We start from the raw sequence: 72089 nt of genomic DNA on the forward strand, positions 1-72089 counted from the left end.
CGTATTTTTAAATCAGTTCTTTATATTTCAGTATAATTATTAAATTATATTCGAGATATGATTTATTGAAATAAAAATATGTTTCCTATTTATTATAAGTTATATTCGAGGTATATAATTTATTATGCTTTAAATATGATTTTTGAAATTGTCATGTTTCAAATATAATTCATTGATTAAATTCAATTTTTATTTAAATAGGGAGTATATTGATGAGGTAGTAGCGGTGTCTAGGAAGAGCGATAGAATTATGAGTGTTAAGCTAGTGATAGGGGATGAGGTTGTGAATGTCATTAGTGCATATGCGCCACAAATAGGATTAGATGTGTCTATAAGACAAGCTTTTTGGGATGACTTAGAGGAAGTGGTGCAACAGGTTCCTAGGGATGAAAAAATGGTACTAGGGGGTGATCTCAATGGACACGTGGGTTCTAGGCGAGATGGGTTTGAGAGTGTTCATGGAGGGTATGGTTTTGGAGATAAGAATGAAGCAGGAAATGATATTTTGGAATTCGCATCAGCCTATGACTTGAGTATCATGAACACATGGTTTATGAAGAGAACATCCCACTTAGTGACTTATCGGAGTGGCGGTAATGCGAGCCAAATTGACTTCTTCTTAGTAAGGAGTGCTTGGAGAAAGAGTTATATTGATTGTAAGGTGATCCCTGGTGAGAGTACGACAACCCAACATAGAGTAGTGGTGCTAGATTTTTGAAGTAGGAAATGTATAAGAAAACAAACACCTCAAGTAGAGACTAAGATTAAGTGGTGGAAATTGCAAGGGGAGAATCAACAAAAATTTGTGGATGAGATGACCAAAAAAGATATTTGGACTTGCAATATGGATTCAGATATAGATTCGATATGGAATAAGATGGAGCATAGTATAAGGGAAGTAGCGAAGGAAGTTCTAGGGGAATCTAAAGGTAGCATGCCACCGGGTAAGGACACATCTTGGTGGACAGAAGAAGTACGACAAGCAGTAAAGAGTAAGAGAGAATCCTATAAACTATTGGGGAAATGTAGGAGTGACGAGAACTACGAAAAATACAAAGAGGCTAAAAGGGAAGTAAAGAAGGTCATACGAGATGCTAGAGCAAAGGTGAATCGGGATCTGTATACAAGATTGGATACGAAAGAAGGGGAAAGAGACATATATAGAATTGCTCGGATGAGAGATAGGAAGACGCGAGATCTCGGAAAAGTTAAATGTGTGAAGGATGTGGACCAGAAAGTCCTAGTTGGAGATAAGGATATCAAGGAACGATGGAGGTCCTATTTTGATGACTTATTTAATGGAGATCGCCAATAAGATGTTGGAGATATAAGTATCCATCACGATATGATAAATCATGAATGCCTGCGGAGAATTCAAAAGGGTGAAGTCAAAATGGCATTAAGTAAGATGAAGTTGAAGAAAGCAGTAGGACCTGATGGCATCCCTATTGAGATTTGGAGATGTTTGGGAGAAAGAGGAATCGAATGGTTGACGACGTTCTTCAACAAAATTTGGAGAAACAATAAGATGCCATCAGAATGGAGGAAAAGTACCTTAATCCCTTTGTATAAGAACAAAGACGATGTCCAAGATTGTGCCAACTATCGGGGAATCAAATTAATGAGTCACACTATGAAACTTTGAGAGCGAGTGATTGAACAAAGGCTAAGGAGGACGGTGAAGATCTCGGAAAACCAGTTTGGCTTTATGCCGGGAAGATCAACTATGGAAGCCATCCATCTAATGAGACAATTAATGGAGCACTATCGAAATAAGAAGAAAGACTTGCATATGGTTTTCATTGACTTGGAGAAAGCATATGATAAGGTACCAAGGGAAGTACTTTGGTGGGCCTTGATAAGGAAAGGAATTTCGCGGAAATATATTGACATCATAAAGGACATGTATGAGGGAGTATGCATGAGTGTACGTACTAGTGTTGGGAAAACTGAAGAGTTTCCTATTACAATTGGAGTGCATCAAGGTTCCGCACTAAGCCCATTTCTTTTTGCCATCGTTATGGATGAACTAACAAGTTCACTTCAAGATGGTATACCATGGTGCATGCTGTTTGCAGATGATATTGTGTTAGTTGATGAGACGAAAGAAGGAGTGGAGATGAAGTTGGAACTATGGAGGCAAACTCTAGAATCTAGAGGCTTTAAGTTGAGTCGAAGTAAGACAGAATATTTGGAGTGTAAGTTTAGCGGCCGTAGGAGTAGGGAGGCAGGGACAATCACCCTAGATGGGAGAGTTGTTCAGGCCTCGGATTGCTTCCGGTATTTAGGATCTATTATCCAAACGGATGGAGAAGTAGATGGAGATGTTGCCCATAGGATTAAAGCTGGTTGGTCGAAGTGGAAGAGTGCTACGGGTTTCCTTTGTGATCCCGGCATGCCTAATAGATTGAAGGGAAAATTCTACCGGACGGCAATTAGACCAGCATTGTTATATGGTACGGAGTGTTGGGCAGTGAAACACTGCCACATCCATAAGATGTCGGTGGCGGAGATGCGTATGTTGAGATGGATGTGTGGTCACACGAGAAAGGACCGGGTGCGTAATGAAATAATTAGGACAAAAGTAGGGGTCACATCTATTGAGAATAAAATGAGAGAAAACCGACTAAGGTGGTTTGGCCATGTGAGACGTAGAGCGCTTGATGCGCCGGTTAGGAGAACCGAAGAGTGGCAAAGGGATGTAGTTGTGAGGGGTAGGGGAAGACCTAAGCAAACTTGGAGGAGGGTGATCGAGAGTGATATGAGTTTATTGGGAATTGAGGAAAATATGGTAGTGGATAGGACGGAGTGGAGGGAGCGAATCTGTGTCGCTGACACGACTTGATTTTCACGGTTTTATATGATGGTTCATGTTAGCCGACCCCGAATCATTTCGGGACTAAGGCTTTGTTGTTGTTGTTGTTGTAGTTAATGTTATAATTTTAACTCATTTTTGAAGTTATATTTAGAAACCGTTATAGTCTAAATATAAAATTATGAGAGAAAATCAATTCTTAAAGTTACCTATGATGGCTTTAAAATTGAGTTTTGATTATAAACTATGTTTATATTATTTTGATTTATTTTCGAAATTAACTTATAATAAACGGAATAATATTCGGAATATAAAATCAAGTTATTCAATAAGGATTGAAAGAAAAATAAAACAAAAAAATCTTTTTGACTAATGATATTAAATTTTTATTGTAAAATATAGTATATCATGTGTTAGCTAGATCCAATAAGAAAAGCTAGAAACGGCTCTTTGTTCTCGGCGGTTCGGAAATGTGGAAAAACCGAATAAAAAAGAACCGGCTTCAAACCTCCAAAAATCCAAAACACGAGCTCCTGATATTTATCCATTTTTTATTAACATTTTCATAATAAAATATGAAATATTAATTATGTGAATAGTTATTCTAATTAGTTTAGTTAGTTAATTTTTAATAGTTTTTATTTAAATCATGATGACCATTTTAGTTATTATTATTAGTGTTTTAGTTTAGTACATAATTTATAATTTAATTATTTAGTTTCATGCATATATGAGATCAGTATATTTGTTTTCTCTTTTTGTGTTCCTATTTCTTACCTAAAACAATAAGAAATGGGATGGGATGGGCACTAATAAATAAAAGGAACCCAACCCATACTATACCATACATTAAAAGAATGGGAGCATCATCTTTAAAAGAAAAAAACAGATAAAAATCGGGAGAGTGCTCATTTATCAAGAAGATGATGAAGGACATGGGAGATAATAAAGAAAGCAAAAATAAGGAGCTATGCTCTTTTATAATCATAAATGTTAGGACTATTACATAAATAACTCCCTGAATTTGTCCAAATGTTGCAACTGATCCCCTCAACTTTCAATTGTAACAACTTACCTTTTAAACTTGTCCAATTGTAAAACATAACCCTAAATTGGGAATTTTTTTTACCCCGTACGTGAAGCAACCGTAAAAACGTTTCCTCGGATTCGTATCACGCCAAAGATCTGATTATCACACTCCACGAGCATTGCAGATTTTGTATTTCACGTGTTTCTTCAATTGCAGTCCATGTCAGCAATTTGGGGTTATGTTTTACAATTGGATAAGTTTGAGGGTTATGTTTTACAATTGGACAAGTTTGAAGGGTAAGTTGTTACAATGGAAAGTTGGAGGGGGCAATTGCAACATTTGGACAAGTTCAGGGGGTTATTTATGTGTTAGGGCTAAATGTTATTATATCTCCACAATGTATTCATTATTTTCTCGACCATCGGATTCGCTATACATAATTATAATTATTTGAAGTGAACTACTATATACCACCCGTAATTAACTTATCACCGTCCCCTTTTGACATATTTGCTCTTCCTACAATTTCAACCTTAAAAATCAAATCCTCTCTAGCTTTTTAGGATTTTCAAAAACCCAACCCAAATGGACAAGGCACCAAAGCAAGGAATGGAAAAAGGCTTCATGAAGATTCCGGTATGTTTTTTTTGTAAAAAATTTCACGAGAAATCACGAGTTCCGCCTCTGAAATTGGAAGCGAAAATCGCAAAAAAACACCCTAAATGGATGCGCCTCCCGTTGCCACCCTGAGTAGAACGGACGAACTGCCCGTTCCACCCTAAGGGACAACGGGATCTCCGCGCGTTCCACCATTAGGTGGAACATGCGGCACACCCTTTCCACCATTACATAGAACGGGATGGCCACCTGTTCCACCTAATGGTGGAATGAACGACGCACGCGTTACACCTAATGGTGGAACGCGTGGGGCAATCGTTTGGCCCTACGGCTAAACGGATCTGCCATCCGTTTGGCCGTAGGGCCAAACGATTGTGCCGCACCAGTCGGCCCTAGGGCCGACTGGTGCGCCGCACCCGTTTGGCATGCGGCCAAGTGGCGTGAGCCACCCGCCCAGGTTAAAAACGGGCCGTTTTTTAACTTTTTTTAAAAAAAATAATTCGGACCGCCTGTTCACAGACTCGAATAGTAAACAATCAGAAAAACGCTAAATTGAATATAATAAATAAAATATTGTATTTAATTGAATATTTTGATAATTTACAGGATGATGTTGCGGATGCGCGTTCTGGACGCAGACATACAACCTCACGTGTTGTTATTGCCTCTACTCGGCGGATGCGGACGGAGCAGCGGTTCATGGCGGCGTCTAGAGGGCACATGCTGGACAGGCGGAGCGTGATGGACGTCAGGAGGTGGCAGATGATGTAGAGATGGACGGAGTTGACTCTATGCCTCCTACTAGTGCTGATACTATCCTAGCACCTCCTAACGTAGTGACGAGGGGTCGAGACGGACGTTTTTCTTCTGCAGCAGGATCGTCTTCTGGTAAGAAATTTAAATTTGCTTATTATTTATGTGATTTATTCCTGATTAGTAGGAAATATAAGAATATTCTGTAATTTGTTTACTGTAATTTCAGGTAGCAGCAAGCGTGCGAGAAGTGCTGTAGATGATGATTGGATTGTGAAGGCCCCGGTCCCCGTGGGTCCATTTGATGATGCTGTGATCCCAAGCTTTCTGGGACATATTGCATCTGCTATCTGGGGCGGGCAGGATAGGGGCATCCTCAGGTGTCATACCAGATCAGTCTATTGCGGGAAGAATTGACTAGCCATGTCTCTACCTTCGAACCCATCCTTCCTCATCTTTTCCCTGTAATTGTAGATGTGTTTAATTATTGGGTTGTCTTCTGGGTGTTTTTCTTTAACTGCTGCTAAAATAGCATAGGGCTTTGCTTGAGCTGAAGTCATATCACGCTCAATTATTTTAGATACGATACTGAGTCCGCTCATCTGCCGACTTCCCTCTAGATACACACGCAATGTATGATTATACTTTCCAGTTGACCCAGCCTTAGCCTGTATCCCCCATCCAGAAAGGTCTGCATGTTGATAGGCTTTAATCTGAAATTTACATCTGCACGCTTTAGTTTTACTTTTTCTTATTGCAAGATCTTCATCAATTCTCACAACACCTCTATAACGTTCACCTCGTGAACATCTCAACAACTTCTGTTTTCCCCCATGTTTGTGCGAAGATATTACAATCTCAAACCCATTCTGTGAATAGCTACCTTTTTTGCCCAATCAATAGCATCTTGACAAGAAGGGAAAATGGTATCAGTTATGAAACGCGAACTATAATCAATGCCATCGGGATTCCAATCTTCTATCGGTACCTGAATATACCAAAAATGCATAACAGGTTAACATAATCTGTATAAAAAAAAATTGTTCGGGGCAATTTCAGCCCCTTTTTTGCCTGAACGGGCAGACTGCCCGTTCCACCATGGGTGGGAACGGGCAGCTTACGCTACCATCCTATGGTGGGAACGGGCAGCACGTGCTGCCCGTTTTGTAGGTGGAATGGGCGACGCATACCACCCGTTCCGTCGATGGAACGGGCGGCACATGCTGCCCATTCCATAGGCCGAACGGGTAGTTCATCCATTCGGCCTACGGAACGGGCAGCATGCGCCGCCCGTTCAGGCAAAATAGATCAAAAAAAATTTAAAAAATCAGAAACGGATTTTTTTTCAATTTTAGGATCGTAATATTACCTCGTGTTCGAAATTATAATCTTCGGGAAAGCTCAGATCCATTTTCGTAAAATGCGGGTTTTTTGCTCGGGAGAGAGAGTTTTTAAGGTTTTGGATAAAATAAAATGAGAAGGGCGATATGGTAAAAGAGGGGGCGGTAGTCCGTAATTTTGGGGGCGGTGAATAGTAATACCCTTAGTGAATGTTTCCTAAAATTTTATTCCCAAAAATATAATAATACACTCTGTTGGTCAACGAGCCCGCTACATAAGGTTATACTATCACAAAACTATTTAGAGAAATATACATAATTTAATTTCTCAAATCAAAACCACCTTCGTAGGACTTCACCCTATCTAATCCAAATAGCCCTCAAAACTAATGAGCATCTTCATAACACAAAAATATTCTTCCCGACAATTTCATCTCCAAACACGATTATGAAATTTAAATAGGACGGAAAAGGCCAACATATTTTGAAACAAATTTGAAGTGTCGTTTTAGAATTAAAGTACGACACATAAGGTTATGCAATAACTTATGCGCAATTAAAACATGAACAAGATAGCCGACACTAATGCACCTCACAACCTCCTCAAACCACTAGATATGGTTATGTTATAACCCTATTCGCATTTGTGAATCCAAAAGCAATATCGAATGCGAACATGTAAAAGCAAGCATGCAGAAATATAACAGTACCGATTTATTGGGCGGGGTAGGGTGAGTTTCTATCTCTTCCTTACACGTAATCAGAAACCGAATCTAGAAGCATCACAAACCACCACCTTATCTGGATTAACCGACAAGGTCAATTTCGAATCCAATCGGTTACTAATCAGACCATCAAATTGATTAGTGGTGACTCAAAAACCCCATGAACCAGTCTCATTAAGGGACTATCTAACACCGTTGAAAAATCAGTAGAGATGGAGCTATCAAGATGAAAGTTCACGATCCGCGGGCACGGGCACAACAACTAGAATATTGCATTGTTACTTGAGAGAACGAATTTGTTATCCCACGTTGATGATGAATTAACCCAAATACCTAGGAGAGAATTTAAATGTTTGGCCAATCATGGAGGAATAAGGTCTTTCTGCTCCTTCAGTGTACACTCCTTTTAATAGTAGTTTGAGTATATCATGGTACCATGAGTCCTCCTCATCTGTCAATGTGAAAATGTCTGAATCCTGATGATATGATACACGTGATGTGACTATCACCAATGAATCCATCAGGGATCTCTCTGGGCCTTCCTAGTTTGATGATATGGTTGCCAATATGTTAGCCATTTGATTTTCCTACTGTGAGCATGGACTTTTTTTGGCCCTAGTGATGAGTCTATGTTACACTCTAGCTAACAGTTTGTGTAGGTGGGCTTCACATGTCACGCTGTGCGGGATATGAGTTAAGACCTGGACCCCGTTTTCTGAGTTCTTTAGCTTATTTTACTTCATTTCTATCAAAATCTTTTTAGATTTAATCTTTCCGAGATTTAAAAATACTTGTCTGTCACGTAGGTCTTCGATCGAGTACCATGGTCGTCGGTCGATGACATTTGACTGTTTTCGGGTAGTTTATAGTCGGTTTTCTTTACAGTTTTGCCTAATTTTCCACTACTTAAGTGGAAAATAACTGGCAGGGCAGGGGGGGCTGCAGTTTTGTAATAAAAAAATAAAAAAGAATTTATTGAAAAGGAAGAGGAAGTGAGTGAAAGTTAGTGAAACTAAGTCAAATTAAGTGAAAAGAAGAGAGTTTTACACCATCCTTTGCCCAATCAACTAATTTTGAACATTCCTACACCCAAAACAAACACCATTTCAAGTTATTTAGTAGAGGAAATACGTTTATTACAACTATTCCTCACTAATTGTCCATTCTGAAGTCACTACACTTCCAGAATTGATCTTTTTGGGTCAAAACCTCTCATTTACCGGTGAAATTTGGTTCAAGCACGTGGGAAAGTATTTTCTTTCCATCTTAATCTCCTATTGCACGGGTCTGGGTTGCTGCTCAAGTCACAATCACGTGTTCATCGGCCTACCTTACTATAAGAAATTGGAAAAGCGATTCAGATAACTTTTAAAAGGGTTTTAAAAGCCCATCTCTACTGCTTGCAGGTTGTTTTTTTTTATCTTCTTCTGCTTATTTTCGGGTTCTGACACGTAAAACAAGGGGTCTGCCCAAAAGGCAGTCACCGATCGAAGACATAGTCTTTGATCGGGGACCCTATTACCGATTGGGGACCATTCTAAATCAGTAATAGGGACAGACGGATAGACCCATATTTTCTATCCGAGTAGATTGGTTTCATTTTTGTAAGTTTACTGTTTTATTATTTTATTGTTATTAATAAGGCTAAAATCAATCTTGGGATATAAAGGTATTTTTGTCACTTTTATTAAAACTGATTAGATGAATGGATTAGGCTTCGGATTAATCGCATGCTGTTGTCTTAGATCTTAGGATTGAATGAGTCCTACTTGATCGAGTCTAGCGTCATAGTTAAATTTGAAAGACGGGTCCCAATGTCCCGCAGCTAAGTTTATTATCTAATAGGTTTAATAGATTTATTTCATAGGGCTAGATTCGATGTATTATGGCTAAATGGGTGCCATTTGTGAAATGATGTAATAATTTTATGATTCCAATATTTATTTATTTATCGCTTTTGAACGTTAAAATGATATTAAACTGAATCTGAAATAGAAATATTATGGTATTTTAATAAAAACAAGTCTACGTGTTTATTAATCAGACCCTCAACCCATTCAAGTCATGCACCTAACTCTGAAGAGGTGGCATGTTGTGAGCCCGTGTGCCATCTAAATTTTTGACATGTTCCCGAGCATTAAAATTCGAGTGGTGACTCTGAAATAATTACTCTAACCTTAAAACATGATATAAGGGTTAGAAAATAGTCAAAAGAATGCAAACACCAGAAGGGACACGCTAAGCGTCGTCCTTAAAAATGGTAAGTGACAGTGATATGTAAAAACGGAATCCGACTTGCCAAAATCCTTCCCCTCACGAGAAGGAGAGTAGGGTAGTTCGGGTCCTGCGGTCGCTTACAGTGGCGACTCTGCTAGGGATAAAGTAAATGACTTAAACAACTTAAGGGTCTGACGATTAATGAACCTAAAATTGTATTTTATTAAAATATGTATGTTGCATCACTTTACTACACTTGCACAGTTTGCACTACTACCTTATCAGCCTCGTTTTGCTGACATGTACATTCCATACGTTCATGGAAGCCTTGGGTGTACATGTTTGTAAAACACTCATAGCTGTACCCCTACAAGTCGGTAGAACTCCTGAACAAGGAGATGCATAGGCAAGTATATCGTGCTATGGGAACCTATGAAAGTACCCCGGTCAGGTCAGTCTGAAGTTCATATAAGCAGCCCTAGAAATTTCCCCTTAGGATACCAAAACTTGCATATGGTTACTTTGAGAGAATGGATTTATTTATCCCCCGTTGATAAATAGATTAAGCCAATTCCTAGGAAAGATTAATTAACCATATCGGTTTGGAGGAATAAGGTTGGAATGGAGTGACGTATAAACGCGTTTGTTGTCCCATTATGCCTTTTGCCTCATTTGTAATTTGTAAATGTAATTTTACTTTTCTTTCCTATGTAAAGTACTCTTTCTTCCCCATTTGCAATTCATGTCATAACATGTCATATCACGACACCAAAAGTCCATTTAGAGTGTCCACTCTAACAATTTTTGTGGCAGCCATTCTAGGACAAGGTCATAGGATTAGTTCATCATTTTCATAATCAAGAACTAAAGTCAGTATTGTTTGGAGTCATCTTTGAGTCTAGAGGCATATCAAATATACTGTGACATAATCGTGTGTCTTTACCAAAATACGTGTAAGTCAAGTTTCATTGAGTCATTAAGGCATTCCCCGAATGCTATTAGCAGCTTATAATCCTTGAGTAAGCTATATAAAGACATCCTGAAAATGTCATCTACACCAATTATATGACTTGTTGTCTCGTCAAATCCAAACTAGGATCATTTGTTAACAGAATTCCATGAATTCAGCCTGCCTCGTATAGGTGAAATATGCCTAGCTTTGATTCTAATCTTCTTGCGTCAATTTGGTCTTCTCAGACTCTAGTAGTCCAAAAGTCCACATTATCCATAAACATGGTTAGTTGTATGGTCGTCTTGTCTTCTCCATGTACATACATTCAAGTTTTTGTACGGTGTATCTAATATGCTAATATCCTAATTTATTCCATAGGCTCGTATAGGGAAACCCCCTACAAAATTTGTCAAATATCATTTAGTTCTGAATTTGTTTAGGTGGTCAGTTGTCAGCTAACTCCTATCCATCTACATATCAACTAGATAAGAATGTCTTCAACAACTTCTGTGGGGGCCTATGTTGCCGGCTAACACTATGGTTATCCATTGATCGAGAAAAGGAGGATTGGTGTAATCTGATTTTTGTATGTGCGGAGTCAACAACATTATGTCAATCTTGTAACATAATGCTTGACTTGGGTTCTTTAATTTTATTATCATTTAATTTGAATCATAAATTATAGTCTCACTTCATCTTGTATGAACACTTTATGTTATGAATATAAAATAAGGATTTCTTCTATCTTTATTAGTTATGTGATAAAAATACATTGTAATAGTGAAGATGACTTCTGGTAATAAAGTGAAGCTACAAAATACCTTGTATGTGCCAGACATTCGGAAGAATCTGGTTTCAAGAAGCCTCCTTAGTGCACACAGCTTTAGGATGGTCTTTGAAGGTAAAGGGTTTGTTTTGACTAAAGGGGAATTGATGCGTGTTTTACGTATACGTGCATGTGAAGGCAAGTGTACCTTAGTCCTATATCAAGTAATAAAGTGAAAGTAGAGTATCGTTCCCACGAGGATGGTGATTATAAGTACTAATCTTTTTGCTCACTAATTATTATTTAAACAATTGAAAGGTAGAGTTTGATGGACAACCAAGCTAAGACTTAAGCAAGAAGTGAGATGAAAATTGTACAAAATTAGATAAGAGAATACTTATAATGAAAGAAACTAAGGTTTCTAGCTTCACTTAACCTCTTTGCTTGGTAATAACACTTAACCCATTTTAAGTTGTTTTATCCTTTTTAATATGGCGATTTTTCTTATTAACTAATAGATTCTCGAGATTGGCTTTAACCTCTCGATTAATTACTTTCCCTTGGTCCGGCTCAAGTAATTAATCTAGAGAAGCATTAAGTTTTATTAATGTAAACCTTTTTAACCTACTTTACCTTGGTCCGGCTAAAGTGATTACTTAAGATTCAAGAAAAACCGCTCGAGTAATTAGTTCTAACTTTCGATTAATTACTTTCCCTTGGTCCGACTCAAGCAATAAATCTAAGATTTGTAATTAGATTCATGAAAAACCTTGGAAAACCAATAAGCAACACTAAATGGTCACTAGGTCCAACTTATGAATTCGATTAATTAATTTAATCACGGTCAATATAAACGATTAATTATATTCAAGTAGAGAGTTGGCCCATCTCCTACAAGCATTAAGAATCATAAGTTAGTTCTAAAAAATGATAAACATAGGTTAAATAGGTTAAACGTAATTACCACATAATTAAGGTTAAGATCCACTTTTAGCCCTAGTTAAGGGGTTTTTAGCCCATGATTAAATTAAAACACACCTTAGAAAGATAGATAATAGAGTTCATATTAATAAAAGAGATCAAAGTTTAGAAGAAACCGTAATGATGATTGCCGAACGAACTTCTTCGGTAACTTGAAACTTACTTTTATTAGATGAACTTTTGCACAAACAACACTTTAAGAACAATAACAACAATTACAACAACAAAAAACAAGTGATTCTTAAAGAGAAGAATCAACAAAATAATATTATAAAGGGAAGAATTAAGCCTAAGCTTGGCGTGTCTTCAAATGGCACCCAAAGTCTCCTTTTATAGTAAAATGGCACACATAATTCCAAAGACTAAGTCTCCTTATAGCCTCCCACTCTATAATCTTCTGAATTTAGCATTTAAGAGAGGATGGTGGAAGACTTTGACAATTTAGGAGTTGAAATGTGTAAAGGTGGGAAAGGAATCATAGGCTTCAACATGTTCATCAACTTTGGATAATTTTATGGGCCTGATACACTTCGAATTTTGAGAATTTATTAATAGTCACTTGTTCATCTTTCTCTTAGTTTTCCAACGCATTTTGAATCGCCTCAATCCGAGTCCGTATGAGGGAGATACATTAAAAATACGAAAATATGTCAAATCTGTCCTAGTGTGAACAATTACACTTTTATCTTACAACACCCATCGTAGAAGTGTATGCTGATGTCACTAAAACTCATTTTTTCTGGTCCCTTTTACTCCCGAGTTGTCGCGGTAATCCCCGACTTGGTTATTTATGTTGAAAACCTTGCGAAAGTGCCTAAAAAACACACAAAGTGGCTTAGATACATAAAATGAAGAAAATATACAAAAACCATTATTAAAATTTATTAAAATGGTACAAAATAACTAGTAATTAAATACTAAAAATGTTATAGTTTATGATAATAACAACACCCCCAAACTCAAGCTTTCCTTGTCCTCAAACAAAGAAAAGCTGAAAACAAAATTTATCGTCGAATAAGTTAACGTAAAGACAGGAATTATTTTAATAAAAAATGAGCAAAAATTCTATATTCAAATCTCGGACTATTTCCTTGGATAAAATGATTTGTTTTTACCCCCTTATTTTCCAAACGGACATTTTTCATTATGTTGAATAAAATTGAACCAATTTAAACACCTCGCATGGAAGTCACTCTTACGCTCAAGTGTTTAGGGCATCAAATTTTCGCTCAAATCCGATAAAAACACTAACTATTAAAAATTTGTATGGTCATCCAAATCCTTACCAAATACGACCGACTATAAACACAATCAAAGAGTCTTTAACGGGTTGTAACGTTGGTTGAAGGTAAATGTATGGAGAAGATGAGATTTTGTGGGTAAATAAATTCACAGGTAATTATTTGATAGATTCACAAAAGAAATTTTGTCTTTTGGCAATTCAGAATTTTTGTAACGAAAATCTCTATTTTATTTTTATTTATATATATGATACCATATATTTTTATTTTTATATTTTTTTTCTTTTTTTTGGACTTTATATATAAATAAATATATATATATATATATATATATATATATGAGGGCTCTTGTGAGAACCCTTTTTTAGGTGATGACACTTTGTTATGTGAGAACACTCAAAACTACTCCGTTTTGAGTATAAAAATTAAATAAAACATATCCTTACCAAATACGACCGACTATAAACACAATCAAAGAGTCTTTAACGGGTTGTAACGTTAGTTGAAGGTAAATGTATGAAGAAGATGGGATTTTGTGGGTAAATAAATTCACAGGTAATTATTTGATAGATTCACAAAAGAAATTTTGTCTTTTGGCAATTCAGAATTTTTGTAGCGGAAATCTCTATTTTATTTTTATTTATATATATGATACCATATATTTTTATTTTTATATTTTTTTTTTCTTGGACTATATATATATATATATATGAGGGCTCTTGTGAGAACCCTTTTTAGGTGAGGACACTTTGTTATGAGAACACTCAAAACTACGCCGTTTTGAGTATAAAAATTAAATAAAACATAGAATGTCTGCTGGTGGGATTCAAACCCATGCATTTCCAACTAAACTCCATGCTGCTTACCACTAAGCCAATTACTTTTCTTGTACATTATGTCGCGCGCTGCTTAATATACTAATGTCCTTGTATCTTCTATTGTTTAATATTTGACGCACACACTTATTAATATCGATTAAATGCGCATAATAATGAATTATTAATAGAAAAAAAAAGAAATATACATAATAATAAATTATTAATAGAAAAAAAAAGAAATGTGCATAATAATGAATTATTAATAGAAAAATAAATCCAAGAACATGCTTCAATTTCTTATTTATTTAATTCCTCTATATTTTTGTAATTTATGTTTTAAAATGTTAAGGACGATGTTCTAAATATTGTTACATACGTTCTAAATTTTATAATTTGTGTTTTAAAAATTAAGTATAATGTTTTAAAAAACCCAGTAAATATATGGATCATTTTTGCATTTGTTCTATAATATAATTTATAACTCATATTCTAAATAACATAACATATGTTCTAAAAAACATAACGTATGTTCTAAAGTTTATAGTTTGTGTTCTAAAAATTAAGTATAATGTTCTAAAAAAATCAGTAGATATCTGGATCATTTTTGTATTTGTTCTATAATATAATTTATAACTCATGTTCGAAAAAACGTAACGCATGTTCTAAAAAACATAGTGTATGTTCTAAAAAATATATTGCATGTTCTTATGGCCTCTTCACGGTAAAGTTATTCTATCACTGGCTACGTGCTCCTCCGACTTTGCCTTTGGTTTTTCAGTCAATTTGGAAACCTTTTATTCAGCCGTCGCACTCCATGGTTTGCTGGCGTGCATACTGGGGCGCTTTACCAACTCATGATGCGCTCCGTGCTAGAGGTCTGCCACTAATATCTCGATGTCCGGTCTGTTTAATGGCTTATAAGACGAGTGACCATTTGCTTGTTCATTGCCCCTTTGCTTCCCAAATCTGGTTCAGCATATCGGCTTTATTTGGTAGAAGACTTGTACTTGATTCTTCTCTACAAACCCTCTTACAACACGCATTCTCACACAAGTTCAGTTCGCAAGTCCTTTCCCTCTGGCAGGTCGCGCTTGTCAACGCTGTTTGGTTAATCTGGTCTGTAAGAAATGCTGCTATTTTTTAGAGCAAGCCACCAAACATTCATGAGGCATTACGATGTCTTTGGTCTGCAATTCGTAGCTCTGATAGAATCAGCAACGGATCAGTTTGGAATTCTGTTGTGGAGTTATCTATTCTCCATAATCTTGGGTTAAACGCTCGTCATCATAGGGCCCCTCGAATCATTGAAGTTAGATGGCAGCCCCCTCTGTCTGATTGGATTAAAGCTAACACTGATGCCTCCGTGATCTCGGGTAGAGCTGGTTGCGGTGTGGTTTTTCGAAATAGTCAGGGGCATCCCCTTGGGTCATTTGCCTTCCCCCTTGATTGTGCTTTGGTACACATGGCGGAATTGCAAGCCGCTATTTTTGCAGTTTCAATTGCGAGGTCACGTGGATGGACTCGTCTCTGGATTGAAAGTGACTCGACTTACGTTATTCGAATTTTCCGTGCCCGTGCGCAGATCATTCCCTGGACAATGCGCGTGGATTGGTTAAATTGTTTAGATTCAATGACGCATATTCAGGTGGTTGTCTCTCATGTGTTCCGAGAGGGAAATCAAGTGGCGGACGCTCTTGCTAATTACGGACGTCTGGCCTCAAATTTACAAATGTGGAATACCCTTCCAGACTTCTGCTCCCTTCTTCCCAATGGGCTAGATCCGTATTTCAATTAAAAAAAATATTAATATGAAATTTTATTATAATATATAATATATTTTTATTTAAAAAATATTATATGGACCATTTTTGCATTTGTTCTATAATATAATTTATAACTCGTATTCTAAATAACATAACTTATGTTCTAAAAAACATAACGTATGTTCTAAAGTTTATAGTTTGTGTTCTAAAAATTAAGTATAATGTTCTAAAAAAATCAGTAGATATCTGTATGATTTTTGCATTTGTTCTATAATATAATTTATAACTCATGTTCGAAAAAACATAACGCATGTTCTAAAAAACATAACATATGTTCTAAAAAATATGTCGTACGTTCTAAACTTCATAGTTCGTGTTTTAAAAGTTAAAATATATGTTCTAACGTATGTTTAAAAAAATATTTTCTTATATAAATAAAATATTAATATGAAATTTTATTAAAATATATAATATATATTTATTTAAAAAATATAGTATTGGATTTTTTTAGTATCAGATGCACTTAATAATATATAAATAAAAGAATTATATAATGAACAAACGAAACAAGCGTATTTTTATTTAAAAAATATAGTATTAGATTTTTTTTAGTATCAGAGACACTTAATAGTATATAAATAAAAGAATTGTATAATGAACAAACTAAAGAAAGTGTATTTTTATTTAAAAAATATATAGTATTGGATTTTTTTAGCATCAGAGGCATATAATAATATATAAATAAAGGAATTATATAAGAAACAAGTTAAAGTAAGTGTCCCAGCAGTAGTGGCGCGTGCTGCACTCCTTCTATACCCTAGTCTCAGGTTTGAATCTCTCCATCCTCATTTTCTTATTTAATTTTTAATTAAAGGTACCAAAACTACGTCGTTTCCTCTTGTTCTCACATAACAAAGTGTCCTCACCTAAGGGAGGGTTCTCACTTGATCCCTCCCGTATATATATATATATATATATCAATATGAATTTAATTTATATGTATATATGTAGAAAGTATGAAATATACGAAAATAGAGAGGTATAACCGTTATATATCGGTAGAAGTGTTTGTCTGAATTTCGTATTTATTGCGAATCATCATTTCAAGCATATTGATTACTAATTACCCGTAAATTTAGGAGGAACAAAAATGGTATTTATGAAGGGAATGCGGCTTATAACGTGGTGAAATGAATGGAATGTCTAGGCTCGAAGGGGTGAACGACAGAGAATGTGTTTAAGGTAGGCTACTATTTCGAGTTTGAAATGTGGGGGTAAAACAAGGCCTTAACCATGTCATGTTTTGAGCTAGACGCGTGAGGTTTTGACCGGTATTTGATGCAAATTCTCAAGTTTCGTGTAATTATGGAACACTCGTGAGAAAAAAAATGAAGCATTAGTGAATGCTTTTTAAATTAGGCTCAAAAACTCACTTTGGAATGATAATGTGTGCTAATTAACTCAATTTTATTTCTCAAAATGTAAATGTCGATTTGTTAAATACTGATTGTAATAAAAAAAAAATTCACGTATTCAAAATAGTCCAAAATTCGTTTACAAAATTTAAAATTTTCAAATAAAATTTCATCCTATCAAAATTTAACATTTATTCTAGAATTTTTTGTTATTTTCTTATTTGATTAAAGCAAAACTTTAGAATGAGGCTTTTATTCAAAATTATTTAGCAAAACATTTATTTAAAAGCTAAATCAAGATAGTAAAAATAAAGGTAGTAAAAATAAGCTGCGAAATAACACAAAAGTTAAAATAAAGTGCAAAATAACATAAAATTAAAATTAAACGTACGAAAATTACAATTACTGAAAATAAAGATAACGTACTATCCTTTACTCTCATCCCCCATTAGTGTAGCGTTTAGTCCCAAAATGCGAAATAACACTAAAGCAAAAAGTAAAGGATAGAAGAACTCCCTGTCTAAGACAATTGCCAGTCGTTCTGACTAGCATAGTGGACCATGAACTGGGCCATCTGCTGGAGTATGGGGTCCTGATGTAGCTGACGTGCCTCTTGATACTGCTGATACATCTCAATGCGCTGCAAGGTTGCCTGATTCTCCCTCCCTAGTAGCTGGAGAGCCTCGAGCCTCTCGTGAATGGAACATGGGTCAACTGCCGGTGCAGCACTAGGATCAACTGGCTCCTCATCCCCCGCACCCTCCATCTCATTTTCCTCCATTTGATCATCCTTAATTGGGTCCATGGGCCAAAACTCAAAACTTTCCATCATGTAATATGCTCTTTTCAGATATGATTTATCAAAAAAATTTGGTGCTTTTGGAATGATGTCAATTAGACAAGTCGTGTTCGTGACACGCTAATCGGCGGGTTGCTCTTCCTTCCCCTTTTGGAAGCCATTGCAATGGTTAATTGGAGGAAATTTGAGTGGATTTGGTGTTTTGGAGAAAAATGGGGAACTAGGTTATGATTTGGGGGTTTTTGAGGGATTTGAGTGGAGAGGGATTAGAATTAGGGTTGATTGGAGGTGGAAATTGGAGGTTTTAAGGGTGGTTTCGCCGTAAAATGGCCGAAAATGGAGGGAGGGGAGCGGACTGCTGCACTGCAAAAGAAGAGGGAAGAAGTTAGAATAGGAACATATTAAATCGGGCTACTAAGCCCCTTAATTACCAACCTCGATGAGGTTGGGATACACCTCGTCGAGGTCGGACTGCTGTGCTGCAAAAGAAGAGGGAAGAAGTTAGAATAAGAACATATTAAATCGGGCTACTAAGCCCCTTAATTACCACTCGATGAGGTTGGGCTGCACCTCGTCGAGGTTCTGCATTAGCGAAACTAAATGTTTCGCTAATGCACCTCACTTCGACGAGGTGAGAATTCACCTCGTCGAAGTGAGGAATTCTAGAGACTTGCAAAGTCTCTAGAACTTCACACTTTGTTGAGGTGTGAATTCACCTCGTCGAAGTGAGGAGTTCCAGAGACTTTGCAAGTCTCTGGAACTTTACACTACGACGAGGTGTACCTGTAGCCTTTTTTTATATAAAAATAACAACAAAGCTTAAAAAAATTTATTTCTATATATATATATATATAAACAATACTTAAAATAAAAAAGAAGTGAAAGTTAGGAATATCGGGTTGCCTCCCGACAAGCGCTATGTTTTACGTCGATTAGCTCGGCGTTATTGAGTGGCTAATTGCTCATGGTCGGGGCATTGAGGTATACGATGGAATCGTTCATGCTCGTGTCTCCGATCTCGTATAGTTTCACTCATTGTCCGTTCACTTTGAATGGCGCCACATCTTCTCGTTGAACCGCGACCACTCCCGAAGGGAAAGTTTCTATCACTTTATACAGCCCGTGCCATCTCGACTTTAACTTATCGAGAAAAAGTCATAACCGAGAGTTGTATAGAAGAACTTTATCCCCTGGTTTGAATGTTCATGGAATGATATGCTTGTTATGCCAACCTTTTGTCCGTTCTTTATATAATTTCGTGTTTTCGTATGACGAAAGGCGAAATTCATCGAGCTCGTTAAGCTGCATGAAATGTTTTTCTCCTACAGAACACATATCAAAATTTAAAAATTTTAGAGCCAAAACGACTTGTGTTCTAGCTCTACGGGTAGATGGCATACTTTTTCGAAAACTAGACGATACGGTAAGGCACCTATATGGGTTTTTAAAGTCGTCATATATGCCCACAAAGCATCGTCTAACTTAATCGACCAATCCTTCCAAGATGAATTTACAGTTTTTTCTAAAATGCTTTTTAATTCCCGGTTCGATATTTCAACTTGACCACTTGTTTGGGGATGATACGGGGTGGCTACCCGATGGGTGACTCCGTATTTCACCAACAATTGGTCAAATTGCTTGTTGCAAAAGTGCATGCCACTGATAGGGGTATTTTACCCCTATCTTTTAGCGTGATTTACGGGATGATTTCGGGTAAAATAAATAAGTTTAATTACAAAAATAAAGTGTTTTTGATAAATAAAGAAATAAAAATAAATCTCGTACTTTTAGTTTATTTTCCTCGTTTTTGATTAGTTTAGGAAATAAAAACGTCAAGCTAACTCGGCTCTCAAGATTTGTATTTCAGGTACGAGAAAGGAGCAAAAATCCACTCAATACGCGGGGCGTATTATCCTGTACGTGGGGCGTAAAACATTGTGCCAGAAATAATTGCCTTATCCGCAGGCACCATGTGGAACTGACTCAGCATACGCGGGGCGTATGACACACTACACGGGGCGTATGACACATATCGGCAATAATTGGCCTAATCCTGAAAGTCAGACTGCATTGTCTCCCAGAGTCAACTATACCTACGCGGGGCGTACCACTATATACGCGGGGGCGTAAAAGGCAGTTCTTCAACATAAAAAGATCAGAAACTCTTTTACGCGGGGCGTACTTTAGCTACGCACGGCGTAAAGGCACCAATTCAGGCAATAAAACTCCAGAGACTCAAACACGCGGGGCGTATAATCCTCTACGCAGGGCGTACTTGAGTCAACAAGACAACGAATTGGTCCACATGCAGAAGATTTCTGACGGAATGGGCATTTACGCGGGGCGTAGACCAATTTACGCGGGGCGTATCATGGGATTTCTGCACCAAATAATGCTGCTCCATACTTGTGCTTTGTGAAATTACAAAACTGCCCTTACTTGATGTCTATAAATAAGAAGCTCTTGAACTTCATTTGATACCAATTACATACTAGAGAGCTACACTATACTCTTTCCTTGTAATTTAGATACAATTTTGTAAGTTAAACTCTCCCCCTCGAGAGCTTGTTCGTTGTTCCGGCGTTCCATTTACGTTCCGTTCCACCATTCATCACCAAGCTCGAGAGTTCCACCTCCATGACCTAGGAGATGGCTTTGAGTCCGGTTAGCTAGTTCCAAGGGCGGATTCTCCCTTTTTACTTGCTAATTAGCTTGTACTCTTCCTATGTACTAGGCTTGGTTGTATTTCATCTAATCACTTTCCATATCTATAATTTATGATTTATAACCTCTATTTCCCTTTATGTGTTAATGTTTATTGCTTGTTTTGATATTGATAATTGATTCTTGTGTAGGAAAACGCGATTACCACCGCCATTCGGGCTATCTTTAGAGAGTTATATAGGTGTTGCCTTATCGGAAGTGACAAACCGGAAACCGTAGGAATTGACAAGCCACGGAACTTACGGGCCCTAGTTTCTAATTCCCCCGCATTAGACACGCCTTGACTAGGAATCACGTAGTCTAAGTGCTTCATGGGTCGGTTCTACTACACTTGGTCGTCTTTGCAAGAGTAAACTATTATCCATATACATTTAGGGTCATTATTTATCATTGTTATAACTTATCATATTCACCCCACTTCATAGAGTTTTAGCTACATAAATCTGTGTCGCCAAAAGTGAGGAATAGTGTGTAGTTGTGTCTCACTTAACCCCAAAGTAATTACCGCTTAAATAACATACGAAACCGAGTCGTCTAATACTTGTAATTATAAATCCCGTGGATTCGATACCCGGTCTTAACCGGATTATTACTTGATACGACGGGGTACACTTGCCCCTAAGTAGTCGTAGCGTCTAGTAGAGTTAAGAGCAATTTATAAAGACCACATCCATAGATATAGCACATCCATCGCAATACATATTTAAATCGTCATAGAAAAGCACTACTAGCGAAAAATTAATGACTCAACAAGCTAGAATTTTTGCAAAAAGGGCACTTTTTCCGCTATGTGTGATGTAATTAAAGCTCAAGGTTGTTTGTGTTTTAGTTCGGGAAGTAATTAAAGAATGTCTTTTATCCTTTCCTCTACAATTTATTTGATTCGGTTTTGAACCATATTTTCTTTCTTTCTTTCTTTTCTTTTCTTTTGAGATAGATAGGACAAAGAGTCAATTTGAATTGGTTACTTCTTTTGTTTAGAATCACAACCTTTCAATGGTAGCTAACAGAAATTTGAAGGATGTGTGCCTAAGGATCTTCTAACCTTAATTGAGTCAATTAACTTGGGTGAGAAAGGGTATTTAAGAAGGCTAAGGGCTTGTAACAGGGTTGATCAAAGAAAGGGGTAAATATAGGCTCAAAGGGGCTTATCTAGTGGAATTGGTAAGGGATTTTGGCTAAACAAAGAATAGGCTAAATTCACAAAGGGCTATACCTAGATTGCCTAATCATTTCAAGTTCAATTATAACACAACATTCAACCAGTATTGGATGCAATTCCTATGAGCATAATGACAATAACTGTAATCCCACACCCGAGAGATCAATTGTTCCTAAAAATGAGTCTAAAATATTGATCTTTAGGCTCTAGCTCACAACTTAGGGGTTATTTGTAACAGTCCTAGCCTCACCTAACGTCTCGTTCCATGTCAATCTTAGTTAAATAACACTCTTTGGAGACTCGAACGTTGTTCACAAGTTTTTGCATGCATCAATTTCAACTAAGCTTTCAGACTTTAGAGCACAATTTCAACTGTAATGTTAGGATTGCTAGATGCATCAAAATCAACTGCCTAGGATTCTTTTTATTCCTAAAAGCTAATGGCAAAAACATGCAAAAACACAAACTCAAACAACCACAAACACAAAATCAGAAATCCTAAAAGCTAACAAGCAAAACAAAAATTCCAAAGTGCTAAAACATGCAAAGATCTAAACGCACACAAACAAGCCATAAAAGTGGATTAAAAGTAAAAACATGCAATTCACACAAAAATGGAAGAAACCAACAGTTTTTCTATCCTATTGCATCCTCCCCACACTTACGATATGCATTTATTCCAGAAATGCAAAAAGCAAAGCATAAAGTAAAGTGCATAAAAAGAAAATAGGATAGAAATACTCCCTAGGGGTGGCGATCCATCCAACCCCGAATGTCACTCGCCAAGCTGTTGAAATCTAGGAGGAAATCTTGGAAATCATAATTGAGCGCCTAGATATCCGCCCTATTTTGTTCCCCCACAGCAATGGCCTACTCCAACCGTTCCTCTAAGTCGCCAGTGTAACCCGGTTGGTAATCCTCATCCGCCTCCTCCTCAGAACTTGTTTCCATCAAATTGGCTGAACCTGCTCCAGAAGAACTGGCTCCAGCTGTACCTACCTTAAATCTCTAGTCCACACACCAGAGGTATGAATAATTCATGCTCTATTCAGATAAGATGGATCAAGCAATAAGAATGGAATGGTGGGTTTGGCGGCTAACTCTATGTGAAGCCTTTCGCAAAATACCATGCGAGCAATGATAGCCCCAAAAGGGAATGCAGTCCGCTTAGTAAAGCGGAAATTAGCCATTTGGCTCCAAAGGATGTGGGCCATCCGGGCAGGATGGCCATTTTTCATACACCACAACAAAAGGAGGTCCGTTTTTGTGACCTTGTCAGCATCCCTCTGACCACACAGATTAAATGAAATCCACTTATGCATTAGACGGTCCATTGGGTCCGTCAAACTTGCATTAGTGGCCATGTTTTTACTGTACCGTGCCTCCCTAGATACTTCAGTGAAGTATTGTTTGTGGGATAAATCCCTTTCCCACTGAGTAACATCGGCCTCTTTGAAGTCGAAGGCCTTGTTCATTACTTCCTCATCCCAAACACACTCATTGTTATTGAAACGGAAATGTAAAGTTTTTTCCCCATCGTCGTCTGTCTCCAAACTAAGAGTCGTGTAGAACTCTAAGATAAAATAGGGAGACAAAGCACGACGGCGGCTATCAATAACAAGCCAACCCATATTTCTCATATAAGCGTGAACACGCTCGTGAAACCCGCATTTTTCTAGCCAATCCCAATCAAAAAATTGAGGTATTGCACAATTATATCTCTTGATTTTCTTATACAATTTACCTTCGTCTACTGAAAGCAAAAGGAAAGGATACTTAAACCTCTGAGACAGCGCGCATGGGTGATATCGATTGGTGTCTGGTGCTAGGGCAGGAGGAGGATCCAAAATTCGTGCACGAACAGAGCCGGGAATTGGCTCCACCTCCTGGGGGAGTGTATCGGTTCGTCGGCGGAGACGTCTCCTTGGCGGTTCTGTCATTGTATCTACAAAAGAAGCAAAAACACGACAAACGAAAATACAACAAAAACTAAAGTTAATTGCTAAAATCGAACAAAAATTCAAAATGGAACAATCAAGCAAACCAAAATTTACTAACCCCTAAAATAAAAATCAACAAACACAAAAAAAGGAAAAACATGGAAAAGGAATTAATAAAAGTAGCTCAAAGCATGCAAATCCCTAATTTAGGGAAGAAATTAGTAAAGCTAGCATGCAAAATCCTAATTAGCTTTTAAACAAACAAACAAATCCTAAATCTAATAAAATCATACTAAGAAACAACATGATAAACCCTAATTTATTAAAATTAGCTCTCAAAACTTTCAAATCCCTAATTTACAAAGACCATAATCAACCCTTAGAACAATCAAATCTCTAATTTACCAAAATTAGCTCTTAAACAATCAAATCCTAATCTTAACAACATCAAACCAAGAGACAACCATTGATAATCCCTAATTCATGCAAAATCCTAATCTTCCAAAACCAAATCAATAAACCAATAAGCAATATCAACAAAAATCACAAAAATTAAACCAAGAGAGAACTCACCACCTAAAAACCTTGAAGAGAATGGAAATGAAATGAAGAAAAAGGACATGTGGAGAGGTGGAAAAGGTTTGAAGGGCTGAAAGCCTTAAATAGTTGAAATTAGAAGTGATGTTGGGTATTTGAAAGGTTGGGAGATGAAAATGTGGTAGGTAGGAAGTTGAGTGGGTGGAAGATGAGGAGATGGAAGAAGGAAGAAGGAAGAAGAGAGTTAGGGTTTAGGAAGAGAGAGAGAGAGCAAAGGAATTTGGAGGAGAGAGAGAGCAAAAGGGAGTTATGGTGGTGGTAGGAAGATGATAGGTTAGTAAATAGGGTAAAAGGGATTAATTTGGGGAATTTTGGGGATATTTGGGGGTTGGTTCGACCAACCCCCTGTTTGAGCCGCCCAAGTTAAGCCTTGGGCGGCTCGTCTCGTCGAGACACTATATGTCTCGACGAGACACCGCGGCTGGCAGAAATGCCACCGCGGTCCCCCAAGAACATCTCATCAAGACATCTGGTGTCTCGATGAGACGTTTCCCTGTCTCGACGAGACACCATTTGTCTCGCCGAGATAAGGCCAAAAATTTATTTATTTATTTATTTTTCTGTTCTATTCAATTCTATTTCAATTCTAATTCTAATTCTAACTACAAGTAAATACTTGTACTAATGAAAACTAAAATTCAATAAAAACTAAAAGAGAAAAATCAACTAATGATAAGTAAATCTAAATAAGAGAAGTTACTTAATCAGATAGTTTGATAAGAAATTAACATAAACCAAAGAGAATTGTTCAAAAATTGTACTCATCTTTGGGGTGCCTCCCAACAGCGCTCGATTTTATAGGCTTTAGAGCTTTAGACTGTCCTTCCCCCTCAGGGTGCTAGTGGTGGTCTCTCCCTTGGATTTGGCTCATTGTTCGGTGGCAGTTGCCCTGTTGCTCGCTCGGAATTATCTTAGCCAGCTGGCTTATCTGAGTTTCCAGGCCCTTGCAGAAGGCCTCATTGTTGGCTAACCTGCCTTCCATTGTTCCAAGGATCTTCACTATAGCATTAATCTTTCCCTCCATTCCACTCTTGGGTCTCTGCCCCTGATTCTAGTTCTGGTTCTGTTGAGGTGGTGGAGCTGCAAATCCTGGTGGTCCCAAAGCTACTTGGTTGTTGGACCAACTGAACCCTGGATGGTTTTGCCTCCAAGGAGTGTTGTATGGTCCAAACTGCTTGATATAGTTCACAGACTCGATGACCATTGGGCACTCTGCGTTCTTGTGCCCGCCACTGAAAAGCTCGCACTTTGCCACTACTTCAGGTTTCTGAAACTGAGCTACCAGGAGGTCCATCTTCTCAGTCAGTGCTGCAATTTGTGGATGAGATTCTACAGGTGTACTCGGGGTAGCAACTACAAACACTCCCCTTCTCTGACTTGGCTTTTCTATCTGCCAATGTGCACTCCTCTCGGCCAGCTCCTTTACTAGACTGTAAGCTTGAGCTGCCATCTTGTTGAACAGATTACCTCCCGCTGCTGCATCAAGTGAAGCTCTGCTAGCTGAAGTGATGTCTGAATAGAACAGGTCAACAAGATGGTGCACCTCAAAACCATGGTGGGGGGCACTTCCTCAACAATTTCTGGAATCTCTCCCAGGCCAGATGCAGGTTCTCGCTCTCAAACTGCCGGAACGAAGTGATATTGCTCTTGAACTGTGCAGTCTTTGACGGAGGGAAATTTTTTGCCAAAAATGTGGCCATTGTGACGTCCCAATCCGTGGTGCAAGTGAGCTCAGCTAGTCCGCAGTATCATCCTTCAAAGAAAATCTGAACAGCTTCAAGAAAACCTGTTCTAGTGTCACGTCTTTGTACTTGAAGGTGCCGCAGTACTCCATAAACTTGTTGAGGTGTGCATTGGGATCCTCATGGTAATCCCCACCAAACTGACCCAAATTCTGGATCATCTGTATCATTGCCGGTTTGATCTCAAACGAAGCCGCTGTGATCTCGGGATCAAGGATGCTTAAGGTCGCAGAAGGCCTCTTCGCCTTGAGCAACTCCATAATAGACATGTCTGCCATCGGTTCCTCTTCACAACTTTCATCGGGGATTGCTGTGTTGAAATCCTCGTTGGCTCTCTGTCTAAGCAAGGCTGCCTAACGTTCTTTCCTTAGCCTGCGAGAAAGACGATCAATATCATGATCAAACCGTAATGGAGAATGACTCCGAGAACGTCGGTTCATAGTAAGCTAAACAAACAAATATACCAATCCAAATTAAACTAATCAAAATTACAATAGTCCCCGCCAACGACGCCAAAAACTTGATGCTCATAAAATATATAGCAATTAATAGGATAAGTTTATCCTATCGCAACAAGTAATATAGTGCTTAAGCACAAGATCGAACCATAAAGACTACTATCCTAATTAGTTCATTCAATTGGTAAATCTATCTATTTAGCAAGGTTGAAAAGCAATTGGGTTGTAAAAAAGTAAAATAAATAACTAAACTAAAGAAAGCAGTAAACAGAACGAGCCACAGGGTAGATTGTGAGTTATGGTAGTTACAACCTAGAATGGGGAATTCATTGGTTAATTCCTAAGTATGGTTTAAAGGGCTTCAGGTTTAAGCTCTACTAATGATTGAAGGTAATTGTCCTTATGTGAAAGACAAATGTGATCAATATTTGCCTATCCTATTCACATGCATTCGGGTGATGGCTTGATTAGGCATATACCCTAGGTCATGCAAAGCATTAGGTCTTTTGACAATTAAGACTAAAGCCGTAGCCCAGTCACAAAGCCTCATTCCTAGTGGTCTCTAGCGAAGTCAGATTAACACAGATTCCATAGAGATGATTCCGTGGTCAGGTTTTCATCTATCTATAATCCTATCTAAGTCAGGTTCATAGGCATTAAGCACATTATTTACATTAAATAGGCTAGTTGATCATCATCGATTCTCATTCTAGCATTAATCCTATTCTTGACATTAGCTAGGCATTAAGCATGAATAATCTGATCAAATCAAAAGCGAATACATTAAACCCTAACCCTAAACATACATAATCATTCAACCAATTTCATCCCCATACTAGATTGGATGGGGATTAGCTCATAGACAAACTAATCAATATAATCATGCAATTGGGAATAAACGAAAGCATACGTTGATTAAATGTAAATAAAGATAAAGGGAAAGAGAAAGAATTTCTAAAACCCGTTGTCTGATTACAGTTTCAAAGAATAAAAGCTAACTACAAGAACTGAATCGAAAACTAAAAGCTGAAAATATGTTTAAAGTAACTATCAATCTAAAAACTATCTAATCTCCCGAAGAACTGAGTTGAGCTTGCTATTTATAGACATAGGCAGAAAACCTAGGACTCCGGGGGTACAAAAGTCTTTTCCCACGCTTAATTAGGTTTTTCAGACTTACAAATTCGAGATTCCAATAGGGAAGCGGCGTTTTTTTGCGCCTCTCCCGCCTCGTCTCGTCGAGACATAGGCTGTCTCGTCGAGACGAGTGCCTGTCTCGTCGAGACAGATTTGTGTCTCGATGAGACAGTGCCTGTCTCGACGAGACATGCATCCAAGTGGGGCAGGAAGTCCGGTTTTTCTTTGTTTTGGTCCCTGGGCTTTCGAATTTTGCTCTAATGGTCCCTAACGAATCCCAAAAGTGCTCCGATGGTCCCTGAATTGTCTGAAAATGCTCCAAAAGGTTCGGGTCTGGTTCGGAAATGCTCAAATAGGCCTAAAAACACCTGAAAACACAGAAAATGCCATAAATAACAGAAATTACTAATTTTAACTAAAAGATAACAAAACGATACTAAAATTGAATGGAAATAAAGCAAAAATGAACTAAAACAATCCTAAAAACCCTATATAAATGGGAGCTATCAACAGTTATACCTTCCTTTTTAGGTACAACTTGTACCAGACTTATCCAACTGCTATCCGAGATTGGATAGATAATACATGCATCAAGGAGTTTTAGAATTTCAGTTTTCACCACTTCCTTCATGCTTGGGTTTAGGCGTCTTTGAGGTTGGGTCGTCGGTTTAATGTTAGGCATGAATATGACTGCAATTAAACAGCATGTTAATAACAATTTGTGTGTGATTTAGGCGAAATATTCCTAAATAAAAGAACTTATAAGTGTTTTATGCAGATTTGTATTGATTAAGTCAAAGGGGCTACCACACAGCCTGTTTTGCAACGAACCTTGAGGAGTATAGCAACTTTTGAACCAGCGGATCTCCGCTGTGTACCTGATGACGGATGGCAACTGGACAAGTGGCAGGAGCGGCGTGGCAGTGACAGTAGGCGTAGGAAAGGCAGAAAAGCAACATGATGACAAGATGGATCACCCCCTTGAGTGTTCAAGGGTCAAATTAGAACTAATCATTTCCTAAGTAACTTAGCTGTAGAAAAACAATCTTTTGTAATATTTTGTGGTACGACTCGTATTTCTCCCTTTATATAGATGTAGTGGGGAGAAGGAGAGGGTACCTTTTTGACTTCAGATAATCGTTTCACTAGAATTTTGGCTTCTTGGAGAGAGAGGAAGCTCTCTAAGGGAGATGACTCAATCAATGGAGGTTTGTGGAATTAACTCAGGCTGTTCACTCTATACTATGAGTGAGTAGTCATTTTGAATGGGTTTGGCCAGTTAGGGCCAGTTATGTAAGTCTTCTATTATCTTATTTATGAATGAATGGTGATATATTATGTCGTGCTTGATGAATCTTTAACTCCATTGCTTAAGGCATGTATGTTAGTGTTAGATGCATGATAGGAAACTGCTTTCATCTTCACGGAACTATTTGTCAAGCATTCAACCCCGAAACAAAGATGTCAGGAGGTTGTATCAAGGGTTTTCTTAACAGAAATGCTGTTTCGATCGTAATGCAAGAAAGAACCAACTTTAGGGACGCTTGAGGTTGTAGTACATCTTAGAATCTTAAAAACACACGAGAGTTGACTTAAGTGAGCATTAAAGCAGAGACCTTGACTTCACTTTATGTCATTCATGAATAAATAGGGTGTTTGGAGACTGAAAGTAACCTGTTCCGCTGTGCTTAACCTGTTCTGCCTTTTACCGTCATTAAGTACTTCTTTTAATCAGCTAAATCATTGACTTTGCTACTGTTTAAACAACAACTCTCCATTTAAAGAATACACACACCACGAACACCCTGTTCTACAAAGTATTTCTTATTAACTTTGGTCCTCAATCCCTGTGGATACGATACTTGACTTATCACTTTATTACTTGTATATAGTACACTTGCTAGAGTCCATTCAGGAGACAATAAATTTTTGGCGCCGTTGCCGGGGATTGAAAGCAACAAAGTTTATACGAACTTTTCTGTGAAACAAGGTGTTTTTAATCTGTTTGCTAAATAGTGCAGCCACAAGGAATCTTTATCGGTTTATGCACAGAGCTGGACCTCCTGTTTTTCCTATCGATCTCGAATTGGAGAGAACGTGTAGACGAAACAGAGCGGGAGCTCGACGTGCAAGACAAAGAGAACGACAAAGAGAGAGAAGAATGGTTGGAAGGGTACCACCCAAACAACCAGTTCAACCAAACCAGGAAGAAGAGGGAGAAAATAATAACCCTCCTGTCATGCGAATCAGAGATTATTCGAGACCAACCACGGAAGGACATTCATCATGCATCGTGCTGCCCAACGAAGGGAACAACATGTTCGAGGTGAAAGCATCTATGATACAAATGTTGCAGGCAGCCGTACAATTCAATGGATACCAGTCGGAAGATCCAAATGGGCATATTCTTGAATTTATCACGCTGTGCAACACTTTCAGATCAAACAGAGGCGTTGCTGACGACATAATCCTACTAAAGCTGTTTCCTTTTTCTCTAAGAGATAAAGCGAATAATTGGTTGAAAAACTTGCAACCAGGAATGATTACTACTTGGGAAGAAATGGCCAACGCTTTCTTAATGAAATATTTCCCACCAAGGCAAGCCATTAAGCTCAGAAACGAGGTTTCCCATTTCGTGCAAGAAGAGGATGAATCTTTAGCCGAGGCATGGGAAAGGTACAAGGAATTACTAAGGAGAGTCCCCAATCATGGCATCCCTATGTGGATGCAAATGCAGAACTTTTACAATGGGGTAACCAACATTTATAAGATCCAGATCGAGTCCATAGCCAATGGAAACCCCGAAGATCTAGAACCACAGGCCTTGTATGACCTTATTGAGAGAGTAGTAAGCACAAGTTATAACTGGCACTCCGCCAGAAGTGAAGGAAAAAGAGCGGGAAATGAAGATGTTGTGTCAAAATTGACAAGCCAGGTAGAACAGCTTGCCAGACAGCTCGGCAAGATAAATGTGTCCTCGATCCACAACGAACCACCATTCAATGACATTTGTGATTTTTGTGGAGGCCTTCATTTCAGCATCAACTGTCCCGGAGTTAAGCAGGGAAAGGGTGCACAGGTAGAATGTGATTATGCAGGGTATAATCAGAGGAATCCACCTAACCCGTATTCTAACACGTATAACCCTGCCACAAGAAATCATCCAAATTTCGGATGGACAGGCCAGCCCAACCAACAGGAACAATCGAGATATCAACAACAACAAGGAGGACACTACCAGAGGCAACCTCAGCAGCATTATAAACAACCTGTTCCACCAAAGGAAGACATAGAGCCAGATATGAAAACAATGATGATGCAGTTCATGAAAAAGACACAAGCATCAATTAAGAATCTAGAGACACAAGTCCACCAATTAGCTGCATCTACGTCAAAAGGGAATGGAATAACAACACAGAGCCAAACCCAAAGGGCGATGTCATGGCAATCACCCTGAGATCTGGTAAGCAAACTCAACCCATTATATCTACTGATGAAAATGCTGAATGCGCAGAAACATCCGAAGAAACTAAAGGAGGGCAGGAACAGACTGTTCCTAGTCAAGAAGAAACCAGGAAGACAAAATCTTCCAGTGAGCAGGATCAAGAGGAAAGCGGAAAGATGTACAAGCCACCTCCGCCGTATGTTCCGCCTGTGCCATATCCAACGCGGTTGATCAACAAAAAGCTGGAAGAACAGAATTCTAAGGTGTTAGACACCTTAAGGAAGTTGCACATCAACATTCCATTCGTCGAAGCACTTGCACAGATGCCGTCATATGCAAAATTCTTAAAAGATCTCATGTCAAACAAGAAAAAGCTGGAAAACATATCCATGATCCAACTCAACAGAGATTGTTCTTCAATACTCCAAAACAAGCAGCATCTACTGAAAAAGCTAAAAGATCCAGGGAGTTTTTCTATTCCTTGTTCAATTGGAAAGCTAAATATTGAAAATGCATTATGTGACCTAGGAGCTAGCATAAACCTAATGCCTTATTCTGTATATGCTAAACTTGGATTAGGAGAACCCCAGCCTACTCGTATGTCAATTCAGTTGGCCGATCGATCAGTATGTTACCCTAGGGGAGTGGTGGAAGATGTGTTGGTCAAAGTAGGAAAATTCATATTGCCTGTTGATTTTATCATAATGGACATAGATGAAGACCTGCATGTTCCTATTATCCTAGGTCGACCGTTTTTAGCCACGGGTAGAGCACTGATAGATGTGGGAGAGGGACAACTATTCTTGAGGATTAATGGGGAGGAAGTCATTTTTAAAATGAACGAGGCAATGATGCGAGCTAACAATAATGATGACACATGCTGTTTCTTGGATGAGTTTCAAAGTCTTTCTAATTTGTAGGAACAGGACACTCTGGAGACTCTATTGGGAGAAGAGGCACTACAACAAATCATCACTTGTGCCACGAATCATGCCACATGAATTCAAAATTCGTGGCGTATTTTCATTTAGCCACGGGAAAAAAAATAGATCCCACTGCAAACTTAGGATCTCCTTATATATTTATGCCACAGATAATTTTATATCGTGGAAAACATACACTTATGCCACAATAATTTTTTTCCGTGGCTAAATCTATTTATGCAATAAGAAAAATCACTATGAAATTCTATTATTATTTATAAAAATAATTTTTTTTCTTAAATTTTATTAAAATTCCATTGATTAATTTTTTACCCCAAAAAAATTTGGCTCATTAGTTATTTTTACATTAGCTAATATATGTTCCCTCCAAAAATTTGGGTTTGCCCCCAAAAATTCAAACCAAAATTTTAACATTACAAACACTCTCAATCCTATCAATTAAACTAAAATGAACAACAACCCTTCATCTCATCGTTTCATTAAACTCAGATACCCTTACTCATAAACCCATTACATTTCTTCTCCCTTAGGAACCCTAACTCACTGTGCCGAGTTCAATCAAGCTAAGAACTGTTCGACCTCCTGACTTATTTACCGCTCCTTCCCTGGGATTGTAGTTCAACCAGTCAGTGTAGCGTCGTGTCAAGGCGGAAGCTGCGAGTTCGAGTAACTTCCTTTCTTCCGTCTGAGGCTGGTCACCAGCCATCGTCCCTATGGTAATCTCTCTCTTCACTAATTTATCTATAGTTCTGTAACTTCTACTGTGATTTATGATTTTACTATTTTGTAACTTCTATTGTGATTTCTGAGTTTATGATTTCTGTTTGTCCATATTTATGCTATTCTTTTTCCGTTCTTGGTCTAATTGGTTAGGGTTCCTTTAGAAGATGCGTTTGATGTATTGTGTTACTGATGATTGTAATTTCTGTTGAATCGAATTTTCAATTGAATTTCTGAAAATGATTGTAATTTTGGGTTGTGGACAACTCAGTCTTTGCAATTACGGGATGATTAAATTTTAAAATGATGGAAAACCCTCTTTCTCACCCTGGGCCTATTAATTAAATTTATAATGATGGAAACCCCTCTTTCTTGCCCTCTACCTGCTAATGTATTATATGATTAAATTAAATTAAATTCATTGTGCTATTGACCATTTTCTAATTTTGGGGTTGTTTGATACTTTAAAGGGGCTGTATTGAAGGATGGATGAAATTTACATATCCTCAAGATAATATGAGCAATGGGGAATTTACATGCATAATAGAGTCTTTGGTTGAAAGATAATGTAAAAGATGAAGATAATTGTTGTTGTGTAATAGAGTAATTCAATTGCTATAGTGATATATTTTACATTTCCTAATCATAAATACATTGTAAATTCACCTACTTAAGCTTTTTTTTTTCTTTCTTAAGTTGTGTGTTTCATTTTTTTAATTACCCTTTATTATGCTATTTTTGATTTTGCAATACAAAAGAAATAGAGGAATGTTAGGATAAACAGAAGTAGCAAGGAACATTAAAAAGAGATGACAAGGGGAAATTAATGGCAAGGGTAATTAAATTTTGAAGGGAATTATAGATATAGAGAAGGTTGTATGATGCAATAGATAAGAGAATTTATAGTATAGATATGGGCATAATGCTTAGAATTTCTAATATTAATTTTTTGTGAACTTATTACTTTACATATATTTTAGAGCACCTTGCTAATCCTTATGTGAAGTCCTTTAATATCAGTTTATACCGACTTCAAACTGAAGCTGTGAAATTGAACATCTCACTTGTCTATTGGAGTACTGCAAGAAGTTGGAAGAAGATGCAAGTCAAAGGAAAATTGCTTTGACTTACAACATCCCTTGCTTTTGCTACAGGAGTCAGCTATTGCCATACCATGGCATGTTGCAGCATGTGCGATGTCCTAGTTTTACATTAATATACATTGCTTTGACTTACAACATCCCTTGCTTTTGCTGTAGGAAAATTGTCACATAGATCTCAAATTTAAAACACACTTTTAGATGGAAGCCCTACATTAAATATGTGATTTTGGATACTCCAAGGTTTGTTTTATTTTATTTTATTTTATCTAGCGTGAGTTTTCTTCCTTATTCAACCTTGAAAGATAAGTATTTAGTTGGTATGCAAACTGTTTGCTTGAACTAAGAATGCACTTAAATCATCAGACAACATGAACAAGTATTGGAAAATACACTAATGATTTCCTTTCAAGAAATCAAATCCTCCTCCTATCTTAACTTGGTTATGTAATGGTTCATCGGTTTTAGATTGCAGGTTTAAATATGTGATTTTGGATACTCCAAGGTTTGTTTTATTTTATTTTATTTTATCTAGCGTGAGTTTTCTTCCTTATTCAACCTTGAAAGATAAGTATTTAGTTGGTATGCAAACTGTTTGCTTGAACTAAGAATGCACTTAAATCATCAGACAACATGAACAAGTATTGGAAAATACACTAATGATTTCCTTTCAAGAAATCAAATCCTCCTCCTATCTTAACTTGGTTATGTAATGGTTCATCGGTTTTAGATTGCAGGTGTTTGGTGACGTGGGGGTGAAAGTGACACTATATGTAATGTTGGTGGGAGCATACCCTTTTGAAGATCATGAAGATCCTATAAACTTCTGCAAAACTATCGAGGTGAGTTTCTTCCAATGATCACAATAAATATTCTTTTCTCTTATGGTACCGAATTCAAATTCATACTTGAAACTGGTTTAGAGAATAATGAGTGTTTAGTACTCCATATCGAACTATGTACGGCTTTCTGCAGATTGCAAGCATCTCTTGTCTTATATTTTCGTTGCTAACAGTGTTGCTTATGTTAAATCATAGTTGTTTATTAATCATGAACATGATTGTTGTCGTATTTAGGTATGGTAATGCTTAGTAGATTTTACTACAATCTTTATAATGTAAAGGGATAAGGTACCAAAATAGGCCCATGGTTTTTGGGGAAGTATCAATTTAGGCTTCACGTACAAAATAACACCAATATAGGCTTAACTTTTAAAAAATTGTATCAATTTAGGCATCGATAACGGATTGGACGCGTCATTCCTATTACTCGGTTAAGTTCTGATTTCTCCCTCCACGTACAATTGACAGAATTTAACGGGGTAATATCAATGACATGTCTTGTTCCGTTATCGAGGCATTAATTGATACATTTTTTAAACGTTAAGCCTATATTGGTGCTATTTTGTACGCGGAGCCTAAATTGATACTTCTCCAAAAACCATAGACCAATTTTGGTACCTTATCCCAAATGCAAATGACTGACATTGCTGACACTGATTTTGCAAAACTCCTACTAATTATTCAACAAAACAGGGCACAAATTGATTAGTTGAATTGACATATTTTGTTGCATTGTCATTCTTTTAACTCTTATTTTTTTTTATCATAAGGTAGTTGTTTCTGTGAAAATATATTTTTGAGAGAATGCTATAGTTTATTTTGAACTCGTGATTTGCAAGAAGTATATAGCTTTGAGACTCTAAAATGCTTTAAGCTACTCCTATATATATATTTAGTGCTATATTCCTATTTTTACATGCAATTTTTTTGATTATAACTTTTTTTCTCTTAATATATGATTGTTTGAGACTTGCAGAAATCAAGGAGCTGATAGATGAGGTGCAATTTTGAAAAGCGGATTATATTCAATTCTACGTTTTCTGTCACTATTATTCGTATAAGTGGTACACTAACAAGGAATATAAGCTTTGTGTATCTTAACTTTAAACTTGGAGTTTTATTAATATATATATTGTAATTGGCAATTTTTTTTTGCGTTTCCACTAGTTTTTTTTAATTGGAGAATAAAATGATTGATATTTATTTAATAATTATTTTTTTTTGGTTAAGAATGGTTAAAATTTTAGACTTTGTTTATTTTTTATTCTTTTTTTAAATTGATTTTCATGTAGCTCATTTCAATCAAAAGTTCATATAATAATAATAATATAATATTAATAATAATGAAAAAGTAAAAGCTAATTAAAAATAAATTACCAAAATTTGATCAAATTTGTCACGATTATACTCGTAGCTAAATAAGGAATCTAGCCACGAGTGTTTTATTTTTTTGCCACGGTTATGCTCGTGGTTAAGTGGGATTGGTTGCTATGGGCCACTATATATTGCCACGGGTATTTTACTCTTGCCACAATTTTGCTCGTGGCAAAGGGATATAATTAGCCACAGATTTTTCCGCGGCATAAAAACCAATTTATGCCACGACCTTTATTTTCCCGTGGCAACTATCTAGCCACGCTCACTTGCGCCACGGGAGTACCCACCTTGAATTTTCGTGGCTAAATATCATAGCCACGGAAATATTACACTTGGGCCATGATTCTAACCGTGGCGCAAGTGATGATTTGTTGTAGTGAGGTGAACTTATGTGAAGGAACAGGCTGTTCCAATGAATCCAACTTACCTACACCTCCTTTCGATCCTACTGTTCCCACTCATCAAGAACCACCGGAGATACCAACTGTGCCAGTATCTAAACCAGAATTGAAACCGTTACCTGCACACCTCGAGTATGCCTTCCTGGAACCACCTAGCGGGAGTCCAGTTATTATATCCTCAAAGTTAACTCCTGATCAGAAAGCGCAACTTATGGAAGTTCTGCGAAGGAACAAGGATGCAATCGCGTGGAAAATTGATGATATCAAAGGTATCAGTCCAGCAGTTTGTGTCCACAGAATCTTGATGGAGAAGGAGCACAAGCCATCTGTCCAACCGCAACGCAGATTGAACCCCCACATGAAGGAGGTCGTGCGAAAAGAGGTGATCAAGCTGCTGGATGCCGGTATTATTTACCCAATTTCTGATAGTGTGTGGACCAGCCCTGTTCACGTTGTACCAAAGAAGGGAGGAACAACCGTAGTACTCAACGAGAAAGACGAGTTGGTTCCTACAAGAACCATAATAGGATGGCGAGTTTGTGTGGATTACAGAAAGCTCAACAAAGCCACAAGGAAGGATCACTTTCCTTTGCCCTTCATTGACCAGATGTTAGAACGGTTAGCGGGGTATGCATTCTATTGCTTCCTCGACGGTTACTCGGGGTACAATCAGATTGCAATTCATTGTGAGGATCAGGAAAAGACAACATTCACATGTCCATACGGGACCTATGCCTACCGGCGAATGCCGTTTGGACTTTGTAACGCTCCAGCCACGTTTCAAAGATGCATGATGTCTATATTTCATGACATGGTGGAGCGAACTGTAGAAATATTCATGGACGACTTCTCTGTTTATGGAAACTCTTTTGAGAGCTGTCTAAACAACCTCGAGGCCGTGCTTGTGCGATGCAAGGAGACCCACTTGGTCTTGAATTGGGAGAAATGCCACTTCATGGTTATAGGTGGAGTTGTTCTCGGGCATAAAATTTCAGAAAAGGGGATGGAAGTGGATAAAGCTAAGGTGGAAGTGATAGAAAAGCTTGCTGTTCCGGTAAATGTAAAAGATGTGCGAAGTTTTCTGGGGCACGCAGGGTTTTACCGCAGGTTTATCAAAGATTTTTCAAAGATTGCACTGCCCTTGTCAGCATTACTTCATAAGGATGCGGAATTTTCTTTTGATGCAAGCTGTCTAAAGGCGTTCGAACTGTTGAAAGGCAAGCTGATCAACTCGCCTATACTGGCAGGACCCGACTGGGAACAGCCTTTTGAGATGATGTGTGATGCAAGCGATACATGTGTGGGAGCTGTTCTGGGGCAGAGGGTTGAGAAGAAATTTCGACCTATCTATTATGCAAGCAAAACATTAACCGAGACCCAGCAGAATTACACCACGACGGAAAAAGAGCTCCTCGCAGTTGTGTATGCTTTCGACAAATTTCGCCCCTACTTGGTGCTATCAAAAGTCATTGTTCACACAGACCATGCTGCACTACGCTACCTGTTCACCAAGAAGGATGCAAAACCAAGGCTGATACGGTGGTTGCTTTTACTTCAAGAGTTCGATCTCGAAATTAAGGATAAGAAGGGAACAAAAAATGTAGCAGCTAATAATTTGTCAAGAATTCCTCACCAAAGCAACCAAGAACAACCTGAGATTTTGGAGAGTTTTCCAGACGAACGTCTCTATATTGCACAGCCTGCTCCGTGGTTTGCGAACATTGCCAATTATCTAGCCAGTTCACTTAAGCCTCACAACCTGTCCACTAATCAAAGGAGGAAGTTCTATGTTGAAATTAAATATTATTTTTGGGAGGACCCCTATCTTTTCAGGTTGTGTGCCGACCAAATTATTCGAAGATGTATATCTCAAGAGGAGGGATAGGCTGTTCTAAGCCATTGTCATGACCGAGAAGCTGGAGGACACCATAGCGCTAGCAGAACTGCAGCAAAAGTACTTCAATCAGGTTTTTTCTGGCCAACACTCTTTAAAGATGCCAATCTGTTCGTTCGCACTTGCAATGAGTGCCAACAAACAGGCAATATCTCAGCTAGAAATGCGATGGCCCTCAACAACATAGTTGTTTGTGAAATTTTTGATATATGGGGCATAGATTTTATGGGTCCATTCCCTACATCTTTTGGGCATAAATATATCTTAGTAGCTGTTGATTATGTGAGCAAGTGGGTTGAAGTAATGGCTAGTCCCACCAATGACGCCCGTGTGGTTGTACAATTCCTAAAAAGGCTGTTTGCCAGATTCGGTGTCCCACGAGTGATCATTAGTGATCAAGGAACCCACTTCTGTAATGCCAAATTTGAGAAGCTGATGGGCAAGCTTGGAGTCTCTCACAGAATTGCCACACCTTACCATCCACAAACAAGTGGACAGGTGGAGATTTCCAATCGTGAAATCAAAAGAATTTTAGAAAAAACTGTTGGCAGTTTTAGGAGAGACTGGGCAAACAAGCTGGACGATGCTCTTTGGGCATATAGGACGGCCTATAAAACACCAATCGGAATGTCTCCGTTTAGATTGTTATACGGCAAGTCTTGTCACTTGCCAGTTGAAATGGAACACGGGGCCTTTTGGGCATTAACCTTCTTAAATTTTGAGCAACAGGCTGTGGGAGACCAACGAAGACTTCAACTATGTGATATGGAGGAGTTCAGGCTGTTTTCATATGAGAATGCGGTGAATTACAAAGACAAGACCAAGATGTGGCACGATAGAAAAATCCAGATAAAGACATTTCACGAAGGACAAAGAGTTCTCTTGTACAATTCGAGACTCAGGTTGTTTCCTGTGAAGCTTAAATCAAGATGGACGGGACCTTATCTGGTGAACAAGGTGTTTGGTCATGGTGCAGTTGAAATTGGCAAGGAGGGTCAGGAACCTTTTAAGATGAATGGGCAAAGATTGAAACCCTATCTAGAGAACGATCACACAAGGAAGATCGATACAGTTCACTTCCAAGACCCCCCAAGCCAGTAGAAACACAAACAGGGTGTTCGCTACAAACACCAATTGTAGCACAAGTAACTTCGCATTTAAATTAGTTTGCATTTCAAATTTTGTTAAAGGTAGTTTAGATCCATTTTGTGTCGTGCAATGGTCCGTATTATGCATCTCCAGCGCAAGCAAAGATGTAAAACTTATACCTTTCCACAAGGATTAAGTTTTACGTTTTTACTTGTTCAAATAAGGAGTTGATTTACCTTTCCATGGACAGACTGTCCATGGAAACTGGGAGGCGAACTAAAAGTCTGAAAAAGTAGAATGTCTCATCATAGGTCACTAGGTACTTCTTTCACATGCTCTCCTTTCCTCGATAAAATCCAACGGATGGGGGAGTCATAAATTCAAATTTTGAAGCGTGACCGTTCGTCGCCCTAGGGTCTCTACATGTAACGCGCCTTTTGCCAACCACTTGTCTAGGTGGCGTCCTTTGGACCGCTCTCATAAAGGCGGGTTGGCAACATGACGTTTCATTTCCTCTCCCTACTTAAAGAGACCAACAAAAAATACGGCCCCTCGTTCGACTTGTATTATTTTCACACTTTTATTTCACGGTTCACCACATGCTCTGTGCTCTTTATCATTGGGAAACCCTATTTAGACTTGAGCGCAAGATGAGAACTCGTGGATCTGGCAAGCAGGTAAAAATCGAAGGATCCACGAAGAAAGAAAAAGCTAAGGGCAAAATGACAGGAACAAGCACAGTTGCTTTCATCCCTGACGAAAAATTGGTGAAAAAGCTGTCTCAGTTCAAAGATGTTGCAGTGCAGACATACTACGAGGAACTTGCGCAACTTGAATTCGGGCCTGTGAGAATAGTTTGCTGGGAGACCTTGAAGAAGCTAAAACTCGACGTGTGTGTGCAGAAACTCATAGAGGTAGGCCATTTCGGCTGTTTCTTTGAAATAATGGAGCCGGCCTACAAAGAACTCACGTTGGAATTCCTGGCTACGTTTAAGCACCATCCCGAGATCACAGACCCGGACGAGGAAAGAAAGTTTAGTTTCAGACTAATGACTCACACCCAGCGGCCTTCATTGAACATGTTCAATAGTCTATTGGGTGCCACAGATGACGATGATCTAGAGTCGGAAAGTTACAAGGAGGCGTTCACTAAAACCCCTAATGTGTTTGACCCACAAGCTTTTTGGCAATCTATTTCGAACCAGCCGAGGTATGACGGTAGTGTTTCCAAGGCGTCGAATATTGATGACTATGTCGTCCGTTACCTACATAAACTGGTCTCTGGCATCATCTTTGCCCGCGAAAACCAGGCCACTATTCCCCATGCCGACCTTACGGCTCTGTGGAGTATGACAACCGGGCCTAGAATGAATTTAGGCTATTGGTTTGGGGAGTACATTGCCAACTTTGGAAAGAAGAATTCCTCGGTCATTTGTTGTGGGACTATCGTGACTCGGATTCCAGTTGAGATTGGAGTTTTTAAGCCAGAGGACCGCACCCGGCTCACTGTTATGAACCACCCTTACCAGATTGATTTAAGGAGCATACATAGCATGTTGTTTGGGAAAATGGTGAATGGGAAGTGGGTCTGGATGGCAGACTTTGTTGAATCAAGGAGAGTCGAAAGCCGAAAGAGAAAGAGTGAACCTACTGTTTATGTCTCCTCTGAGTCCGAGCAAGTTGAGCACGACAAAGACCTGGCCTTTTACATGAAATGTGCAAAGCTCACCAATGATGATATTGTATGTAAGTTCAATGCCCTGTTTGCGCAAAATGTAGCTAACCGAGACCAGATCCATGCCCTTGAGCATAAAACTGCTATTCTGCAAAGTGAGGTGGATATGTTGAAGCACCTCTGTGTAGTAGAGCATGGGCGGGAAAGTCCTTCGGGTACTTCGATTAAAAGTCCAGTAAGAGCGAAATCTGCTGCCCCTGAAACACATACCGCTACCTCCTCGAAAGGGGATGGTACTACTCCGGCTGTGGATCGAGAGGTTGAGTCCTCTCGTTCCCCACTTTTCTAAACCTTCACACTTGTCGCTATCCAAGCATCCGGTAACACTTATAACCCTTCTTTACAATTATTGTTACACTCCAATGCGATCATGTTATGATTTTTTTTCTCCCGTTTTTAGTGTAACATTGGGGACAATGTTGATTTTTCTTTGGGGGTGGGATGCATGCATTTAAACTGCAAATGTGCATAACATGATAAAAAGATGAAACATGCTGTTGTTATAGAATGATATGTTTGACAAATACCCTCTAATAAATCTCGACGTCCGCTTTAAGCAAATTATCCGTTATTTGTTTTCTTGTAATCATCTCATTCTCTTGTCTAATTCCTAGCTGTTTTTGCTTTTGTGATTGCGATTTGAGGTATTAGCTTTGTGTAATTATTTGAACTCCCAAATCGAGAAGTTCTAAAAATTTTTAAGTTTTAAATCAATCTTCACTTAAAGAATCTCCTGCTCCAATGCAAAAGCCCTAAAATGTGAGAACTTGAGCCTACATTAGCATGAAAATGCATTGTTTCTTCATGAGAGGGCTAGTGCATATTGTCCTTAGGTAGGTATTGCTTTGGTTGCCTAGTCAAAATGGTAAAATTATGGAAGAACATAGGAGGAAAAAGGCGTTTAGATCCCAAATTCACTCCACAAAAAGCCTACCCGTGCTTTGCACCCACATTTTTAGGATATCCAACTTGAGCCTGAGCCTATTCTTTCTTAAACACTACGAAAAGGAACCAATTCCCTTCACTGAAATCCCAAAATACCTTGAATTTGTCTCATGCCTCAGAACAAGCTGATCTAGTTAAAGAAAAAAAATACAATTTTAAGAATTTCTGAGTGTATAAAAATAAAATTGTTGAATTGATGACATCTGAGGAATGATGATTGAGTGATGTTTTGTTGTATTCTCAGAACATATGTTCATATCTTGAGCCTGAAATGAAATGTTTGAATTGGTTGCCTCTTGTGTGTTTGAAGGTTAGTTTGGCCAATGTTGTAAAACAAACTGTGCAGAGTAATAAAGTGGAACAAGTTCACTAAATGTTTAAAATGTAATTAAGTTGAATCGCTTGGCATGTGGACATAATCCTTACACACAAATAGCCATTCATTTCCATACCCTGGCCTTAGCTTAACGGTACAACCTATGTGTAAGACCTTTAGACTATGTTCGGGAAACTTTTGATCCATCGAGACAGGGCCAATAAGCAATGTCATAACCTAACGCTGATTGTACTAAGTTGAGGAGTGATGATCCTTTCCCTTATGGCAACAAAGGCCATTTGAGAGTGAGTGAATCTTCCTGAACTTAGTGAGGCTTGGAGCATTGCAGGTGGTTTAATTGATGATTGAGGTTCAACTTGAAGCTTTGAGGAACTTCATCAGAAAGGGATAAAAATTTTAACTCTAGCGAAAAAAACCTCATTAGCAATCATGATCTGCTCAAAAAGTTTTCTGTCGTAAATTCTTTCTGTTTGAATCATTTTTCTAAATTTGTTTCGCCTGTTCATCCTTGTTCTATAAATTTTCTTCCATTATTCATACCTAATCCCTTGTGATGTTGTTATTGTCTTTTTGTTTACTTGAGGACAAGTAAGGATTTTATTTGGGGGTATTTGTTAGGCATGAATATGACTGCAATTAAACAGCATGTTAATAACAATTTGTGTGTGATTTAGGCGAAATATTCCTAAATAAAAGAACTTATAAGTGTTTTATGCAGATTTGTATTGATTAAGTCAAAGGGGCTACCACACAGCCTGTTTTGCAACGAACCTTGAGGAGTAGAGCAACTTTTGATCCAGCGGATCTCCACTGCGTACCTGATGACGGATGGCGACTGGACAAGTGGCAGGAGCGGCGTGGCAGTGACAGCAGGCGTAGGAAAGGCAGAAAAGCAACATGATGACAAGATGGATCACCCCCTTGAGTGTTCAAGGGTCAAATTAGAACTAATCATTTCCTAAGTAACTTAGCTGTAGAAAAACAATCTTTTGTAATATTTTGTGGTACGGCTCGTATTTCTCCCTTTATATAGACGTAGTGGGGAGAAGGAGAGGGTACCTTTTTGACTTCGGATAATCGTTTAACTAGAATTTTGGCTTCTTGGAGAGAGAGGAAGCTCTCTAAGGGAGATGACTCCATCAATAGAGGTTTGTGGAATTAACTCAGGCTGTTCACTCTATACTATGAGTGAGTAGTCATTTTGAATGGGTTTGGCCAGTTAGGGCCGGTTATGTAAGTCTTCTATTATCTTATTTATGAATGAATGGTGATATATTATATCGTGCTTGATGAATCTTTAACTCCATTGCTTAAGGCATGTATGTTAGTGTTAGATGCATGATAGGAAACTGCTTTCATCTTCACGGAACTATTTGTCAAGCATTCAACCCCGAAACAGAGATGTCAGGAGGTTGTATCAAGGGTTTTCTTAACAGAAATGCTGTTTCGATCGTAATGCAAGAAAGAACCAACTTTAGGGATGCTTGAGGTTGTAGTACATCTTAGAATCTTAAGAACACACGAGAGTTGACTTAAGTGAGCATTAAAGCAGAGACCTTGACTTCACTTTACGTCATTCATGAATAAATAGGGTGTTTGGAGACTGAAAGTAACCTGTTCCGCTGTGCTTAACCTGTTCTGCCTTTTACCGTCATTAAGTACTTCTTTTAATCAGCTAAATCATTGACTTTGTTACTATTTAAACAACAACTCTCCATTTAAAGAATACACACACCACGAACACCCTGTTCTACAAAGTATTTCTTATTAACTTTGGTCCTCAATCCCTGTGGATACGATACTTGACTTATCACTTTATTACTTGTATCTAGTACACTTGCTAGAGTCCATTCAGGAGACAACATTTAACTTGTTCCTCCATGAAAATTTTGTGTGTGCAAATGGAAGGGCTTATTCCTTTGATGTCCGCCAATGTCCATCCGAAAGCTTTCTTGTGATCTTTGAGCACCTTGATCAATTTTTCTTCCATTTCACCTGTCAAAGAAGAAGAAATTACAACAGGTAAGTTTGAGTTTTCACTTAAAAATGCATATTTCAAATGAGATGCTAAGGGTTTAAGGTCTAATTCGGGTGGCTCCTCCAATGATGATTGTTAAGCCCAAAATATACCTAAAATATCATTAGTATTTACATCAGTTTTGCTACAAATTCGTACTGTTTATATCTGTTTAGCGTACTTTTACTTCCGAATATGTTTCTTTCATGCAAGGTACCTAAATATTTGGTAAAATCCAAATAGGAACGAAAAGAGGTTAAAAACGGAAGAAAAACCCTACAAAAGGAGTCAAAGACGACGAAAATCAAACGCACCGAAACGAGGACGAGGATGAAGTCAGAAACGGAGAAATATCCTCCGTGTCGCGACCGAGAATCCTCCATTCTCGGTCGGGACACGTGTTGCCTAGTTCTTTCCTTCACCATTTCGAAGACTTAATATATGTTCCCCCATTCTCGGCCGAGAATATACATTCTCGGTAAGTTCAAATTTCTAGGAAACATACTTCGCACATGTTCGTTTTTGACGGAACATGTCCATTCGATTGGATAAGAACGCCTCTTCACAAGCAGACACGTTCCTTAGACACAACTCCTCAACATCTATAAATAGAGAGTTGATTTCAGAGTTAAGATATATTGAAGAGAAGACTTAGTACAGAATTTATGCAGAAATTCTGAGTCAAGCGATTCAGAGTTAGAAGTTCGATTTTGTAAAAAGCAATATGATGTACACACATTGTTTATCAAATAATTACAAACAAAGTAGCATTTAGATTTGTTCATATTAGTTTACATTTTGGTAGTAGATAGACCAATCTCTATTCCAAAGATTCAGCGAGAAGATTTAGTAGAGGATTCGCCCCGGAGCCTGACAAACTCTAATGAGGTTCAAGGAAAGGATTGACAAACCGTTCGCTTGAAAGTCGTCGAAAGCTTCCATGCTTCTTGTTCTCTGTAAACTTGTATCAAATTCATACTTCATCTAATAAAGTTTATTCTATTCAATAGATTTTTATGTAGCCCTTATGGTAAATGATCCGAAGTGAGTTCTGGTGTTTTCATTAAAACGTAGTTGAATTCAAAATCTTTACAAGGAAACTTTGTTGAACACTTAGGCAAATTGGTATCTTGGATAAAGTATCTATTTGGTTAAGGAAGCAATCTAACCAGTTAGGGGATTGTTGCGTTCAAGGCCTTTTAATTGAAGGAGTTTATGTTATTACATTTATTTAATTTGTACAAAGTTTAAAGTTGTTTTCTTTGCTTAATGCAAACGAATACATTTATTCACTTTTCTAAAGCACTAAACGTTTCTGTCTTGTAAATTCATCCTTAAATCAGAAGTGATTTCTAACATTCTTCATACTCTAATCTAATTCTTATTCTATCAATTTCAAAACCAAATCCAATTAAACGATTTTACATATTATAAACCTTGAAAGTAAATCAAACTGAATTAAAATAAGTTTTTGTTAAAAAGCGTTCCCTGTGGGTTCGATATCTTTTATTACTACAAGCGTATACCGTGCACTTGAGGAAATCGCCCAACAAGTTTTTGACGCTGTTGCCGAGGAACGCCAAAATTTTTAACAAAAATTTAGATTTTTCGTGTTTTATTTCGAATCTAGGTTTACACATACTTATTCAAACTTTTATATTTTATTTATTTCGAATTACTAACATATTTATTTTTCAAATTCTGTTTTGAAGGTAGTTTCGGTTCGTGCAAGATTTCAAGTTCATGCGCAGTTCTCGAAGATTAGGCACTACACCAGACCCTATAGACCCAGAAATTGAAAGAACCATTAAAAAGAACAAGAAAAACAAAAACAAAACTCTCATAAAAACTAGAGATACCGAGAAAAGATGGCAGATCCACCAACACTTATGGATTACGCTAGGCCAGGAGTGGCCGGTGTGACCAACATCATAGTTAGACCCAGAATTGCCGTAAACCAATTTGAAATTAAGCCCGCTTTGCTTAATATGTTACAAAATAATGTGACGTTTTATGGGTTACCTAACGAAAATCCTAACACCCACTTGACGAATTTCCTTGAAATTTGTGACACTTTTAAAATAACAGACGTGACTGCCGAAGCAATCAAACTTGGGAACAATTAGCCCAAGCGTTTTTATCAAAATATTTTCCTTTAGCAAAAACCGCAAGAGTCATAAAAGAGTTAACATCTTTTTCTCAAAATGATAATGAAACTCTTTATGAGGCTTGGGAACGTTTTAAAGAACTTCAACGTTTATGCCCATACCACCACTTGCCCGATGCACTTTTAATGCAAACATTTTATAATGGTTTAAACCATACAACTAGAGGTTCATTAGATGCTATATCGGGAGGGTTATTTATGAAGAAGACATCTGCCCAAGCAAGAGAACTTTTGGAGGAAATGGCGTTAAACAGCAGTATGTGGCCCGCGGAACGTGGACACATACCGGTGGCGAAACCATCATCCTCAAACACATCATCCGTTAAAGGTATAATAAATCTTGATCCAGTTGCGATGTTACAAGCCCAATTTTCTGCCTTATCGCATAAAATTGATAGGTTTATGGCACCGTGCGATTCTAATGGTAATCCAATCCAAGCGGATGTGGATTATGAAGGTATGAGCGAGAATGAACAGGTAAATTTTGTCCAAGGGCAAAACCAAACTAATAACCCTTATTCCAATACTTATAATCCTGGATGGAGAAATCATCCTAACTTTAACTGGTAGGATAATAATAATGCGAATACTAATCAAAATCGTACCAATAATTATCAAAATCAATCAAGAGATACGATTGGTACTTTATCTTCTAAAATCGACAAATTCATAGATGCTATGAGTGGAAAAATAAGTAATCACAGCGATGATTTTAAACGGATCGAGAATAAATTAGATCAACTTATTAAAAACCATTCATCTAGTATCCATAATTTGGAGGTTCAAATTGGACAACTTGCTAAATCAATTCCATCCCGAAAAGAGGGAAGTCTTCCCAGCCATACGGAAGAAAATCCGAAAGAGCATGTGAGGGCTATCACTCTTCGTTCAGGGAAAAATTACTTAGGTCCGGAAATGCCCGTAGATTCAACTTTACTAGGAACTGATTTACCAAAATCCAAAGAAGATACATTAAACACAAAAAGTTCACCAATTGACTCAAGTAAAAAAACTTTTGTACCCAAACCACCTTTTCCACACAAAGTCCGAAATAAGGACTATGACAAACAACTTTTAACATTTTTAGATAAACTTAAAAATTTGCACATTAATTTGACATTTATGGATGCGATTACGCAAATTCCCAATTATGGTAAGTTCTTAAAGGATTTAATTTCAAAGAAAATTAGTTGGGAAGGGATTTCATCCATTTCACTAACTGAATACTGTAGTTCGATAGTGTCGAGTAATTTGCCTACTAAACTCAAAGATCCCGGATGTTTTACTATTCCGTGTAAATTGGGAGATATTGAATTCCCAAGTTGTCTTTGTGATTTAGGAGCAAGTATAAACTTAATGCCATTATCCATTTTTAATAAGTTAGGTTTAGAAGAGGATATCAAACGTAACAATATGGTTTTGCAATTAGCGGATCAAACCACTAAAAGATCATATGGTATAATTGAAGATGTTTTAGTTAAAGTCGACAAATTTATTTTTCCTACCGATTTCGTTATATTAGATTTTACATATGATGTTAGTTGTCCACTAATTTTTGGCCGACCGTTTATGAACACGGGACGTGCTCTAGTTGATGTGTCAGAAGGGAAAGTAGTTTTAAGGATTGGAGATGATAAAATTGAGTTTAATATGAACAAAGCGATGAAATATCCTATGGAGGAATTCGCTTGTATGAAACTTGACTTAGTTGAAGAATGTGTTAATGACATTATTCAAAAAGAAGAAATAATAGAACCTATAATGGGAGAAGAATTAGAAGATAAGGACCTAGAGGCTTTGATTCGAGAAGATGGACCAGTTCCGCCTTCAATTGTAATTCCCCCTAAATTAGAACTTAAAGAGTTACCAAGCCATTTGAGGTACGCTTTCTTAGGCGAAGGCGATTCTCTACCTATAATTATATCTAACAAATTAACACATGTTCAAGAAGAAAAATTGAAAGAAGTTGTTAGAAATAGAATAGGAAGTATGGGATGGCAAATTTCAGACTTAAAAGGAATTAATCCTAGTATTGTAATGCACAGAATTCACTTAGAAGAAGATAAGCCACCTAAAGCGGATAGGCAAAGACGCTTAAATCCGAACATGAAAAAAGTAGTAAAAAATGAGATTACTAAACTTTTAGACAATGGAATCATTTATCCTATTTCGGATAGTGAATGGGTTAGTCCAATCCATTGTGTACCTAAAAAGGGAGGCATAACTGTTGTTAGAAATGACGAAGGTGAATTAATACCTACGCGAACCACCACCGGTTAGAGGGTTTGTATAGATTATAGGAACCTTAACAAAGCAACAAGGAAAGACCATTTTCCTTTACCTTTCATTGATCAAATGATCGAAATGATAGCTGGTCATGCTTTCTATTGTTTTCTAGATGGTTACTCCGGATTCTTTCAAATATATATTTACCCGGATGACCAAGATAAAACAACCTTCACATGTCCTTATCGAACCTTTGCATATAGGAGAATGCCCTTTGGTCTATGTAATGCACCAACAACATTTCAACGTTGTATAACTGCAATTTTTAACGATTTCATTGAAGATATCATGGAAGTGTTTATGGATGATTTTTCCGTTTATGGAGATTCTTTCGATGCATGTTTACAGAACTTGGACAAAGTTATATCTAGCTGTGAAGAAACGAATTTAGTGTTGAACTGGGAAAAATGTCATTTCATGGTTGACGAGGGAATTGTTTTAGGTCATAGAATATCTGAAAAAGGATTAGAAGTGGATAGAGCAAAGACTTCAGTAATAGAAAAATTACCCCCTCCAACTACTGTTAAGGGAGTAAGGTCATTTTTAGGACACGCAGGTTTTTACAGACGATTTATTAAAAACTTCTCTGCAATTTCCAAACCACTTACTAATTTATTAATGAAAGACTCAACCTTTGATTTCAATGAAAATTGCGTTAAAGCTTTCAAAACATTGAAAGCAGCTTTAGTCAGTGCACCCATTATTGCTAAACCCGATTGGGATTTACCTTTTGAAATCATGTGTGATGCAAGTGACTTAGCCATCGGATGTGTTTTAGGTCAAAGGAAGGATAGAAACTTCATGTTATTTATTATGCAAGTCACACACTGTCAGGTGCACAATTAAATTACACCACAACCGAGAAAGAAATGCTAGCGGTAGTTTTTGTATGTGATAAGTTTAGGTCGTACCTGTTAGGTTCTAAAGTTATTATTTATACAGATCACGCAGCTTTAAGGTATCTATTTGCTAAAAAAGATGTAAAACCGCGTCAGATTAGATGGGTTTTGTTATTACAAGAATTTGATATAGAAATCAAAGACAAAAAGGGAGTAGAAAACCTTGTCGCCGATCATCTATCAAGACTCGAAGATGAAAACGGTCCTATAGGTGAAACTATCGATATACGAGATAATTTCCCTGATGAATATCTCTATCAAATAAAGAGTGTCATGTCACCATGGTATGCGGATATAGCAAATTATCTCGCAGCTAACGTTGTTCCAGAAGGGTTAAATTTCCAACAAAAGAAAAAGTTCTTTTCTGACATCAAAAAGTATTTTTAGGAAGATCCTTTCTTGTTCAAAACTTGTGGTGATGGTATGATTAGGAGATGCGTTAGTGAAAATGAATACATGTCTATAATGTCAGAATGTCATTCTAGCTCTTATGGAGGGCATAACGGCGTTAGTAAAACAGTGGTTAGGATATTAGAATGTGGATTCTTTTGGCCTACGTTGTTTAAGGACGTTCGTTCATTTATTATTCATTGTGACAAATGTCAAAGAACCGGGAATTTAGGAAGGAAAGATGAGATGCCTCTCTCAAACATATTAGAAGTTGAAGTCTTCGACATGTGGGGAATAGATTTCATGGGACCTTTTCCCCCTTCTTTTGGTAAAACTTATATTTTAGTAGCCGTAGATTATGTTTCAAAGTGGGTTGAAGCAATTGCAACCCCGACAAATGATTCTAAGGTTGTTGTTAAGTTTCTTGAAGATATATTTTGTAGATTTGGATGCCCTAGAGTCCTTATAAGTGATGGAGGTACACATTTCATAAACCGAAGTTTTGAAACACTTATGAGAAAATATGGAGTACACCACCGCGTATCTACGTCATACCATCCTCAATCGAATGGTCAGGCAGAGATATCAAATAGAGAACTCAAATGGATTCTAGAGAAGACAGTTTCGTCCTCAAGAAGAGACTGGTCTTGTAAACTTAACAATGCGTTATGGGCATACCGTACTGCATTTAAAACACCAATAGGAATGACACCATACCGATTAGTGTATGGGAAAGCATGTCATTTACCAGTAGAATTAGAGCATAAAGCATTGTATGGGAAAGCATGTCATTTACCAGTAGAATTAGAGCATAAAGCCTATTGGGCTATTAGAACACTTAACTTTGATTTGCAACAAGCAGGTAAGAAACGTTTGCTCGACTTAAATGAGTTGGATGAATTACGTCATTTATCTTACAAAAATGCAAAAATATATAAAGAAAAAGTGAAAAAATGGCACGACGCCAAGATTAAAGTCAAATGCTTTAACATTGGAGATAAGGTGCTGTTATTTAATTCACGACTCCGGTTGTTTCCAGGTAAACTTAAGTCCAGATGGTCAGGACCATATTTAGTCGTTAAAACATTCGACTATGGATCTTTAGAACTTGAAGGACATGACGGAGTTCGCTTTAAAGTTAACGGTAATAGATGTAAAATTTATTATGAAAATGCTCCAATTAAGGAAACTGGTTTCATAACAAAAATTTAATAAAGATTAAATTATTTCTTCTTGTATGCTTTTTCTTTTATTTTGTTCTTGTTTTAATTTTTGTTAGTTAAATTTTTTTGTTTTTATTTTATTTTATTTTTACACATGTCAATTTTATGATTTTTTAGTTATTAGATGACTTTATATTAAGATTTAGATACATGAAAATATGTTTAAGTCATGTTTTTAATCAGATTTTAGGTCAATAGTTCGAATTAGAAGAAATTCAGTGATTCTCAACCGAGAATTTGGAATTCTCAGTTGAGAATTTACATTTTCAGAATTGTCCAAACAGGTAAGGGATTTTCTGATCTTACTGAGAATTTATATTCTCGACCAAGAATCAGAAATATAGGGTTTCGACGCCTGATTTCCGCAAGGAAATCAGCGTGTCGCGACCGAGAATTGGGATTCTCGGTCGCGACACGGGTGTTTTCTGCACCATCAGACCTGTTTCTTCTTCATCCTGCAGACACAGCTTTTCAAACTCGAAAAATTGAGTTTCTTCAACTTCAAAAGGTTTGATTTTATGCATTTTCGCATTAAAACAACACCTTCTTTCGTCCTATGATTCCTATAAATAAATCAAAGAGGATCAGATTTCTGTTACAACTTTTCTATTTCATTTTAGTCAGACAAAACTCTGATATTCTAAAAACTCCATTTTACAACAAAGTTCCAGACACATTTTTGTTCCTCAAAACCATGACTACCAAACACAAAATCTCCAAACAGACTGCTGCTTCACACAATAAGCGTCCTGACTTATCAGAATGCTACGGTGCGCCGTTTCCTATATACAATCATGACGAAGGCAGACGCTACTACAGACTTCGCTATACGTTCTTCGTCGGTATGCTGTATATGGACGAGTTCTTAAATAATGAACTCGGGATAAGCGATGACATGAATCGCTATTTAGAGAGATTGGGATGGACCAAGTTCGCCCACATGCGGTTTCCTATTATTGGAGACTGGATTCTCGAGTTTTTCTGTACAGTTCGTTTCGTGAACAAACGAAGGGTGCGTCTCAGTTTTCGTCGAGATGGCGAAACCTTTACGTTTGGATACCCTGAATTACATGCCTGGTTTGGTTTTCCCCAAGGGATACAATCAAACGTCATCCTGGCAGAGATATGACATCCATAGATATATGGAGGATGCTAACAGGATTTTGGCGTTTCAATCCTCGACTCGCCTACAACCAATCCATCAACTCCAACTCGATGTTGTATCTACACAAATTTCTGTGTCACAGTTTGTTCGGTCGCACATTTAGTAGTGTGGTCAAAGACATAGACTTATATGTCCTTGGAGATATATTCCAAGGCAATACAGTTGATACCTCCAAGATTCTGATGGAAGGTTTTGTTGCCGCTTCTCGATCCAAGGATAAGAAGATTGGTTTCGGCAATATCATTTGTGGGATAATTCTCGGGGTCAAGGGAACTATTTCTGTCCCTTGGAGCGATGCTGAATCTTTTCCAAAATTGGACTATGAGTTCTTGGAATATGAAGGCCTCATGAGACGTATTTTTAGAACAGGCCCGCGTTTTCTTTCTGCACTGGAACATCAAGCTTTCGTGCAATTGAAAATTGAGCGCTGTAGGGCTAGAGAAATCCCGATTGATAGGAATGAGTATATAGAATAGTTTAAGTTTGTTAGTTTTCATTTTGTAAATATTTGTGTGTTTTGTGTTTTTATGTACATATTTGATTCAATAAAAACTTCTATTCATTTGATTCGATTTCTTATTTTTGATCTTGGTTTATCTATACTAAATCCATTTCATATTGAATAAATCTAATTAAAGTTGCTTAAAGTCCGATAATAATGCTAGAAATGAACTAATATGATTTTTATATTTGAATTAACAAATATGTCCACAATTTCATCACATTAATCCATTCATATTTTGTATCAATCAATTAAGATTTAATAAGTACATGAATTTGTATTTATTTTCATTAATGTAGATTGATTTAACTTATATGCTCAAATGTACATTAATGTTTCATTAAATTCTTCTTAAGGCATTTATATTTCATTCTTTTCCCATTAATAAGGATAAACCTTTGGTTTTTCCTTGTCTTTAATGCTTTTCATTTATATTTATTAAGTGCAGATACAGTTTTAATAAGGTTCAGGATGTAATTATTTAAAAAATTACACGAACAGAGTCAAAATGCGCGAAAACAAGTCACCAGGGACCGATTCTCGCCCGAGAATTATTGATTCTCGGTAAGTTCATCAAGAAACGGCCAATTTCAGAGCGAATTACTCTTTGAAATTGCCGTGTCGCGACCGAGAATCAGGATTCTTGGTCGCGACACGCGTGCTGTAGGCGTGGTAAATCCGGATTTTTGCACTAAAATTGACCTATTCTTATTCCTACTCTACCTATTCTTCACTCTATTCAACCCTATAAATACCTATTCCTTACACAAACATCACATCACCTCTCATTATACCCAATCCCTTACTCTAAACTCTTCCACCATACACCACTTTTACTCTTCCCAATTTATTCATCACTATTCCAGACCAATTGATTCATCTCCCTTCTCTTTCTTTCCATTAAACACTTTCAATTCCCAACTCATCTTCAACCTTTGGTTTTTCTCTCTTCATCTCTTCTTCATTATTTTTCATACCCTAAACACCAAAATCATGCCTAGAACAAAGCGTGTTGGTCATAAGCCACAAGTTACGAAAGCTAATCGCCTTCGTATACGTTGCGGAGCCTATTTCGACATAACTTCGGAGGAAGAAGCCGCTCGTTTCACTCATTTTTCAAACTCAAAGAGGGAGTTTGTGGATATGCACTTCCTTGACTTTGATTCGGTAAGAGAGTTAAATTTCTCTACTCGGATTAATGCTTTCATTGAGACTTTGGGTTGGCAAGCTTTTGTTTCCATGCGTTTTCCTAGTATTACGGAATATATAGTGGAATTTTTGGTCACTTTGACAATGAATAAGAAGAAAACATCAATATCCTTTAGAAATAATGGTGTGACTTACACCATAGATTATGAAGCCATGAGCAATATGTTTGGTTTTCCTACTAGTGATTTCCATGACAAGCCTAGGGATTTTGATAATGACACAATATGGAACACTCTTTCGGGTCAAGATTATTTTAACTCGAAAAACACTTCAAGTAAGATGATTAGGGACAATTGTGTGTTCTTCTTTCACAAATTTCTGAGTTTTTCCTTGTTTGGTCGTGTTGAGAGCTCCAAAATTCAAGTTAGGGATTTGTTCGTTCTTGATTGCTTGTTTAAGGGTTTGAGGGTTGATAGCATAGGTATGCTATTTGATAATTTGTATCGTGCTTTGAGGGCTACTACCATTCAAGTACCTCTCGGTAATTTTATCACCGCTATTGTTTTGGGTGCACGTGGTGCATTAGCCGATTATGACATGTCTACCTACCATGGATATATGCCAATTTTGAACATTTCGGCTCTTGAGCGGACTCTTGAGCGGGCTCATTTGTTGCTTACTTCAATTCCTCCCGTCTTTATTTCATATGAGTCCCGCATTGCCCATCTTCGTGGTAATATGGGAGGGGGAGCTTCGAGTTCACAATTTGTAGGTACCGAGGAAGGAGGCGCGGCGGAAGAAGCGGAAGATGCACCACAAGCACAACAACAACCCCAAGCACCTCAAGATGATGATCCGGTTGATTTGAGGCGGATTTTGAACCAAATCAATTCACATAATCGCCAAATGAATTTGCGGATTGATGATTTGGTGGAAAACAATTGAAGGAAAATAGGCAAACATTTGGCAGCGGAAATATAAAAATTTAAACCTTTTTCCATTAACCCAAGATCCGTTAATCGTTATTTCATATAAAAAGGGATAGAAGGAAATACCTTTTGATGTTCTATCTACCGTTGCTATCGAAGTGCCCACAACTCTTACTTCGAGTTCCCGAGCACAAGACAAAAACACAATTCAAAACCAAGTTAGAATTCAACCGTATGAAAGCAATCAAGAATAGATTGCCTCTAATTAATCAACACAAGATCAAGGAATAGAGAAAGAGATTAATAATCAATTGAAACGGAAGGAAGCGGTGAATGATCTCGTCCTCAACAAGGGGGTTCGAAATCCTTCTCTTCAGTAGACTAGCCTTTGGCCGAAATTTCCATGTGAGGGGGTATTTAAACTCTCTTGTATCTAAACCCTAGTTAGATAGAATTAGGTTACTGAATAAGAATTTAATTCGGAATAAAATTCTTATTTATTATCTATAATTATATCTAAATATAAAGATAATAATAATAACCTTTTAGGATAATAATAGGAGCAATTTAATCTCATTAAACCTCCTAACTTATTTATCCTTTAATTAATTTAATTCACAATCATAATCTAATTAGGATTGCTTAAAATCAAATTAATTATTTATGTATTTATCATACATAAAATCGCCCCCCTTACTTACTGGGCCTTAGTGGACTCAGTTGGGCTTCCATCAATTAATTAACATCTGTTTCTCTTTTGGGCTCCAAGTCTTATGTGTGACCCATTAGGTTCTTATTGCTTCTAGCCGTATGCAACTATTAAATTAATTTTCTCAGAATTATATTTGATCTTTGCATAACGGAATGAGTACGCGAAATGTGATTAGCAAATCCGAAACATTCCCCCAGTGCTATAAGAAGACAGGTTGATTCTGTCATTGACCTTTCCATATTAGTTACAGTATAATTCAATCCTTTATCAACTACATCCTTGAACTGAATCCTATGACTATGGATAATGTCAAGTCACATATAGCGAGACGTTCGTTTTACTTGTACAGGCCGAGTTAACTCCAATTAGATAGGTTCATTGAAATCTGCATTTCAAGTCTTAAGCTATCACCTTGCAAGGATTTAGAGTCAAGTCTTCCACAAGCGATTCTTGGACGTATCTCCCATTTATCGGGAGTGACAAATGCTTAATCCAATGTATAACTATCCTGCAATTACTTCCCATGATACCCAACGTCTGTCGTTCACACCCCAGAGTCATCTCTGTTATGGATCGTGTTACAACAGGATCAAAGCATCACATTCCATAATCCAGAATCACTAATTAACATTCCTTTAAGTCTGAGGATTACTTATACCCATTAATACCAATGAGATGAACATGTGACAAGGATAAATCTAGCCATCCTGTTATCTCAAGTCGAGTCCCCAATCCTAATGAACTCCCTTTCATTGGATCCATGTAACTGTCCAGATATCTGCATATCTGAAGCTTGTGAGATCAGCTCTCTGTCTCGACAGAAGACATTGTTACATGCAAGTCTCAACAGTGATATGTCAATCCTATTTCTAAACATATTACTTGACTTGGGGTGGTTTTAAGTTTATTAGTTTATTATAAAGTTTCGTCTCACTTCATGCTTGTATGAACACTTTATAATCACTTTAAACAAACTTAGTGATTTCCTTTTATTAGACTTATTTAGTTCTTAAAAGAGGTTGCCTTTATATAGTTTATGAAACCATATCTATTTAAAACAAATGATGTAAAGAACACTTCATTTACATTAAGTTTATATCCTAGAACAATTGTCTATAGGACACTAAACCCTAACATACTCCCACTTGGACTAAAGCCAATTGTTTCTACAACTTATCCCAGTAGCACTTAGATGACGATCATGTGCTTTCTGGGCTAAGGGCTTTGTCAACGGATCTGCAACGTTGTCCTCAGTAGGTACTCTTTCTATTCTCACATCTCCTCTTGCCACAATCTCTCTTACAATGTGGTATCGCTTTAGGTAATGCTTGGATGCATTATGAGACCGTGGTTCCTTTGCTTGTGCAATGACTCCATTGTTATCACAGTACAGAGTAATGGGATTTACAATGTCAGGCACCACACCAAGTTCTGTAATGAACTTCTTAATCCAAACCGCTTCCTTTGCTTCTCCCGCAGCAGCGATGTACTCTGACTCGATCGTAGAGAAACCTACGTTTCCCTGCTTGGAACTCTTCCAACTGACCGCGCCCCCATTCAAGATAAACAGGTATCCTGATTGGGATCTAAAATCGTTCTCATCTGTGAGATGACTGGCATCTGAAAATCCTTCTATTTTCAGATCCCTTTCTCCGTACATTAGGAACATGTCTTTAGTCCTTCTCAAGTACTTAAGAATGTTCTTGACGGCATTCCAATGCTCATCTCCCGGATTACCTTGATAACGACTCATTATACTTAACGCGAACGCTACGTCAGGTCTAGTGCATAGCATAGCATACATAATCGAACCGATTGCGCTGACGTACGGGATTACAGCCATGCGTTTCTTATCATCTTCGGTTTTAGGACATTGATGATTGCTTAACTTTAGTCCATGTACCATGGGTAAGTTACCTCGTTTCGATTGAAGCATGCTAAACCGCTTTAGCACCTTTTCAATGTATGTAGCCTGTGAAAGACCAAGCAGTCTTCTTGATCTATCTCTGTAGATCTTTATACCAAGTATATAAGCTGCTTCACCAAGGTCTTTCATGGAGAAGTTACCTGATAACCAAACTTTTACCGACTGTAGCAGAGCTATATCATTTCCCATTAATAATATATCGTCCACATATAATATTAGAAATGCAACTGAGCTCCCACTTGCTTTCTTGTAAATGCAAGCTTCTTCGCAATTTTGTTCGAAACCAAATTGTTTTATGGTTTCGTCAAAACGCTTGTTCCAGCTTATATATGCTTGCTTGAGTCCATAAATGGATCTCTGTAGTTTGCAAACCTTGTTTGCATCCTTTGATATGAAACCTTCAGGCTGCATCATATATACATCCTCAAGCAGGGTTCCATTTAGGAAAGCTGTTTTCACATCCATTTGCCAAATCTCGTAATCGTAGTGAGCGACAATAGCGAGCATTATTCTGATTGATTTGGACATAGCCACAGGAGAGAAAGTTTCGTCATAATCAATTCCTTATTTCGGACGATATCCTTTCGCTACTAACCTAGCTTTGTAGGTGCTAACCTTTCCATCCATGTCAGTCTTCTTTTTGAAGATCCACCTGCACCCAATGGGTTTTATCCCTTCAGGTGGATCAACCAAAGTCCACACTTGGTTGGTGTACATGGAATCCATTTCAGAATCCATGGCCTCGAGCCATGCTTTAGAATCTGGACTGGTAAGAGCCTCTTCGTAGTTTTCGGGTTCATCGTCTAACACGGGAACCTCATCATCATTTCCCACTAGAAAACCATATCTAATTGGGAGTTCACGAACTCGTTGTGATCTACGAATGGGTGGCACTTGAGTCTCATTCAATGGGACTGCTTCGGGTTCCTCAACCGCCTCTGTTGTTTCAGTCGGTGTTTCTTCTTCTTGAACTTCATCAAGTTCAATCATGCTTCCCTTTTCTGTTTCTTCGAGAAACTCTCTCTCCAAGAAGGTTGCGTGCTTGGATACTATTACTTTCTGATCATCTGGATGATAGAAGTAATACCCTACAGTTTCCTTAGGATATCCAATGAAGAAACATTTATCAGATTTAGAATCTAGCTTGTCTGACACTACGAGTTTGACAATGCTGAACAACCCTATACTCTCATGAATGAGAATGTGGGTTTCCTACCAACGAACAATTCATATGGTGTGGAACTAGCGGATTTAGTTGGTACTCGATTTAGGGTGAAGAGGGCAGTTTCTAAGGCATAGCCCCAGAATGTCTTTGGAAGTAATGCTATGCTCATCATAGATCGTACCATATCTAGTAAGGTACGTGTAGACACCGAGTCGGAGGACCTGTGATGAAAACCTGTAACAAGATGGTTGAAGCGGTTGGTTCCGGAAGTTTTAAAGCAAAAAATATATAATAAAAAAACGAGAGGTCAGTAGGAGTTGCGGTCGTCGAGTGGACGGCTCACAAGTGCTCAGCGACGTGGTGCGAGCGCCTAGCCACAGTCGGTGTGCGTCCGACGACAGTTGGACGCGCGCCCGACAGCGCGGGGCGCACGCCCGACGGCCGCTGGGCACGCACGCCCGACAGCCGTTGGGCGAGCACCCAACGACGTGGGGCGAGCGCCCAACGTAGGTGGGGCGAGCGCCCAACGTCCGTTGGGCGGACGCCCAACATCCGTTGGGCGAACGCCCAACCTGCGTTGGGCGAGCGCCCAACGCAAGTTGGGCGTCCGCCCAACATTTTGGGCGTAGCCCGATGCCCGTCGGGCTACGCCCAAATTTTTTTGGGATCCGTGCCTATAAAAGGCACGGATCCCCATGCATTGAGGGGGAGATTTTGGGAGAGCTTCTCACTCTAAAACATTTTTTAGAGAGAGAAAGTTATTTTTTGGGAAAAAACATTTATTTTCCTAAAAATTCCGAATTTCCTAAAAGTTAAAATTTTACCGAAAACACAAAAAACACCGGAAAATCACGATTCGTGGAATCGACCGACTTCAACTGTCAATACCGAACTTGAGGTATTATCCGAGGACTAGACTCGTGTTATTTATTTTAATTATTTTATTTATTTATTTTTATTTTTAGTCTTTATTTTATTTATTTATTTATCACGTTTATTTATTCTCCCGTATTTATTTAATTCTCGTCCCGTATGAAATAAATGTTCGTTTTGGTTTTGAAATAAAAAACCTCGTTTTAATATCCCAATACGAACCGTGATCCGATTCAAAGGTAGTTCGGGATTAAAAAACGTTGTAATTATAAGTTTTTGAAAATATTTCTAAATAACGTTTTGAAATAAAACATCGTTTTAGGAATCTCCGTTATAGACTATGATCCAATTTTGGTAGTTCGGGGACCCAAAACGATAGAATAGATCTAATCTAAAGCTTTTGAATAAATCTGAAAAATGTTGGACTAATTCTGTAATTCTCCGTTTTCTGTCACTAAAGGCTGTTTACCGACGGATTTTCCGTCGGTAAAGCTGCTGAAAGGTAAAAAATGCTGTTTTGGTCCTTCTTTCTCAACTTTTAGACTTTGGGTCCTTTATATATATATATGTATAATTATGTAACATATACTTTCAAGCTATTTTTAAATATTTTGTATATATATTTATTTAATATGTTTAGATATTATTTTTCATTAATTTGGTTTAATAAAAGTATATGTTTATGTACATATTTTTCTATTCCTTTAAACTATGCACATTTTGACATTTTGGGGGTTATTAGAAGGTTATTTTCTATATATACTTATCATAATAGTTTTGGGGTTAAAAAGCTAATTTCTTATTATTTGTGAATATAATTATCATTTCTATCCATTGATTATGGTATTTATTATTTACCCTTTCTTTTAAGTATATATGTATAGTATCATTTCTATCAAAAATATGTATATATATACTTTTCTTCTTTTCTTTTCAAATTTCTTATATGTATATATTATTTGGGAAAATGTTTTGATTGGGTGAATTTGGATTCAATTCATTACTTGTTGTCATTTTATTCACATGAAGGATAATTGAGTGAAAAAGGTGAAAATAAACCACAAAAAAGGGAGTTTAGCTTGTTTGTGTAAATTAAAGCTTTTCTAGATATTCCCAAAATGTAAATAATGTTTTCTTGTTGTTTTTTTAAATCGTTTCTAAAATATCACGTGTTGAAACCTTAATTCGTTCCAACGACGGATTAAGCGAACCTTGTAATTAAAATTGCCTTTGTGAATAATAAAGTTTTGAATTGTTTTCCTAACTAAATGGTTTTTGTACAAAATAAATTGACTTGTATGCTTAACCACACTTTTAGATTAAAAACGTTTGCTCAATGTTTTCAAACGCTCGAGTCGTTCCAACGGCGATTCGAGTGAACATCATTAACGGGGTTTTGAAACGTGCCTAAATCGTTCCAACGACGATTAAGGTACGAACCATGTAAATAAACTCGTTTTTTGGGGAATGAGATTAGCTTAGAGTTAGTGTATAGTCTAAAGCATAAAATCACACTGTGAATAAATCAATCCTTTCTTCTCCCCCTCTCTCTCCTATGTACTTTAAATTTATGCAAAATGGGTGATTCTTTACTAAGATGGCTTTCGAATAACATGCTCAAAACGGTTTTCAAAGCGAGAAAGAAAATATTTCAAATGAATTTTAAACTTAAAGAAATATGCGATTAGTCCGTTATCGCCTAACACGCTGAGTAGGAGGTCGGTGGTTCATAACCGGGCGATGTCGGGGTGCCTAGTAGCCTTTCTCCGAAAAGGAGCTAGCCTTCTCGGCTCGTACCTAAGTTTTCCGAACCCTCACCGATCTCCCGCAAGGGATCGGTGTTCATTTTCCCATTCGTGGGTGGCGACTCTTCCATACTCCGAGCTCCGGTCCTCCCGAGCAGCTTGATTCCACGATTGGTTGCTTTCGGCGCCAATCACCGCTGACGTCGCCATGAGGTGTCCACCCCCCGGTCCGCCCGAGCGAGGCCGTTCGGCACCTTGTCTAACAAGTGGCGACTCTGCTTTGATTCCGGAAGGTGTGTATTAAGCCCTTAACGGGGACGGATCGTATTATTTCTTTTCGTATGCATTCATACGCATTATTGCAAACCTTTTGGGTAATTTCCGCGAAACCTCTAGCGAGAGTCCATTCGTCGCTCGAAAGAGGCTAGTGTAAGTTCCCCCTTATAGTAAGGCGCCAAAGGGTCCCCATCCATTCGTTAGGGGCGAATTTGTGCGGTCCTGTGAGGTCCCGCGATCAGCCGTGTCAGCATATAGTAGCCTTAGAAGTTGCCATAGGATTACCCGTTAATATTTTTGATGTGATAAATGAATCAGTTCGTGTTTTCAAATTGCCATGATACGTGTCTAATCCTAAAATATGTAAAGGAAATGAAGCGATGCGTTAATATAACTCTTAAACCGATATATAAATTACCCCAAAGCATCGAAACGATTCGAATTAAAGATGACTTAGTCATCTCGTATGAATGGACTTGTGCGACCCGCTTGGTCCCTTTCCGTGTCCCGAAGAAGGCACATGTTCAGGAAATACGTTATGACGTAAGCACGTATTAGTACGAATCGTTTTGATATTAAGGATAGTTATATCTCGATTCAAAAGATTATATTAACGATAGCCGTTATTCACATTCTTTAAATACGTTGGGATGAAGCGAAATCATGACAAAACGAAAACAAAGAACATTTCTGTTTCGAACGACCCCGTTGTAACATAAAGAGATTTATAAACGTGGCCCGTCCCTTCCGAATGAAAAACGAGCTCTTACGTTACGCCTTGTGTTGTTCTTAAGAGAAATGGATGTATCCACAAAAGTGACTAAAAAAAATAAAAGAAAATGAAACGACCAAAATCATTCTGTATCTGCGATATATATCCATCCCAAGGGTAGTTAAAGAAAATGAACTAATGCCGTTAAATACGTGCCTCGAGCCGGTATGTACGCCATTTAAAATCATAAAGCCGAATTAAGCTAAACTGCATAATTGCGCCATATGGACGAGACTGTGGGTTTGACTAATGGCTCGATCATTTCGACCGTTACCAAAACTACAAGAAGTATGGCCCGATCTGCGTGTTTGCTCGACTCGTGCCTAAATGAAAAAAGGACGGTAATATCCCTGCTACGAATAAGCATGTGATTCAATGAAACGTTGATTTTCTATAACCACGTTAGGGTGATATATCCCGTAGATGGGAAGAAATAAAGAGTTATTGCTAGCTGAAAGATTACCATGCGCTCAAATAAGACTCGCCGTCTTTTCACGTAGCAAAAACGAGCAAATGGATTCTTAACGCTAAAAACAAACACGTTACGCGATGAGTCCGTTCCTTAAAAGTTCTTTCATCACTAAATAAACACGTGGTTACGTCTCTCGATAGTTCCAAAAAGATCCAGTTGTAATCCAAAAATCGAGACACGAACCCACACGAATAAAAAGGAACGAGTCATTGTCAATAACGAACGATTGAACCAGAAGAATAACTCATATCACGTCTAAATCCGAGATACGCTCAAAAGGGAATCCAAACCCGAACTAATGCATCTCGCGAAATGACAAAAGACGAGTTATTCGAAAGAACAATCCATTTGGTCGATATCTTAGTCACTGGATGTGGATACATCAAAACGAACTGTATTGTCTGATGGATGATTTACTTTTTCCGCAATAATCATCGGCATCACGCGTCCCCTGGACCGCAATGTGAGCCCCAAACCAAAATCCCAGGGAAGAGACTTGGACCATCGAGTGTGTGGAGGAATAAGGGTGGAAGAGAGATGTTGTGATACGTGTAATTAGACTGACGTTTGTGCTTATCTTATATATCCGTAAATAAGTAAACGCACACACCACGAATCATGCATATAAAATCATGCATACATACTAATGGATACCGTTCATGCAAACTTCACCATTAAGCGGTTGTGGTTTCGCGAGAGTAACCGGCTAGTCAGGCAGTTTGATCAGCTACAGATTGACAGTTCCGAATCGGCAGTTGTGGCTTCTGAATCATCTTCGTCCGAGTATACTCAGTCTTCTGCCAGTATGTCCGTGACCGATGAAAAAGTGGCCGAATTAGAAAATTCTGTGAACAACATTAATGATCAGTTGGCCGCAATTTTGGCCCAACTAGCTGAGCTGGCATTGAAGGATAACAAGAGTGGTAGTAAGCGCGTTGAGAATGAAGTAAACACTGGTCCCCGCTTTGGGAACGAGGATGACTATCAGGATTATATCCAGAAACAGCTTGAGAAAGAGAAGGCTAAGGAAGAGGAGTGGAAGTAGCACATCACTCAGGAGGTGCAGGATCTGCGTGGGGGAAGCTCCGGAAGTCAGGACTTTTATAATTTGAAGAATTGTTTATCGGCAACTGCTTTGCCTTTGAAGTTTCGGCTCCTGGACATGAAGAAGTTCGATGGAACCGGGGATCCCACGGCTCACATGAATCAGTATGTCGTAGTAATGAAGCACACGATCCTAACTGAGGATCAAGTCTTAGGACTATTCCAATACTTATCTGGAGGGGTGCCCTCGTATGGTTCCATGCATTGCCGATGGTTACAAAGAGAGATTGGAAGGAGTTAGCGAAGTCATTCATCGCTCAGTATAGCTTCAACACCATGCTTGAGGTTACTCTGAAGGAGCTAGAGAGCACTAAGCAACAGACTGGGGAATCTTTTTCCGATTTTGTGAGGAGATGGAGGGCCAAGGCCGCAGTTATGAAACAGAAGCCGCTTGAGCAGGATCAGATCCGAATGGTAATTAGCAACACATTACCGTATATTAAGAGTGAGCTGCGGTATATGCCTTTTACCGATTTCAATCAGATGTATAGTTGCACCTTGACAGTTGAGGGGGACGGAGAGCCGAAGAAAGCTTATACCAAGTGGACGAAGTCTGGATATAGTGCCGGAGGGCCAAGTGCGAGTGCAGAATCTGCCGCAGTGAAAGTGCTTGATCTTAACGCTATCGAGAAGAGGCAGTTTGCCAAGTTTGATCAGACCTACGCAAAAGTTTTCGAATGATTGCAGATAAAGGGGTTGTTGAAAGCCCTCACTCATTATAACAAGGCACCGCCTGCTCCGCAGATACAAGCTAGGGGATACTGCGAGTTCCACAGTAATTATGGGCACACTATTGAGAACTGCGAGAGACTGAAACACGAGATTCAGGATTTGATTGAGGAAAAGAAGATAGCTGATCCTTCGTCAGCGAACCCTTCCACTAGGCATAATCCATTGCCTAACCATAGGGTAAGCATGATCGGGTCTGGGCTCGGAGCAAGATTAGTCATGGAATCCTTCGAGGAAAATGAAGAGGAGTTGTTGGACTCCGATGAGAAGAGTAATGTTGGAAATTGTTTATATGTGTCCTTCCTTGGCAAGGAGCAGGAGGGTGAACCGATGGATGAAGGGTTAGACGGTGGAGCACCGTATGATGAAGATAGTGCTGAAGAGACCGGGGAAGGATCGTCTCGAACTATTGTGCCAGAATTGAGTTTATTCAGTGGAGGAGAGAATCCCGATGTGCACTTGCGTGAGTATATGCATGATATGTTTGTTGAATCCTTCGGGGTGGACGAGATTGCTTAGTGGTTCCACCATTCGTTAATTGGCGAGCCTTTGGGATGGTTCCACTCGTTGCCTGACTCCTGCAAGCATGATTGGGAACAGTTGTCCGATTTATTCCTAGAGAAGTACAAGAAAGCTAAAGATAAGACTGCAGAGTGTTTTGCGCTCCAAATTGGACCTATTAAGCGTCCGTTGCCAGTAAATACAACGGCAACAAAGATCCAATGGAGCACCTTCACTTCTACTTGTCAGCCATGGGGCCGTTGGGTTTTAAAGAAGAAGAGATCACGAGTTTGTTTTGTAATTCGCTGATGGGTGAGCCGTTGATGTGGTATATGTCGCTCCCGATGCATGTCAAGAGAGATTGGGCGGCAATGACGAAGAGGTTTATCAAAGAGTATATAGTATGGATGCTTGCGGAACAAACCCCGAACTCACCCTCTTATGAAACACCTGAAGCGGTGTTAGCAATGCCTAGGTATGGTGGATATCAGGATCCTATTGAACACGCAAAGTTATTCCGCAACCATATGTATGACGCTGGGTTCCCTCAATGTGAGTTACATGAACACTTCCCGGAAACTCTCATGGGAGAAGCCTTGTTGTGGCACCAAGGCCTATCAGAGGAAGAAATGGGTCATTGGATACCCCTTCGGGATGCGTTTGTGTCGAGGTATGAGATGTATGTTCCATGGACGGGATCCCTGGAAGATCTAGATAGGATCAGACAATTCCCAGAGGAACCGTTTGTGGATTACACTAGGAGGTGGAGGTATCGCTACGAGCAGTGTCATGAAACGATGAGTGATAAGGTGCAGCTCATGTGCATATAGAGAGGCGCTATTCCGATGGCGGCAAGAAGGATGAGCAGAGTGTCCTTCAGGGATTATGAGGAGTTGATAGGCTGGGCCATGTATGGATCGGCGGATCCCTTTTATTTGAACTCAAACGTCCCTCACGTAATGGATCTGATGGTTGTGGACATTTGGGAAAGTTCCTCGGATGAGGAGGATGCTGATCGGAGAATTCCTATCAATATTTGGGATGAATCTGATGATGAGCCGGAGATCGCCGTTATGACAAGATCAGGTCGGGTGGCCGAAGGGAAGGCACCCGTGGTTGAAACTGAAATAGGGGAGGGATCGGCTCCCAAACCAGATGACTAGGTCCTCGAGCAGTTGAAGAAAACACAAGCTAAGTCTATGGTGTGGGAAGTCCTATGTCATTCCAAGTACCACCGTGAGAATCTGATGAAGGAGCTGCAGAATTTGGTCATTTCTACCGATACTGAGCCGACAGCGTTAGTAGGGGCGATTATGGCCCGGAAGAAGGCTGAAATCACTTTCACCGATGAAGATCTCCCAAAAGAGGGGAAGGCTCACAACAAGCCTTTATACATCCGAGCTGAAATTAATGGGAAGAAAACCAGATGTGTAATGGTTGATGATGGATCGGCCATTAATGTTTGCCCGCTGAAACTCTTGTCCAAATTGGGAGTAGAAAGGGGAGATTTGACTGCCTCGGAAACCGTGACCAGGGCTTATGATGATAGCCGTAGGCACATCGAAGGAGTCTTTAAGGCCAAGCTGAAGGTAGGGCCGCATGAGGAAGAAACTGAGTTCACTGTGCTGGATATACCAGTGACCTTTGCTGTGTTGTTGGGACGCCCATGGTTCCATAAGCTAGGAGGTTTGCCCTCCACGCTCCACCAAATGATCAAATTCCCCTTCGGGGAGGAGATAGTGACGATTAGAGCTGAGAAGTTGAGTTCAGTGGCTGCATTGGGAATTGAGCCTCAGCTTTTCTCCGAATTCCAGGTTTCTGGGATCTACGAGTCTAGCATGACCACCGATGTGGTGAAGATGATGAAAGGGGGTTTCATCCCCGGTATGTGCTTGGGAGCACACCATCAAGGGTTGCCAGAATTTCCAGACTTCAAGAGTTAGAAAACCCGGAGGGGTTTGGGATATGAGCTGGGAGGTCCGTCCAACACAGGTGGGCCTAAAGAAGTATTTTGTGAATGAGGGGCACGGGAAGGTTTATTCTGGGACTCCCGAGTCATGGATTAGCGCCGAAGGAAAGATTCTGCCAGGTTTTGAGATCTTCAATGATGTCACCAGCTGGGGCAAAGGAGAGGCAAACTGCTTCGTCGAGGAGATCATGATGTTAGATTTGAATACCGAGGAGCAGGTCATCACTATTGAAGCAACTGTGGGAGCGGTGGATGAGCCCAACACCTCTGAGGCCTATGAGAAGCCCGAGAACCCCGATGATGGAAATTGTATTACTACTTTATTTGAATCCGATGATGTACTCGCCAACACTATCAATGAAATGAATTCTGATTTTGCTTACTTGCTTGATGTTGATTCTGATCATTCCATGCATTCTCATTCATATAACATGCCTACATTTGAAATCAATACAATAGAAATGTCAACTTTCAATCTTGGCACGGATGAAAATCCTAAACTTATACAAATTGCTCAAGAATTAACTACTGAAGAGAGGAAAGAATTTGAGAGAATAATTAAAAAATACGAAATAGTGTTTGCTTGGACATACGAAGACATGCCAGGAATCGATCAATCAATCGTAACTCACCGTATTCCAACATACCCCGATGCTAAGCCCGTGAAACAGAAACTCCGACGCATGAGGTCGGAATGGGCAGATAAGATCCGAGAGGAAGTGAAGAAACAGTTAGAAGCAGGGTTCATCGAAGTAATCGAAACTGGGAAGGACCATTCCTCGTGAAGAAAATCCTGAGCAAAGGGGCGGTGAAAATACTACTATGGACGGCATGGAGTTCTCCGAACCTACCAATCTGGATAGGCTTAAGAAATACTTTTCGTAAAAAAAAAAGGAAAAAAGAAATGAAAATTCCCGATAGGTTGAAAACCCGCAAAGAGCGACCTATGCAATAATAAGGGACATCCCAATGGGTGAAAACCCGAAAGGGCACTCATTTGAAAATTCCGGGATAGTAAAAGGAGAGATAAAAAATCGATGGGATCTGAAAACCGAAAAAAGGCGGGTCCTGGTAACAGTAGTTATATCTTGAGCAATTATGAAAATAATGTATAAGCGGCTAAGTATTTCTATTGTTTGTAAATAAATAAAGGCATGAATATATTTGAAGAGGATGATTGGAATCATTACAATCTACTGAATGCATTGTATTATGAATCATGAGTTATACATTTCCTACCTCTTTCACATAAAAAAACCTACGTCCTATCCACCCCTCTCCCTATATACAAACTATACATCGGGGTAATACTAATGAAGAAACTGCAAATAATGAGCCTAATGAGGAGGAAAATCCCAGAAGTCCTCAAAGTCCCTCAGATGAGAAGACCGCTCCGCAGATAAGGCCTCCTCGGCAACCCGACGACCCTCCTCGGCGGCAAGGCGCCCCGTGGTCTCCACTCGCATCCTCTCCTCTGCAGCAAGACGCCCCTCGGTCTCAACTCGCACCCTCTCCGACCAATGCGCATTTCTCTCTCGATAGACATGCCCGACTCTAGCATCGGCATCCCGCTGCGACTCACTGAACCGCTGCTCATTTGCATGAAGATCGCTCTGCAAAAAAGGGAAAAAGAAAAAAAAGAGAAAAAAAAATCAAAACAGACAACAACAAAAGTCATACATACATATGTGCATCACACGCATACATTTCACTACACTAAAACAGAATAAGAATACTCACCAGGTGGTTGGCACAGCGCAGAGTGAGCTGCTCTCTGAAATAACCGGACAATCCCATATAATCAGTACACGTCTCCCTCAAAGTATGGAGGGCATCAGGGGGATCGAACGACATCCTCGAGGTAAAAACTGAAGGGCTGTCTCGATGCCGGAGTAGGCCACGCCCGCCTCGCCGTAATGAACCGCCGGAAAATCTCTCCCTGGGATCGGGAAGGGGGTGCCAAGGCGAAGCTGCTCTGATCAGGCAACGCCCGAGGACTCGCCCGCATAATAGGAAGGCTCGCTCGCAGGCGTCCGGGCCCGAGCGCCGTCAAAAAAGTCAGATGTCCGAGCGCTCCTCAAGGAACCCTCCTGCATGTAAAGACACAATAAACATCCCTAACCACCTCGTAAATAAAGAATAAAAAATTCAAGCACTCACCGGGATCCCCTCACGACCAAAAACCGCAGCAACAGCCTCCGCTGAGAACACGTCCGCCCTGGGATCCATGTCCATCGCAACCTCAGGGGGGTCCGCCGGAGTCAATAACATCGATAAATAGCGGGCGCGACCCCCTGCATGGTCCCACACATCTCGAGGGGCAAATCGGCGAGTCAAATCACGACGAATGTCCGACAAGAGCATGGTCCTTACCGCAAACATCGAGGCAGGAATCTCGCCAGGTGTCCAATGCGAGGCGCTAATCCTGGTGATACCCCGGTCGCCCAAGTACCATGCCCGCACACAGGGACCTATAAGTACGCACTGCTGCCCCTAGATGCGGGTAACGTAAGCGTAATCGAGACCAAAGTCGAGGTCGTCCCATCTAAATCGAATCTGAAAAAAAGAGAAAAGAGAAGAGTCAGGTGTGATCGAACGAAAATCGAGAATAGTTAGAAAGTATTCACCTGTCCTAAGGTCCGCGAGTCGATCCATGCTAAGAATCGCGCCACTGTCCGCCCCTCCTCAGCCTCCAACTCAAAATCACTCCACCGCGCTATGAGTGGAAGCCTAACCACACGCGACTGGCTCCTGCGGGTGCACAGAAGAATCCGCCTCTCGTAGGCCCAAACCTGCTCATAGAAACGGATGTCAAAAGCAGAAATCGCGAAAAGAATAAGGAGACAAGCCAATGATAGACGACGTACCAGGAGGGCAAAGGTATAACCACCGAAATCCTTGCGCTTCCGGCAAGTCAAATCCAGGAACTTGTACAGAAAAGCCAAGCCGGCTCCTGCCCAATCATAAGACGACACCGCATCCAAATCACGGAAGGCCTGGATAAGACCCGCATGTATCGTCCCGCTCTTAGTGCGGAAGATCGTCTCGCCCAAGGCATATAGAAGAAAGCTGTGAACGGCCTGATCCGTGTCGTCTCGGCCGCAGAAGTCCCTGCGACTCAGTAATCCGTAGGTAGTAATAAACTTCGTCGGGGTGGACTTGACACCCGTATAGACTCCTGGTCCAATCAGAGCAGCTAACTCGACACGGTCAACCCGGGGACGCACCATGTCAAAGAAGAGGGGAACCGGGATACCGCTACCCCGCAATCCGGTCAATAAGGAGAAGTCGCGGGGTGAGATCATCATCTCCCTGAACGAGAAGTGGAAAGTATGGGTCGAGTCTACCCATCTCTCACATAAGGCGCGAAGGCCGAACCGGTCGCATACCCCGTTGGCGCGAGGCAGCGCCAGGATAAAAGGCTCGAAGCCCAACTCTCGTACCCGGGCTTTGGCCGCCGGGCTAAGCAAGGCATACCAAGCATGGATATCCTCTGTGGTCCCGGAAATGCCAATAATCTGGAAGGAACGGAACGGGTAAGTTTAAATCTCGCTTCTAGGATCACGTCTAATAAAGGTTTGTTAACCTAGTTATTCTTTCGGTTATGTTTAAATCTAACCTAGAGCTCTCTGTCAGTTAGGACCGTCACGTTGTGAGATTTCGTTCTTAGGGTCATTCGTATGAGATTTGATTAATTCATTATTCTTTAGTGTTCCACTCTCCCGCGTGTTTGCAAGGAGATTAATCCAATTCTAACGTAGGTTAAAAGCATTTGATTTAGTCGTTTATGTTTTTTTTACTATTCACGTGCACTATTCACGTGCACTATTCACGTGCACTATTTAAATTTTTACGGTTGGCATGCATCATTCATGTTTTTACTATTCACATGCACTATTCACGTTTTCACTATTCACGTTTTTACTATTCGCGTGCACTATTCACGTTTTCACTATTCACGTTTTTACTTTGCGGTTAGCATGCATTATTCAATGTTTTTACTATTCACGTGCACTATTCACGCGCACTATTCACGTTTTGCGGTTAACATGCATCATTCATGTTTTTACTATTCAGGTGCACTATTCACGTTTTCGCTATTCACGTGCACTATTCACATGTTATTCACGTTTTTACTGTTGGCATGCATTGTTCGTATTTTTACTATTCACATGCATATAGGTCAAATTCTTTCAAGAAATAAATAAAGCATTGCTTACGTGCATAGAAATTCGCGTTTTCTAACTAAAGGTCTTCTAAACGGCTTAGAGGTTAGCATGCAAATAATATTCAAA

General features: G+C 38.8%; 1 long non-coding RNA gene and 2 other non-coding genes across 3 annotated transcripts; 1 reads left to right on the forward strand and 2 right to left on the reverse strand.

Annotated features, from left to right (window-relative positions):
* Nucleotides 1-30601: 30601 nt before the first annotated feature.
* On the reverse strand, nucleotides 30602-30708 carry LOC136215899 (small nucleolar RNA R71). Its single transcript, XR_010682902.1, has one exon. It is a non-coding gene; the product is annotated as a small nucleolar RNA R71 (small nucleolar RNA).
* A 2113-nt stretch (nucleotides 30709-32821) lies between these two features.
* Nucleotides 32822-36221, forward strand: LOC136209956 (uncharacterized). The gene is made up of 3 exons (XR_010677743.1): nucleotides 32822-33098; nucleotides 34933-35044; nucleotides 36021-36221. It is a non-coding gene; the product is annotated as an uncharacterized lncRNA (long non-coding RNA).
* Nucleotides 36222-47009: 10788 nt separating this feature from the next.
* On the reverse strand, nucleotides 47010-47116 carry LOC136215949 (small nucleolar RNA R71). Its single transcript, XR_010682951.1, has one exon. It is a non-coding gene; the product is annotated as a small nucleolar RNA R71 (small nucleolar RNA).
* Nucleotides 47117-72089: the final 24973 nt, after the last annotated feature.

Source organism: Euphorbia lathyris, chromosome 1, assembly GCF_963576675.1.
Source record: "Euphorbia lathyris chromosome 1, ddEupLath1.1, whole genome shotgun sequence".
NCBI lineage: Eukaryota > Viridiplantae > Streptophyta > Magnoliopsida > Malpighiales > Euphorbiaceae > Euphorbia > Euphorbia lathyris.